Source organism: Felis catus, chromosome A2, assembly GCF_018350175.1.
Source record: "Felis catus isolate Fca126 chromosome A2, F.catus_Fca126_mat1.0, whole genome shotgun sequence".
In the NCBI taxonomy this organism is placed as follows: Eukaryota; Metazoa; Chordata; class Mammalia; order Carnivora; family Felidae; genus Felis; species Felis catus.
In genome coordinates this window covers 11,722,681-11,792,572 of record NC_058369.1, presented here as the reverse complement: position 1 = coordinate 11,792,572, position 69,892 = coordinate 11,722,681, and the positions used below count along the sequence as shown (strand labels likewise).

Below are 69,892 nucleotides of genomic sequence, written 5' to 3'. Positions count from 1 at the left end.
ATATATTTTGCTCATTGTTTTATCCTGGTGTTATTTTACATATACCCCAACAAAATTTAGAAGTAAGGGAAAGAAAGGGAGACAACGCTACCAAGAGGACTAGGGCTTTCAGGAGACCCCCTTTTCTGCAGCCAAGCTGGGGAATTGTTATGAGGTCACATATCAAGACAATCTTTCCCAAGACTGAAGACAGAGGAAAGGGAGCATCTCAGCAGACCTGTGGCTTCTCACATATCCAATGATACCAATACGCATAGCATGTAGTAGAGGACCAAGAGCCAGAACCCATCAGGAAGGCACAGTCATAGTGAGAAGATCTGGTATCACGCCAGTTGCTGTGAAAACAAATACAAGGATCAGCCCGGTCCCTTAACCACAGTGCTGGGCAAGCCACACTCAGCCATGCCCAGCTGGGCTCACCAACAAGATCCCAGAAGAGAATAAGGCTACTGGCAAAGGTCTTTCCTTGGGGATATGTGAGTAATCCTAAAAGTAAAATATCCTAACCATATATTACAGCACTGTGTTTACATGAAGGAAATATTTACATCGGGAGCTTTATCATTATCTGTTGTGTGGGGCCATCCTGGGCACTGTAGGACATTGAGTGGCATGGCTGGTCTCTACCCACTCTCCATTGTGACAACCAAAAATATTGCAGTGCCAGTTGTCTCTAGGAAGAAACCACCACCTTTTGAGCACCACTGTTTTATAGTAATCATCTGTTTTATAATAATAATCTTGAATTATAAATGAAACAAATGAGGCCAAACCAGACAAATGACTTAACATCCCTGGATCTCTGAGATTAAGTTTGAGAACATGATACATTTGAATGTCTGGTGTATAACATGTGACAAGTCTGTCAAATGATCCTATACTCTCTTTCCTAAACATTTCTTGAAATGCTTATAACACTCACTCACTCATTCATTCCAATATAGTTCATTGTGCACCTGCTGTGTACCAAGCCCTGTACTGGAAACTGGAGACACACCCATGTGTTGGAAGCCTGCTCCGCCCTAAAGTAGCAGCCTGTCTGATGGGCAAGACATACATAGGCAAAGGAAGATCATAATTAACACAGCTACAAAACTCTACATAGGGTATGACTGGGATATTAAGGGAGTTGGATTAATTCACGCTGGGCCCAGGATGGGTTCTTCTATGAAGCTTGACACGAGCCAGTGAAAGATGTTCCAGATAGATGACACGGCAGGAACAAAAGCATAAAGATAAGATACAAGACAATATCCAAAAAGATGAGTCATTTACCACATAGCTGTGGCAAGGGGGTGGAGAGCCCTTGGGAGTGTAGGAGATGTGGGTATAAAGATGAATTGGCACCCACTATGTGGGAATTGAAAGGTGCCATCTGAAGATTCTAGGTTATCCATGTGGCACTGAGGAATCGGGTGTTTCCAAAAAGCATATCAAGGGCGTGTTTTAGGAAGATGGCCCCTTGAACTTGACTAGAGCATGGGTTGATGAAGGTAAGACTAAGTCCAGGATATACAGCAATTGTCCTGACCTGAGCTGAGGCAGAAGCAGTGGAAGTGAAAGAGAGAAGATGTACTCAAGATGGTCCAGGAGGCTTAGCGTGTGGTTCTGGTCAAGTGTGTAGACACGAAAAAAGTCCAAAAACAGATGATGACCAGAATGTGAGGTCATTGAATCATACATGGAGGGGTTAGGACTGGATCCCCTGGGCAGTGATTCCTTGGGTGTGTTTTATAGGACACTAGAAGCTCCAGATATATCCAGATGAGCTGGGCCTCTCAATAAGCTTGGTACATCACACACTGTCTACTCCCTCCTTAGAGTGTACAATTCTCTTCAATGTATTAAAGGCACTGAGACCTTCCTACAATAAAGAACTTCCTATTTAATGTTGTTTAATTATGGTTTTTACACACACACACACACACACACACACACACACACACATCTGCAGCTAACAAAATAGCAATAAGCATGACAACTGGAAATATGACAGGAAGTTTGGTTCAGGCCAAAATCAGACCCTTGAGGCAATTTGAGAATCTGTGGGAGGATGTCTTCAAGATTCAATGGGACAAGCTCAGGTGTTCTGAGTCCAACAGAGACACTCACATGAAGGTAGGGACTGAGCCATCTTGCCACTTGTGAATGCCCTTTGGGTATTGTTTCCTGAGGCCAATCCAGTAGCCATTATTTTCCTTTGGACTCAGGAATTTCTGCATGAGAAGAAGGCAAAGTAAGTCAGGAAAGACTACATCCAGAGGTGAGAATGGCAGTGGAAGCAGTCCATGAAAGGGACTAAGACCTAGGGGACCCCATGGGCAAGGATGTCCTCCAATGTCGCCATTGAACACATTGGCTTAAAGCTCTAGGTAGATGACCATTTCCACCATTATTATGACCTGTGTAATTAGCAAATTATGGACACTTACGGTCCTCAGGCTTTTCATTTGTAAAATGGGGGTAACAATGGCAGGTGCCTTCCAGGATTTTCTGAAACTTCAATGAGGGAAGAAGAGCCCAGTATGGCTCCTAGATGAGCACTGCCTGGTTAAAGGGTAGATAGGATTATTCAAGGGCATGGTTAACAGGGTGAGGAATCTGGACACTACTCCATAGAAAATGTTCTGGCAATCAGTTGGATTCCACTGACAAACATTGAGTCCGCTGAACCATACTGAGTGTGTCCAATCTGGTTCCAGGCAGTATGGACTCATGAATGAGTCAGAACCACCCCTAGCCGGGAAGTTCTCCATGTGCAAGGAGATGAACCAGGGATCTGGCAGCATAGTCCAGTATTAAGGAAGAGGGGGTGGGAAGGATGCTGAAGGACAAAGTTTGATCTGATGAAGAACAGGTAGGAGCTGTCCAGGTAGATAGAAGGAAGCATTCCAGACAGAAGGGCCACCATGAAGAATCATTCAGAAGCAGGACTGAATACTGGGCAACGCTGCATGCTGAAACAGCGGAAGGACATTATGAAGGACAGAATGCAGGATTTGCACTGGATTCTACAGGGAACAAGGACATGAGATTGCAATGACTTGACGGGTCTCCAGAGCACCCCTCCCTGCTTCTCACCTGCTCTGCTTGGCTGTTGATGATGACCAGGTGAGCACCCTTCTCTGCACAGTGATCCTTGGCTTTGAACCAGCTCAGTTCTTGTGTGGAAAATTGATAGCAGGAGCCCTGAAATGCCGTCCAGTTTTCATGGCAGGGCTCACAGGAGGATTCTGGAGAAGGGGAGGGACATCAGCTCTGTTGAGGCTACAGGCTGCACTGGCCTCCAGAGGTGAAATGATCCAAACCTGTTCATCCGTGCCTCTTTGCCAAGATGAGCACAGTAGCTTCCCATGTGTTCATGCAAGAGCCGGGCCTTACCAGGTGGCAGAGTGATACATGCAAGGGGCCTCACACTTTATGTTGGCATCCACCTTGACAGAGGATCGATTAAAACAACCCAACACCCGCTCGCGTGTTATAAGAACCACTACCATCAGCAGGGCTGAAGACAACAGCAGTCCTCTTCCAACTCCCAGTTCCCACCACCCAGCCCACCCTGCCTCCTTACCGTTGCCTGCCCGCACAGCTTCCGTTTGCCGGAACACCTCTCCCCACACGATGTCCCGCTCGTGCCCAGCATCTGCCAGACCCTGCACAACTAAGAGGCCCACAGAGAAAGGCGGATCAAGACCTGGTGGTGCGTGTGGGAAGAAAGCCCTCCGTTTCGTTCAGCACTCACATTGGATGTCCATTTGCTTGAGGTCTTCCTGCATCTTGTTGGAGAACAGCAGTACTAGGAGAGACACGTGCTGATGTGCTCTAGACCTTTCAGCACCCGGTTCTTTTCCCACTCCCCAAACTGCAGGCTAAGACAAGGAGGGCAGGTCCCCTCTAAAATCATGAAGTCCAGCGATGCAGTCCAGCCACCCCCTTACTGACCCATCTCTGCCCCAGCCCTGTAGGGCCTGCTTCTCAAGACTTGGTCCATGTGATCACCCATTTCCCACTGGCTCACCACCTTACCCTCAGCCAGGACCACACCTAGGATGAGGTCGAACAGAAGCAGCATCAGAGTCATTGCCAGGCAGAAAAACTTCCAGGGGTCATCCTGGGGCAGCCTTTGGTCCCTCTGTGCTGCGGGGAATGCAGCAAGTATGAGGCGGTGCACATGGTCTGCCAGGATCATGCCAGGAATGTGGAGGGATGAGGGATGGGCCTGAACCGTGCCCTGGAGTGGAAAGCAAGGAGCCGTCGCTGGTACTGAGGGCACCTACTCCTGCCCTGGGCCTCTTGACTCACCCGGTTTCCCCTGGATGGGCGGATATTTTCCTTCCATGGTGTGAGGTCCTGTGCGTGTGTTCACCTGTGGCTGCAGCTCCTTCTGGTCTAGCTACCCACAGCCCTTCTTGTTATTGTTGAAGACACGCCCATCCTATACTAGGAAATGCCACCCCCCACGTAAACCATCAGATGTTTCCTTCCTGGCTCAGTGAGGCCCCCAAGGTCTCTAGATGGCTTATCACCAATTCACACCACCGGGAGATGGCATTAGCATCTTGGAAAAGGTGTTTTGTCCCAAGTATTCTCTGCAGCTGTCATTTCCCTCTCGGTTCGGGGGACAGTAGCCGCCCCAGAAATCTGCTTCGAAGTTTGTGGTGCATTTGCTTCTGGTTCCATTTGTTTCAAAAAATCCCCCATTTTCTCAGAGATAAAATTGTAGTAATTTCAGCACTGGAGTTACGTTTATGCTCTCTCAGAGCACGTGGCCACTCCTTTCCCCACACGTTGGCTTTGTGATGTTACATCTTAAATGGAGAATGCGATGGGGTAAGAAGAGGCAAGCTCATGTTGACGGAGAGGCTTCTATTTACCAAACCCACTGTTAGGAAACGTTCGTACATCGTGCCATTTCACGTGTCTTTTTCTCTCTGAGTGCCATTATGATTTTTCTCCTTTTCTTTGGTTTTCAGCAGGTTGCCTAGTGTGTGTGTGTGTGTGTGTGTGTGTGTGTGTGTGTCTCCATATGCTGTTTGGAATTCACCCGGCTAGGATTTTCTGAGTTCCTTCAGTCTGTGCTTTATCTTTCATGATTTTTATAAAGTTTTCAGAGCCCCACATCTCCTACTCATTTACTCTGATGACATGTAATACACTCCCCTAACCTATCAACCTCAGTTTCCCTATTTATAAAATGGGAATAAGTATCCCCCACCGATCAGGGATGTTCTCTGTTTAGAGATCATGGTATCTGGTGATTCACAAGCCTCCCATACATACAGCTACGGGTATTTTGAGAGGCACAGTAATACTCCTAGACTTGGCCAAGCAGGACGCCTACCTGGGTCCTGAACAACAGGGGGGCCTCAGTTTCAAAAGCATTCCTCGAGGGAAGTCCTCCTCTGCTATCCGGGGTCAGACAAGACTGTCAGTGGCTTCCAGAAAGAACACTCCAGGCCCCCAGGACCACAGTGAGTTCAAGTGGGTCTTGGCCATAGGAAAGAATTGTCTCAAACTTTTCACTCCCCTCTGGTGCCTGTCACCTTCCAGGGACAACCCTGGTCCCCATGTCTATTTTGGGGGGGGGCACTCTTAAACCTCAAACACCACAAAAACACTACATCCATGAGTTTTATTACAGGATGTTCAACTCCAGACTTGAGAACTGCCCTCTGGCCAGTGGGAGTGGCTCGGTCAATAAACTCCACACCAGGCATCTATTGAGTCTCTACCAAGTGCCAGCAACTATTACAGGCTCTGGGGACACAGAGATATATCGCATCCAGTCCCAGACCCAGCAAGGATGAGCCATGGTGCTCTGGGGCAAGGCTGTGAGGGCGACATCTGCTGGTCACCGTGGGAAATGTGGTCCCTGGCGCTGGAAGGATGATGAAAAAGGCCTTCTCTGGGCTGATAGCAGAGGGAGAGGAATTCCTGCCATAGGGACGGAGACCAGTAATGTAGAGAATGGGACACTGTGTGGTTGGGTTACGTCCACATGCTGGGTGAGCTTGGGGGAGATAAGCTATGGGCCTGAAAGCTGGACAATGGGGTTTGGAATGGATCCTGCAAAGGACAGGACATGCCCCTGCACTGTCTTGGAGAAGGGCCCTAAGGCCCACCTGTCCCCACCTGTTATGTTTGACCACTGGTAGTGACTAGGTGAACACCCTTCTGTGCAAGGGAGACTTGCCTGATTCCAGAAAAGTTGTCTGAGGAAAAGTAGTAGCAGGAGCCCCCAAACACGGGCCAGGCATTCATCTGGGCTCACAGGTGGATTCTGGAGAAAGGGCAGGTTCCCCTAAGGGCTGAATATTGGACATGTCTCCTTCAATTCTACCACCCTCATTTTGCATCTCTAGGCTAAAATGAGATGGGAGCATTTTCAATTTCTTGAATGTACCAGACTCTCACCCCAGGTCCCACCACATCCCTCATGCCTCCCTCCCATCTGCCTCAACTAACTGGTCTCAGATCACCTGCCACCTCCTCCAGGAAGCCTTTCGTGATTACCCCACTCCTGGCTGGGTCTGGTGCCTCTCTGACTCCTCGCTTCCCCGGAGATCCCCTATCATACAGTGTTGTCCTTACCTGGTTATGGGTCGCTGTCTCCCGTGACACTGTGACATCATAAGGGCAGGGACAGTGCCTCACTGGTTCCATGCTGTGTTCCCAACATCAAAAATGATTCCTGCACATAGTAAATGTTCAATAAAAATGCATTAAAGAAAACAGTGAAGGAAGGCATGCAGTGAGTGCTGTGAGACCCCATAGTGCAGGCGACAAAGGAGGGACATGCCACCTGAGCTGAACTCTGCAGGATGAAAAGTCTCCCGCACACGGTGCCAGGGACGGAACGGCAGGCAGAGGAACCAGCAGAGCCAAGGCGTGGAGAAGTGTCCAGAACGAGCTCAGAGGAGGCTGGGGAGTCAGACTGGAGCCAAAATGTGAAGGGACTTGGAGGCACCGCAGGACCGCCCCTCTAGGGCCCAGGAGGAGAGAGTGGGCTGGAAGGAGGTGCCAGCCTGGACTGAGGTCCAGCCAACACTCTCCTCTAAGCTCTATCCCACTGGGACAGCAGAAGAGCCAGAATGTGGGGCGAATCTGGGGGATTTTCTGGCACAACTCAAATCGGGAAAGGCATCAGAGACACACACGGTCAACCAAGAAATGAGCTCAGGACGAAGGAGAAATCTCTTTTATTGCTGCTTCTGGGTGGCCAGAGAGGTCAGGATACCAGGCTAACATCGCACACGGGAGTCAATACCAAGCCCCAGGAGGAGTGGAGACCAAGGTCTCAGTTCAGCTGCATCTTGCAGCCCTGCCTGGAGAGGGCGCTGTGGCCCCAGACAAGTGGTTTGGCCTCTCCGGGCCTCACCTGCTCTTCTGTGAAATGGGGCTGAGTGAGGATAACAGACACCATGTGTGCAGAGCTTGGCACTCAGTAGGTGCTTGGTCGACACGAGCTCCTCTCCCCGCTCAGCGCCCATTTCAAATGTTTTCTTGAACGATGGGCACCCTGCTTTCTTTCGTCTCACAGGTATTTCCTGTGCACCTGCTGTGTGCCCGGCAGTGAGTGTGTGGCCACCGGAGATAAACGGCCAATAACCAAAGTCGCTTTGAGCCACAGCCTTGCAGCTCTGCTCAGCTGTTCTCCCAGACAGGCCCGTGCATTTCTGGGTCTCGCCACCGGGTCTGAGCAGGGGTGACCGACAAGCACTGTTCAAGTGGCTCTGTCCCCCAGACGACCATCAGCCCTTGCTGGTGCTAGAGTCACCAGCTGCAGACGGAGAGGTGGCTCAGACCCAGCCTGTCCCCAAGAGTAGAGCCCTGCACCTGCTTCCCTCCACCGCACCGCGCCCCTGTGTCTTCCACCTGAGCCCAGACACAAGTACAGGACGGCGCCCTCTAGTGTTGGTGGTGAGTTCACCGTCAGTGGCTTTCCTTCCTGGCTTTTTATACCTCGATGGCTCTCATGGAGGTCGGGGGGGGGGGGGGGGGGGGGGCTGTGGCGTCCTGGGAGTCAGTTGTATCTTCATGGCATTTATCTCCCAGATTTGAATGACCTCAGCGCTCGCTTGTCTCCCCCTCCTGTCCAGTTGCTCTTAGAGGTGGAGCTCGGGTCCAGTCACTTTCCATCTCTAGCACAAACCAGGGACACTGTGAGTGTTTATAGGACACAACTCCCACTGCGGATTGCCCAGTTAAGTCAAGCTGAAGAAGTCTTCAAATCCTTGGTCATCGTCTTGCTTAAGAAGTCCCCCCTCATCCCCTCACGGTGCATGAGGGGAGGAAGCCTCATGCTTGATCTGCTCTTTGATAACTGGGTAAAGTCGGAACAGGGCACACCAGCTGCTTAGTTTGATAAGCATGTCCGGCCTCGGTACCCAAAGACTGTGCACGAGGTAACTCTTATCTCCAGCTCAGAGGAAGTCCAGCCCCAGCCAGCATGTGTCCAACAGCTGTGTATGCAATGCCTGAGCCCTTCGCCAGGGAGCCCACCGTGACTGACATACCTGCTCCTGTGAACATTGCAGTAGAAGGGCGAGGGTGGATGAGGGATAACTGAATGTAGACGAGAGGGTGAGGAGTTTGAGGGAAGGAAGGTGGTTGGCTGTAGGAGCCCAAAAACCAATCCACAGAGAGTAGGGAGGGTACAGGTGGGCATAGGGGGGCGGGTTCGTGGATAAAGTGACATTTCAGCTGCGACATTTGTTCCAGGGGCAGAGTGAGAGGAAAGGGTACACCAGGCCGAAGGAGCAGCATGTCCAAAGGACCTGAGGCAAAAAGATGATTGTCCATCCAAGGAACAGAGTAAGGCCGACATGACAGAGTCTTGGGCAGCAAGAGGGGTGAGTGGCTCAAAATGGCCAAAAGTGGCAGATGGGGATCAGATTACAGAGTACGTTACCCCATAACCCCAACAGGCGTTAGATGACACACAGTTTACAAGAGGGAGACTGGCTGTGATGTCAGTGAATTTCAGATAAATTGGGGAATAGCCATTCACACCTCAGGGGGACCTTGCAGCACAGGGACTTCCCATAGGGTTGTAGTGAGAGGCTAGTTTGTTCTCTCAGCCAGTTTTATTGAACACCTATTAGGTGCCCGGCTGGGGGGACACAATGCTAAGCAAGTTCAGATTGGTCCTGCCCTCTCAGGGCTGCCAGTGTAGTGGGGAAGGAGGGGCGGTGTTGGCCAGGTAATACCCATAACTGCAGTGAGCCTGCTGCAGAAGTAGAATTGTCAGCCGCCCTCGGAGCTCTGGACACCCCACCCGCATAGTCAGCAGCGCGGAGCGATCACAGCGGCCACGCTCGGCAGCAGGTGCTTTGCACGCTTGGGTTCTGCTGCCCGGAGCCCCAGTGTGCATGTTGTAGCATTCAGCTGTTTGCAGCTCTGGGAATCCTGTGGGGGAAGAGAATGTCACCTCAGTTGCCACTTCTGTCTCTTGATGTTAATCAAATGGCCAGGTTTGGGCTTGAGTCAAAGTCGGAAAACTATCTGGGGACCAGTTCTCCAGAGGGGGGTGAATCCCTGGCCCTGTCTCCACCTTGGCCCTGGGCTGTGCATCAGATCTCATCTGCCTGCAGGTCTGTGGCTGATCCACAGGGACTCTTTAATTTCCACAAATGAAGTGGAGGGTGGGGAATTGTGAGCCAACTTTTAATGAGTCCTTAAGTGTCACTGAAAATCCCATGGCTTGTTCACTAACAAAACTTGGAATTGGTTTCTAGGGATTATTATGCCAGCAGAGTTTGGCAGATTGTGCTGGGTGCATGTGCCATTGGGCTCCTTAATGCCAGTCACGTCTATGATATTTTTAATCTATCTGTGTTCTCAAGGAAGCATGCCAAGGAGCCCCGACTGAAGGCACAGAGAATGTTGGGGTGGGGCTGGAGATGGCCAGTTTAGATGAATTCCAATTGCTGGTTAAGGAGATCCCATGACATCACCTCTGTTGAATTCCCTGGGAACTTGTTTTCCTTTGTTTTCTTCTTGTTCTATAATTTGTTGATTTCATTTATTAAACAGAGATGGGGTGCCTGGGTGACTCAGTCAGCTGAGCATCCACCTTCGGTTCAGGTCATGATCTCGGGGTTTATGGGTTTGAGCCCTGCTTGGGGCTCTGTGCTGACAGCTCAGAGCCTGGAGCCTGTTTCAGATTCTGTGTCTCCCTCTCTCTCTGCCCCTCCCTCCCCATGCTCGCTCTCTCTCTCTCTCTCTCTCTCTCTCTCTCTCCCTCAAAAATAAATAAACATTAAAAAAATAAGAAATAAAATAAAATAAAAATGAAAAACAGAGACCAGCTGGCCACCAGTGCAAATTGTTCATTTGTCTTCAGGTTCTTAAACACAGAGTAACAGGTAAGAGGATACTTGTGTAGTAACATGGATAGCTTCCTGCTTTAGGGCACAGACTCCCATCAGACTGCCATGGGTTCAAATCCTGACCTTGCCACTTTCTGGCTGTGTAAACTTGGTGAAGTAAATTTGACCTCTCTGAGCCTCCAAATGCAGGTGGGAAAGGAAAGCTTAATGGCACCTGTCTCATAGTGCTCAATGAATGTTGGGGAGTGTCAGCACAAAATGAACAAACCTTTTAGAATCTCTACAAGTTAAGAGAGTTTTCTTCGAGCCCAAGTTAGGACAGCTGTCTGGGAAACACGACCTTCACAGAGAGTGCTCCTGAGAACGAACAGTTATTCCAGGGTGGCATCCTTTTTTGTATCTTGCAAAGGCCCAAAAGATTATGGATTATACATTAGCACTAAATGCAGTGCACAGCACATAGACAGGAATCATGAGTTTTATTGTAAAGGAACACAGGGAACAGGAACATTGATCGATGTCTCAAGGACAAGATGGTTTTCCTTTAAGCCACTCATTCACGAAGCAGATGCCCAGTGCGTGACTGTGGGCCATAAATCAGGCAAAGTTTATGTACAGTGATGCTGACTTACAAAGAAATCAAGGGGCGCCTGAGTGGCTCAGTGGGTTGAGCGTCCAACTCGTGATTGGGGCTCAGGTCATGATATCACGGTTTGTGAGATGGAACCCCATGTCAGACTCTGTGCTGCTAACTCAGAGCCTGCTTCGGATTCTCTCTCTCTTTGCCCCTCCCCTGCTCGTGCACTCTCTCTCTCTCTTCCAAAATAAATAAACATCTTAAAAAAAGAAAGAAAGAAATCAAAAATGGCTTCCCTTGCATGTCAGGCCTTTAGAGAGTTTTTCTCCCATCAAGAATATTGTTTTATCACTTATTAGAGTCCTGTAGGTATCTGAGCCAACCAACCACCCCATGTCTTGAGGACTCATCCATTCACTTATTCAATCAACATTGACTGAGTGCTTTCTCTGTTGCAGGCTAGGGAACTCAAGCACAGAACAAGCAAGATGAGGTCCCTGCCCTCCTGGCATCTATCTTGAAGAGGGAAGAACATAATTCACAAGAATAGGAGCAAATAATCAAAGAGTTACACATTTATATTCATGTCTTAAAGGGAATGAAAAGCATGCTGTGATCTTAAAGCACTGTGTTCTAGGCATTGAACTGAATGCCTCCCGTGTTTATGAGATTGTTGCTGTCCACATCTGATGAGTGACTGAGACTTTCAGGTCCCAGGAGAGGAAGAGTTTTCTCATGACTAAAGTCCAAAAAGGAAATGGTCCACCCAGGGGGTAAGGAGGGCTTCAAATAGAGGTCTGGAACACCCACCATGTGATTGGGGAAATGACTCTCCCATTAGATATGGAAGGAATGACAGTCTCCTAAATTCCTTTCTGACTGAATGGAGATTCAGTTGTCAGGGACAGAAATGTAAATTTTAGCCAGATAAATAAATAAATAAATAAATAAATAAAACCCCCCAAAAACCAAAAAACCAGAAATCCATTGACTCTTGTCCGAGGACATGCAAAGATTGGGGGAGGCGACCTCAGGACTCTGATCATGGCATCACAGCTCTCTTCTTTGAAATTTCCACATGTGGTTTTATTTCTTTCTGTCTTTGGACAGATAAGCCTCATTCCAATTACTCTAGATGGTGGAGCCCACAGAGGGGAAAGAGGGCTTCTCTCTCCCACCACCCACATGCTTTTGTTTTAGGGCAAAAACCAGTACTTACTGTTCCTTCTCTTGTGGAATAGCCACACCTAATTTATTTTTTTTTTTAAGGAATAAAAATTTATTGAGAATTCCTGGGATGGTGGTTAGCCCTTCCCAACCTAGAGGGAGGAAACAACACTGTAGGAAATCACTCAGAAATTACACTGTCCCAACACCTTTGGCCAACATAGGAAGGAGCAAAACTCATTCTCTCAAAAATTGGTCAGGCTCTGTTCATCCAAGAAGGGTTGGGTGGATAGATGCAGAAGGGACCATCACATGATACTGGGGGTAGCATGGGGGCGTGCTAGACCCCAAGCCTCATCAAGGATAAGAAATGAGCCTGGTGACCAGAAACTCCACCCCCAGAGAAGAAGTGGATCTTTTTTGAGGAGGCAGCTTGGGGTCCAGCCACACCTAAAGGTTTTGAGACTTGTGTAGTAGGTGTGAATGAGTGAGGTAACCTTTGACGAAATTACATTCCCCTCACCCCCGACCCCTGGCCACCACAAATCTATTCCTTTTCTATGACTTCACGTTTTTTTACATTCCGTGTATGAGTGAGGTCATATACAACATTTGCCTTTCCCTGACTTATTTTACTAAGCATAATGCCTTCAAGGTCATTTATGTTGTCATAGAAGACAGGACTTCCTTCTTTTTATGGCTGAGTAATATTCCATCATATATGATGAGGGAACATAAGGCAAACTGAGGGCAAAGTACAAGCTAACACACTGCCCCCCCCACCACTACCACCGGGAATATGTGTGACACTCCTGGCTACCCAAGAGCAAAGGAAAGGGGTTCATGTGCTTGCCGTGGTGATGTGGGAAACTAAGGCAAATGAAAAATCAAATTCCCTTACCACCTACAGCCCACTGACAAGTCTTTGAAATGGGCAAAGTGACCTCCCTCTAGGAGCTCAGCTGCCTCTATGATGACACTTTGCTGGGGCAAAAGGGAATCTTGGCTTAACGTTATCCTGACTCCCCAGGATCCTGTGAGTCTCCTTTAACATATAAAAATTCCTTGGCTAACCTCCTTTATTTTTCATCCCCAAGTATATGTTGGCAACCATACTCCAAGCTTATGCCCCCTGATACACATCTGAAGGGTCTCATGACTGAGGTTTTACTAAACAATAACAAATGGTGTCTCCGTAGCAACAGCTAGCCCCTCAAGGTCCTAGAAACCTTGCTTCCAAAATTCCTTAGAGACTTACTCTATCCCTGATGCCCTCCCAACCTGAAGGTATATAACCAGTTACCCGTCACAACCCCAGTGCAGCTCTTTCTGCCCACGGGTTCTGTAAATGTGCTTTAATAAAATCACCTTTTTGCACCAAAGGTGTCTTCAAGAATTCTTTCTTGGCCATTGGCTCTGGACACCCACCATCACCCCAAAACCCCATCAGTATACATGGGAATATATGTACACTCCAGTACACATTATATCTAGGTTGTTTCAGTGTCCTGGCCACTGTGAGTGATGAAACAATGACCACACAGGTTCATATGTCATGTGATCGTGATTTCACTTCCTCCAGATAAATTCCCAGAAGTGAGATTTCTGGATCACCTGGTAGTTCTAGTTTTAATATCTTAAGGAACCTCCATACTGTTTTCCGGAGTGACTGCAGCAATTTCCAATCCCACCAAGGGTGCACAAGGGTTCCCCTTAGTCCACATCCTCGAGAGTCACTGTGATCTCTTACCTTTCTGACAATAGCCTTTCTAACATGTGTGAGGTGACATTTCAATGTGGTTTTTAAATTAATTTATTTTTTAATTTTTTAATATTTATTTATTTTTCAGCAAGAAAGAGACACAGAGCACAAGCAGGGGAGGGGCAGAGAGAGAGGGAGACACAGAATCCACAGCAGGCTCTAGGCTCTGAGCTGTCAGCACAGAGCCCAACGCAGGGCTCCAACCCACCAACCGTGAGATCAAGACCTGAGCCGAAGTCGAACGCTTAACCGACGGAGCCACCCAGGTGCCCTTAATTTATTTTTTAAATTGACATATAGTTGACATATAAGGTTACAATCGGTTCAGGTATACGGCATGGTGATAGGACAAGTCTGTACATCAATGTGGTTTTGGTTTGCATTCCCCTGTTGATTAGTGATGATGAGAATCTTTTCATGTACCCACTGAGCAGCATCTTCAGGTCTGGGAGGTGTGGGGAGAGAGCAAATGCATGGTCCTCAGCCTCCAGTCTGGCTCCAGGATTCTCTGAACCCTCAAACCCCACCAGATCCGAAGTCTGCCTCCCCCTTCCAGCCCAGATATCTGACACCCAAGGATCAGGGGGAATTGGCCCAGCCCCCACCACTTATTGTCCCCAGACCGGGTCTCTCCACCCCGTCCTCTGCCTGGCCTGTGTTCCCCATTCAGGAAGCCAGAAACTTCCCCCAGTGAGCTCAGCTGCACTGCCAGTAGCTGACACGGGGGAGCTTGGGGGTGGTAAGGCCGGCCTCAGGGGAAGGAGGACAGCCTTGCTGCCACTGCCAGGGGCCAGATCCAGGTCTGCCGGCCTGTGAGCTGCTCTTCTGTTTCTAGAAGTTCTCCTCTCCTCCCTTAGTCTTCTCATTAGTGCTTCCAGACACTTCCCCAAGCCCATCCTCTACCCTCCACACACCATGATGCCCTTCTTCCTACAGGTGGCCATGGTTTATGAATAAGAACACCATTCCGTGTGCCAGTCCTTGAAGTAAACACTGCCCTTGAGTCTTCTCAGAAACTGCTTCCAGCAGCCTCTGAGATGGGTTCATCTAGAGTCCCCACCACACAAATGATGAAACTGAGGCTCAGAGTTTAGTTCCCTCACCCACAGCCAAGTGCTGGGATTTGAACCAGCTGTGCCTGACCCCAGGGCTTGTGTTCTCACTGTCACACTGCCTGCTTCCGTTCTGACCCGTGTTCTGACCCTGTTCACTCCCTGCTCTTTGTTAGGGAAGCTCTCAATCCTGCTGGGTCTGGCTCCAACTTCCAGGGGTGGATCACAGGAAGTACCTCCCAAGCTGGGGACCAAGAGGAGGGTACAGCTCCCCGCTGCCTCCCACCCCATCCTGACAGCAGTCAGGCTGTCCCATCCCGATGGCCATCTTTTCTTCCGCCAATCTCTCCCCCAGCTTGGTGGGCTCCTTCATTTGTGAGGGGGACACTGGGGGCACATGGGTCACTCCAGTCAACCCGGGTCCCAGCAGGCCAGTCTTTTCTCCTTTGTCGGAATAATGCTGAGGAAAGTGACCATCAGAGGATCAGAGTCTCTGTCGGGCAAAGAACAAAGGAATTTGTTCCCATCATCCTGAGGGAAATTCATTCAAGGGAGGACAGGCAGCAGAGAAGAGCTGCCTGTTCCCCACAGATACACGCTCACCAGAGGATTTCCAGGTTCACCCTCTGACTCACTAGGTAGTGAATTTTCTGATACTCATTTTCTTCCTGATAAGGCAGAAGAGATGGGCACATCCACCTGGCCTCCTTCTGCCTGGATGCTGGATCCTAGACTAAAGCATGACTTATGGAAATGATTTAAAATTCTCCACACATAACTGAGCCTTCCATACAAAGGAATGTTAGGGGCAGAGGCTAATGGGGTCAAAGGAGAAGAGCCATAAACCTATAATCCAGCTTGTCTGGGTGGAGTAAAGGTGTACATTGGCCAAGTCTTATCTCACTTGTTTCCTGCAGCCTGGCTGGAGGTGATGAGGGAGTATGAAGCAGACTGAGGGCAAAATGCAGGCTGGCATACACACTCCCAGGTGGGATCTACGTGATATTCCTCAGACACTCCCGGCTACCCAAGAACAAAGGGAAGGGGTTTAAGTGCTTACCATGGTGCTGGGGAAACTAAGGCAAATGAAAAACTAAACTCCCTTACTGCCTACAGCCCATTGACACGTCCTTGAAACCAGCAAAGTGACCTCCCTCTAGGAGTTCAGCTGCCTCGAAGATGACACTTTGCTGGGGGCAAAAGAGAACCTCTGTTTAACATTATCCCAACCTCAATGATCCTGTGACTCAACTTCCTTTATCTCAACTGCCCCAGGATATATGCTGGCAATCATACTCCAAGTTTATGGCCCCTGATATACATATAAAGGGTCTCATGACTGAGGTTGTATTAAATGGTAATTAGTGGCACTTCCCTAGCAACAGCTAGGTCCTGGAAAGGTTGCTTCCAAAATTCCTTAGAGACTTACTCTATCCCTGACCCCCTCCCAACCAGAGGGTATATAATGAGGTACCCATCAGGACCCGAATGCAGCTCTTCCTGCCCATGGGTCCTGTCCCCATGCTTTAATAAAATCACCTTTTTTGCACCAAAGAAGTCTTCCAGAATTCTTTCTTGGCCGTCAGCTCCAGACCCCACGAGCCCCCCATCACCCCAAAACCTCATCAGAGGTTTGGCTCCCTGGGCCAGGAGCTTCAGTGCAGCCCTCAGACACAGCAGGTGCCCTGAGCTGCCCCCACTACTCTCAGTCATTCTCCTTTGTCCTTGAAAGGAAACTGCTGCTGCCCTTCAGACCTCCCACATTTCTCTTCTTTCCCGAATCAGCACAGAGACAGATCTGTAGATGGTTTATCATGAAATAAAATGTGGGAAAGAGAATCTAGGCATCTAGGTGAGAAGGGAATAGCGGTAAGCTGCCTCTCCAAAAGTGATCTTCTTTCCAAGGTCATGGACACTCCCTGGGCTGCTTCCGGGCGCCATGCTTCCTGTCCTCGTGTCACTTTAGCCTCCAATGTCCTATAGCCCCTCCCAAATGTGGTCATTCTTGAGATTCCTTTAGAGTTAATGGAAAGGTCACTTCCCAACACTTTTATTTACTTTTCATTTAAATTTTGAAGTTAAGAATTGGATCCAACAGGAAGGGAAAAGAAAAATCAGGATTGTTGAGTGGTTTCTATTTCCTATGGTCCTGGGGCTATCAGAGCTTTATAACCCTCTTTGAGGCTCCTAAGCTAGGGTTCTGCTGGCACTTAAATCCCAATGTTACTGTGTTTAAAATTAGTTTTCTTGGGGCACCTGGGTGGCTCAGTCGGTTAAGTGTCCGACTTCAGCTCAGGTCACGATCTCGCGGTCCGTGAGCTCGAGCCCCGTGTCGGGCTCTGTGCTGACAGCTCAGAGCCTGGAGCCTGTTTCAGATTCTGTGTCTCCCTCTCTCTCTGCCCCTCCCCCACTCATGCCCTGTCTCTCTCTCTCTCTCTGTCAAAAATAAATAAACATTAAAAAAAATTTTTTTTAAATTAGTTTTCTTTCCTTAATGCCATTCTGCCTGGCCAACTTTAAAAATGACATCTTTAAAATAGAGAGACCAACCAAAAAACAGATTCTTAACTACAGAGAACAAACTGGTAGCCACCAGAGGGGATTAAGGAGTGCACTTGTGATGAGAACGGAAACAAGTGTTGAATCACTGTATTGTACACCTGAAAGTAATATAACACTGTATGGTAAGTATAGTGGAATTGAAAACAATTTTTTAATGTTCATTTATTTAGGAGAGACCACAAGTTGGGGAGAGACAGAGAGAGAGGGAGCCCATCTGAAGTGGGCTCTGTGCTGACAGCAGAGGGCCCAATGCAGGGCTCGAACTCACAAATCGCAAGATCATGACCTGAGCCGACCTCGGAAGCTCAACCCACTGAGCCACCCAGGTGCCCCCCTTCCAAAAATAATTTTTAAATGACCTCTTCAAAGAAACCTGTGAGAATCACATGACCACATTTTTATACTGACCTTCAATTCTTATACTCATGCATAAATATTTAGACACTAGTTACAGAAGTATGTTGCTATTACATACATGCCCTATGCTTCTCTGTAGACATCATAACTTTTTACCAGCTACATAATATTGGCTCATCATCCACCCTTGACCTATCCAAAAGGTATATATGGGAAAAAGAAAAGAATTTAAAAAGAATACACAGTGGATAGAAAATATGAAAAGTCAGGGGCAATAAACTTTTTAAAATATTTATTTATTTTTGAGAGAGGGAGAGAGAGAGAGAGAGAGAGAGAGAAAGAGAGACAGAGCACAAGCAGGGAGGGGCAGAGAGAGAGGGAGACACAGAATCTGAAGCAGGCTCCAGGCTCTGAGCTGTCAGCACAGAGCCCGAGGTGGGGCTCAAACCCATAGACCGCAAAATCATGATGTGAGCTGAAGTCAGATGCTCAACCAACTGAGCCACCCAGACACCCCAGTGGCAATAAACTTCTCATGTAAGAATTACTCCTAATGTACGAGTAAATGTAATTGGGTTAGAATCACCAGTTAAAAGAGAGTTTTTAGATTTGATTTAAATAAGAAACAAATGTCTTGGGGTTCCTGGCTGGCTCAGTCAGTGCAGCATGCGACTCTTGATCTCAGGGTTGTGAGTGCAAGTCCCATGTTGGGTGTAGAGATTCCTTAAAAATAAAATCTTAAAAAAAAAAAAGAAAGAAATGTCTTACATTATGGTGTATACAAGACACTCAATTAAAACATAAGAATATGGAAAGGTTTAGAAAAAAGGGAATGGAAAGTGACTACTCACTAGGAACAGGGTTTTCTTTTAAGGTGATGAAAATGTTCTGGAACTAGATACAAGCAATAGTTGTTCAACATGGTGAACTTGCTGAGTGCCACAGAACCGTTCATTTCAAAATTGTTAATTTTATATGAATATCACCTCATATTTTAGAAAATAGACAAAAGATATAGCCAACAAATATTAAACCTGGGGTGGCAATCCTATTATCAATATCTGACACAATTAAAGGGAAAAGTATCTTATGTCACAAAGATGCTATCTATTTTTAAGGGGTCAAAAAGATTGTCAGTAGACATAAACTCATCATACGTAAAGCAGTAAATGGTAACCCACAGTAGCATCAATTCCAATACTTGGAGCTTTTTTTTATCTTAAAAATTGACAACTAAAGCAGACAAGACTCAGACTAAGGAATCTATTACCTAAATACTGCATCTTTGAACTATGGAGCACCTGTGTGGCTCAGTTGGTTAAGTGTCTGACTCTTGGTCTCGGCTCAGGTCATGATCTCACTGTTCCTGAATTTGAGCCCCAAATGAGGCTCTGCGCTGAGGGTGGAGTCTGCTCAAGACTCTCTCTCCCTCCCTCTTTCTCTCTGCCCCTCCCCCACTCATGCTCAAGCTCTGAATGAATGAATGAATGAATAAAAACTTGTTTTTAAAAAAAGCTTGAGCTATAAAATAGAGAGAGAAATGTACACCCAGGGAGGAAAAGACTCATTTTCTTCAAGCACATCGGGAATATTTATAGAAATTAATCATGTATTTGGTCCAAAAAACACTCAATGAATTCCAAAGTAATCTCTTTATGTGTTCAACTGCACTGCGGTAAGATTAAATGACCAAAAAAACAGCTTTAAAAAGGCACTTGTCTGCAGACCAAGTCAATGAAGCCACTTTTTGGATCAGCAAAGGAGCAGGTCTGGAGTGAAAATGAAGAATTTGGTTTAGACACAGTGAGTCTGAGATGACTCATAACTTCCAAGTGGGGATGATCACTGAGTTGCCATCCATTTACCAGACTTTTATTGAATTAATCAATGTCTCTGTTCTCTGTCCCAAAGCACACTGGAAATGGCAAACATCCTGTTACTACACTCTGTTAGTTTCACTTAAAATTTTGCTTCAGGGGTACCTGGGTAGGTCAGTTGGTTAAGCGGCCAACTTCAGCTTAGGTCGTGATCTCATGGTTCATGAGTTTGAGCCCTGCATCAGGCTCTGTGCTGACTGTGCAGATCCTGCTTGGGATTTTCTCTCTCTCCCTCTCTCTCTCTGCCCCTCCCCCACTTGTGTGAGTGCACCCTTTCTCTCAAAATAAATAAATAAACTTTAAAAATAAAAAAACCCAAAAGTTTGCTTCATTAGGAAATAATTCAGATTTACTAGTTTTCTTGGTGCCCTGAGTGTTTTGTTTTTATTTGGTTTCCTTTCTCTTTTCCATATCTTCGTATTTGATATTATATTACATTTAAATATTTATTTTGGTTTAGTAACACATGAACCTGATTAAAAATAAATCAGAGTGGGTGAATGAATAGATAATACATCCTACAACGGAATTTTATTCCGCACTAAAAACAAGCGAGCCATCTAGTCCAGAAAAGACATGAAGGAAGTTTAAATGCCTATTACTAAGTACAAGAAGCCAGCATGAAAATTCTACATACAATATGATTCCAACTGCCGTACATCCTGGAAAAGACAAAACTACGGAAAAAGTAAAAATATCAGTAGTTGCCAGGGGCTGAGGGGAGGAAGAGATGAAGAGGCAGAGCACAGGGGTGTTTTAAGGCAGTAAACTACTCTGTATGATACTATAATAGTGGATACATGTCATTATTGTAATAGGTCAACTTATAAGATATCAGAAAGCTTATTGTATATAAGTTTGGCTTAAACTCACCTTTCATGAATAATTGAGATAAAAGCTTATGTAGTTTCCTATTAGGGTTATAGGAAATTACTAACCGCCCTATCTCGCTTCCATAACTTCGCCTGCTTGCTAAATGGATAACTTAGGTTGCAAAACGCTCCCCTATCCCTTCTACCAACATCTGGCCTAGGCAAAGACCAACAAGTAAAAAGTCTCCAACTCACTGCCTCATGGTATCTTAGGTGTCTAACTATGATTGGTCATTTTAAACCCTTTTAGGACAAAGAACTTTAAATTGATAGGTTCCCACCAAAACTAAGGTCTGTATGTCACAATATAATTGGCTACCATGAAATGTTGTAAATTGTAATTGGTTAACTAAATAATGATGTATTCTGACTTGCTAAAATCCATATAAGCTCACTGCTACCTTTGTTCGGGGCCATTCTCTGCACTTTTCTCCTTAAGATCAGGAGATCAGGTTTGGCCCAGCCATGAATAAAATCTTGCCCCGCTTCTATTCAGCGTCTGGTGGTGTTTTTCGACAGCACCCTCTTTCAATTATCCATTTGTCAAAATCCACCGAATACACAACACCAAGATAATAATGATGTGTCAATGTAGTTCCCTCCTTTGGAACAAATGTAGCACTCTGATGTGAGATATGATGCGTGTGTAAGGAGCAGGAGGTATATGGAGGGAGGGCTGGCAGGCAGTCTGGAGACCCCTTACCAGTTGTTGCATTTAGAGACTATTGGGAAAATTTACAGTTTTAGTATGCTTTTCTTTGTTTTATTCTCTATCTGTTCACTGGAGATCTGGAGTGACCATAGATTTGATTTTGGGAGAACCCGCAATCAGCATGGGCGCATGCCTGTGGTCAGCTGGAAAGGTTGTCAAGGTCTTGCGCTCACACACCCTCCACCCCACCCCCACCCCTACTCCCACGCCTCCACCCCACCCCCACCCCTACTCCCACCCCTCTACCCCTCCCTGCGTTCCCGCAGGTCCCGAGCGCCCCCTGCTGGCTGTCAGTGGCGCCCCGGCAGAGGAGACCACACAGTTCTAGTCCTGGGAATCCGCCAGGTGACGTGTGTAGGGTCGGGGTGGATCCCAAGCCAGGGGGAGCTGGCGGGTCACTGGGGGCCCGCACTCAGCGGCTCCACCCGCAGCCAAAGCCCGCCCTCGGCGCGCAGGATGAGCTCCGGCTTCCTGCGCGGCTCCTCCTTGTCGGGCAGGACCCGAAAGCGCAGCAGCGTGAGCGCCAGGACCACCTTTATCTCGGTCAGGGCGAACGACTGCCCGATGCAGTTCCTGCGGGCGGCAGTGGGCACTCACTCGCCAGGGACCCCAGCAGGTCCCGTCGCGCCCCGAACCTGGCCCGGGACCGCCAGCCCCGCCCGCAGGGATATCAGAGGGGACTAACCGTGCCCGGGACCCCCATATGGGGGTCCCTGAGCTTGGCTCAGATCCCAGCCCTGAGCTCCCAGACAGAGGGAAGGGGCTCTGAGCACACTGCGGAGCCCTCCTTGGACCCAGCCACCCCCCACTGCCCAGGCCTTTACCCCCAACCTCTGGAGGAGGGGAGAGAAGGAGAACCATCCTCAACACCCCCTTTTCCGCCCGCACAGCCACGTCTGGGATCTCAGGCCCAGGACCCTGCCCTCACCACCTCATCCCCTCGTCAGATGCGCGCTGCACTCACCTGGGCCCCGCGGAGAAGGGAATAAAAGCCAGGGAAGACCTTTCCTTGATGTTTTCTGGGTCAAAGCGGAAAGGATTGTATACCTGGGGGCGGAGAGACGCGGGACTGTTGGATGGGGTTTCCCAGGACAGCCGGCTTTGGAGACACAGGTGTGCATTTCATGGAGGGAGCGATTTGCCAGGTCAGAACCCTGAGCCCTCCCTTAGGCCCCGCTAGGGAAGTGGCCAAGGATGAGGGTGGGTGGAGGGGAGGGAGGAGGAGGCAGCACCTCGGGGTCTGGCCACACGGATGGATTGTGGTGGGTCCCGAAAATACTAACGAGGCAGATAACACCTGTGGGAGGGGAGGGGCCAGTCAGGAAGGGTTTCACCCTGCCTGATGAGCCCCTCTTCCTGCCCACGAGGCTCCTCCCCCTGGTGTTGTGGGCACCTTTGGGGATGACCCGGCCATCTGGGAGCACGACGTCCTGGGTACAGCAGCGGGAGACGACTGTGACCGGGGGGTGCAACCGCAGACTCTCCTTGATGCACATGGTCAGGAAAGGCAACTGGGCCAGGTCGTCCCTAAGGACCCCTCCCCCCCCCCGCCCCGCAACAGTTATCCAGGGAGCAAAAACAGAGACCCTTACCCCCCACCCCCACCCCAGTTCTCTACTGCCCCATAAGATCATCTCTCCCTATAACGAAATAAATTCCAGATGGATCAAATATCTCCAAACCCATTAAGTTGTGCGCCTTAAAGATGTACAGCTTTTTAATGTGTCCATCACACCTCGATAAAGTGGTATTTGGAAAAGAAGGGCAGTATCACAGAAATAGGAGAGGAAATTTAGCTGGGTATTTTTAGAAGGTTTTCTGCGCAAAGTACAACACCCAAAATCCAACCATAAAAAGGTTTACGATTTTGCATAAAAATTAAATATTGTTTACTGCAAGAGAGCAAAATCAAAAGGCAATGAGTAGGAAACAAAAGAAACAGATCCAATGTTTTATTTCTCATGGTACTAGAGATCCTAGCTAATGCAATTAGACAAGAAAAAAAGAGAGTAAGGCAATCTGAAATGTGGGGGTAAGTGTGTCATTGTTGGCAGATAGTGATTTTATGCTTAGAAAACACAAGAGAGTACACCAGAAACCTTTTATAAACATTGAAGATCCAGTAAGGGGGCGTGGGGGTGAATTCTTTTTCTTTAATCCCCTTCAATTTGTGTGGTGATGTAAATTTTAATGATATAGTTAATTGGCTCAAAACTGGAAAATTATAAAACACCATTCTTACGACTCAACTCACTCATTTCCCATCCTCACAGTTTGCCTAGGTTCTTTTTTTTTTTAATGTATTCTCCCAGAGCTACTTTTTTGCATTAAAAAAATTATACAGTAGCATACTATATACTATACACACTGCTCTTTATCTTTTTCAGGCAACAGTACAGCAATCTCTTCTTGTATATTTCCTGGGACTTTTGTCAAAAATAAGGGCTTCCTTATTATGGAGCTATAAAATAATTTCCCACAGTTTTCTCTAAAGCGTTTAAGGCACTTTTATTTTTTATTTTAAATTTGATTCCATCCTGGGGCACCTGCGTGGCTCAGTAGGTTAAGCATCCAACTTCGGCTCAGGTCATGATCTCATGGTTTGTGAGTTTGAGCCCCACACCAGGCTCTGTGCTGACAACTCAGAGCCTGGAGCCTGCTTCAGATTCTGTGTCTCCCTCTCCTCTCTGCTTCTCCCCCACTTGTGCTGTCTCTTTCTCTCTCTCTCTCAAAAATAAATAAACATTAAAAATTTTTTAAATATTTGATTCCACCCTGATGTTGTCATGTTACAATACATGAGAAGCAGGTTGAGTTAACTTTTTTCTGGATAGCTCCCCAGTTGTTCCAAAAGCTTTTATTGAAAACATGTTTTTGGATACAAGACTCCATACTTAGTATTTACTATGTTCACTGGCACAAAATTTATATGCATATGAAAAAAATTGTTTTTCTATGTTGAAATAACAACTAATTAGAAAAAATAAAAGAAAAAGAAGAAGAAGAAGAAGAAGAAGAAGAAGAAGAAGAAGAAATAAATACCTGGATTAAACTTAGATATGAAATCTCTATATTCCAAATGAATTTATAAACTTCTCTCAATCCCAATAGAAGATATGATTCACCATAGCAATGAAAGTATCTTAGGGTTGTGGTGCCTGGGTGGCTCAGTCATTTAAGTGTCCATCTTTGGCTGAGGTCATGATCTCAGTCCTCGTGAGTTCAAGTCCCACATCAGGCTCTCTGCTGTCAGCTCAGAGCTCACTTCAGATCCTCTGCCTCCCCCTCCCCCACTAGAGCATGCACTTGCTCTCTCTCTCTCTCAAAAATAAACATTAAAAAAATATATCTTAGGGTTAATTTAACCAAAAATGTATAAGATCTCTAAGAAAAATTTTGGACTTTATTAAAAGACTAAAGAGTATTTCAGTATCCAAAAATGGGGTATTTCTTCCACATTCTAGAATGGTATGCATTCATTTTATGAAGTAATCTGTTTTCCACAAGTCAATCATATATTCAAGTCAACCTATAGAATATGTTCAATTCAAATGAAAATCTACCTGGTAGTTTTAAGAACTTGATAAACTTAATCCAAAACGTTTCCAAAAGAATAGAAGATCATGAAATGCTAGGTCATTTTAAAAATGAAATATCAAAGAGGCACCTGGGTGGCTTGGTCAGTTAAACAGCCAATTTCAGCTCAGGTCATGATCTCACGGTTTATGAGTTCAAGCCCCACATCAGGCTCTGTGCTGACAGTTTAGAGCCTGGATCCTGCTTCAGATTTTGTGTCTCCCTCTCTGTCCCTTCCCTGCTCTCTCTCTATCTCTCTCAAAAATAAATAACCATTAAAGAAAAAATATTTAGTGAAATATTAAAGAAAAGGAACTCACTCTACCAGGTATTAAGACTTATTACAGGGGCGCCTGGGTGGCTCAGTCGGTTAAGCGGCCGACCTCGGCTCAGGTCATGATCTCACGGTCCGTGAGTTTGAGCCCCGTGTCGGGCTCTGTGCTGGCAGCTCAGAGCCTGGAGCCTGTTTCAGATTCTGTGTCTCCCTCTCTCTGACCCTCCCCCATTCATGCTCTGTCTCTCTCTGTCTCAAAAATAAATAAACATTAAAAAAATTTTTAAAGAAAAAAAGACTTATTACAAAGATGCAGTGGTAAAACAAACAAACACACAAACAAACAAAAAACAGTGTGGCATTGCTGCAAAAATAGGAAAATAGACCCATGGAACAGGAGAGACAAGTAAGTGAAGCCCTAACATCTGGTAAGAAAAGCCCACAAAACCCTAGCATAAGGCTAGACAGTATGACTGTAAAAGAAAATTTGGACAAATCTGTCTCCATAACAATTAACTAGAAGTGCCCCTCAAAAGTCAAAAGGCAATCTTTAAATGAGTTATTGTAAGTAAATATGAAAAAAAGAGAAAAACTCAAAGAGAAAAATAAAGATGAGTACTAATCACATAACAAGAAATACAAATGGCTTATCAATGTATGCAGAAGAATGATCAGAATAAACATTTTATTTTTATTTATTTTTTTAGAGGGGAGGCAGGGGACAGTGTGGAAGAGTGGCAAAGGGGGAGAGAGGGAGAGAGAGAGAGAGAGAGAGAGAGAGAGAGAGAGAGAGAATCTCAAGCAGGCTCCACATTCAGCACAGAGCTCAGTGCGGGTCTCAGTCCCATGACCCTGGGATCATGACCTGAGCTGAAATCAAGAGTCAGACGTTCAACTGACTGAGCCACCCAGGCACCCCTGAATAGACATTTTTTTTAAAGAGACACACAAATGATGAATAAGTATATGAAAAGATGCTCAAAATCATTAATTATCAGGGAATTCCAAGTCAAAACCACAAGGAAAAATCACCTCACACCTCACAGCTGTTAGCACGGCTATTACCAAAAAGACAAGAAATAACAAATGCTGATGAGGATGTGGAGAAAAAGGAACCCTGGGCACTGTTGGTGGGGTTTTAAATTCATGCAGCCACTGTGGAAAATAGTACGAAGTTTCCTCAAAAAAATTAAAAACTACAACTATCATGCTATCCAGCAATCTCACTTCTGGGTAGTTATCCAAAGAAGATGAAAACACTAACTCAAAAAGATATACGTAAACTTATGTTCATTGCAACATTATTTATAATAGCCAAGGTTATGAAAAACAGCTGTGTCCATCAATAGGTGAATGGATAAAGAAAATGTGATATATACATGCAGTGGAATATTACTCAGCCATAAAAAGACATCTTGCCATTTGAGACAACATGGAGGGATCTTAAGGGCATTGTGCTAAGTGAAATAAGTCAGAAAGAGAAAGACAAGCACTGTATGATCTAACTTATGTGTAGAATCTGAAGAAATGAACAAACAACAACAAAAACAGGCTCCTAGATACAGAGAATAGGGTGGTTGTTGTGAGGGGTGGGGGTGGGGGTGTAGGTAAGCAAATGGGTGAAGGATAACTTTCAGTTATAAAATAATTAAGTCATAGGGATGTAATGTACAGCATTACATAGTTACTGTATTTTAGTTAATAATACTGTATTGGCTATAGTTGACTATAATTAATAATACTGTGATTAATACTGCTGTAGTGTATATTTGGAAGTCGCTAAGAGAGTAGATCTTAAAAGTTCTCATCACAAGAAAAAAAATTCTATAATTATGTATGGTGAAAAATGTCAGCAAACTAATTGTGGTGATCATTTTGTAATATATACAAATATCAACGCACTTTTTGTACACCTGAAACTAATATGATGTATATAAATGATACCTCAGTATTTAAAATGTTGGGAGTAGCCCCCAAAATGTGCAAAAGATGTTCAACCCCTTATTTAAATAAATATTCATTAAAAGAGGAAATATGAAAAATTGGCAAAGATTTAAAATTCAATACAATAATTCTATAGGTATGGGAAAGGTGGTAACATCAAATTCAGCTGATAGGAACAGATCTGAAATAGCTATTAAGATGACAAAAACTGAAACTGTCTTTGACTCAGCAATTGTCCTTCTGGAAATTTGCAGTGGAGAGACCTTTACATGTGTAAGTGTGGCCCAGTGTTCACAGATGCTGACTTATTGTTTGTTTTAGTAAAAAAGTAGAAACAATCCAAATATCCATCAATGGGAGATGTTAAGAGAAATTATAGTACAGCCATATGTTAGAATATCACACAGCGATCAAAACAGGAGGAAGTAGGGGGCACCTGGGTGGTTCAGTTGGTTGAGTGTCCAACTCTTGATTTCAGCTCAGGTCATGATCCTAAGCTTGTGGGATCAAGCACTGGGCTCTGTGCTGAGCATGGAGCCTGCTTGAGATTCTCTCTCTCACCTTCTTCCTTACTCCTCTTTCCTGCTTGCATGCTCTCTCTCACACAAATAAAAAATTGTTTTTAATTTTTAAAGGAGGAATATGGGGGACACCTAAGTGGCTCAGTCAGTTAAGACTCCAACTCTTGGTCTCAGCTCAGGGCATGATCTCACAATTCATGGGTCAAAGTCCCACATTGGGCTCTGCATGGGCAATGGGCATTGGCTCTGCATTGGGCTCTGCTTGGGATTCTTTCTCTGCCCCTCCTCTGCTTGCACTTTCCATCTCTATCACTGAATGAGTGAATGGATGAATGCGGGGAATATGGTTCACAAGTCCTATCACACACTGTAGGATGAAAGGAAAATCAAAACAGAGACTCTGGAAAGCAATTCAGCAATGTCTACTCTAATTGAGAATACTAACATAAGGGTCCTTAACAAAGGGGTGAATGAAGTAAACCACTGAAAGCTTTGCAGCACACAGAGAGAAGGAGCTATAAGACACACTTTTGAGTGAATGGAACAAGTTACAAACAGTATGTATATGGAAATGCAAAATGTGTTAATGGACAAAAAGATTATATAGATGATAGATGATAGATAGGTGATATAGGTGATAGATAGATGATGGATAATAGATGATAGATAATGATAGATAATAGATAATAGCTAGATAGATGATAGATAGATCGATAGATAATGGATGATAGATAGATGATAGATGATATAGATGATAGATGGATGATACATAGGTAGATGATAGATAGTTATCGATAGATAATAGATAGATAGATAGATAGATAGATAGATAATTATGGAAAGAGACATAGCAAATCAATGAGTCTAAAAGTTTAAAAACCCCTCAAGAGACAGAAAGGGGATTAAGTTGGCAGGGGAGGATGTTAATGATAACCATAGTCTCCTTTGTAACGTCTCAGAACAAGAAGAACTTGTTCTCATCATTGTTTTTGTAATTCAAAACTATTTTTCAAAAACTCATATTCTGGGAAAAGGAAGAGATCTCAAGGATATGTTGTTAATGTGTAGACCTTAATTCCCACTTGGAAGGGGAGAGGAGATAGTTTTCATATAAATGTGGGTATAAAGATAGATGTCTTCTGGAAGGATACACAGAAAATCACTGACAAGTGTTCCTCCTAGGGCAAGGATTTTTTTAAAAGTTCATTTCTACTCTAAACTCTGTTTTGTATAGTCTTTTTTTTTTTTACCAAGTGTATAATTTTGTTTGAAGTCTTGTTGAAAAAGCTTAAAAATATTTCCCTACCTCACAGGACTGCTGTGCTGAGCGAAGGCTTGGAGTGGAAAATATTATGTAAAAAATGCCTGTCCAGTCCAATGCCTCTTCAACATCCCCCAGACCCTGGCCTGTCCCAGGCCTCAGAATCATTTTCCTGGTCCCCATGCAACAGCTTGTCCTCTCCAGTATGTTTCCCACACTAGCCCTAGAAAGATCTTCCTGGGGGTGCCTGGGTGGTTCAGTTTGTTGAGTGTCCGACTCTTGATTCCATCTCAGGTCATGATCTCAAGGTTCAAGTGATGGAGTCCTATGTCGGCCTCTCCAGTAAGCGTGGAGACTACTTAAGTTTCTCTCTTTCTCTCTCTCTCTCTCTCTCTCTCTCTCTCTCTCTCTCTCTCCCTGTCTCCCTCCTTCCCTCTCTCTTCTCCCTCTCCCTCTTCCATTCCTCCCCTCCTCTTCCCTTTTGTCCACCCTGTCCTCTTGAATTAACTGCACCCCAACTGTACCCAAACACCTACTGATCATCACTCAGGGTCTCAGCTGAGACACTCTCTCTACTCTTATCCTTGCCTCTCTTACTCTCCATCCTATCCCTGCCCAGGGGGTGAACCCAGGGTGTCCTGATCTGAGTCTATTCCCCCAGCAGGCTGGAGCTCCAGGACACAGAATGGGCTGGTAGAATTGGATATGGCACACAACTGGGGACAGAAAGGCAGTGCGGCAGTGTTCTCTGATTGGGGACAGGATGAATGAAGGTGTTCCTGGACAAGAATTGAATGATTTCAATCCCTAGGTGTCCCCCATGAATCCTAGGCTGAACAGTATTGAAGGAGTTAGGAGGCAAGAGACAAGCAAAAACTCAGGGAGTGAAGATATTTGGGGGGCAGAGAGAGTGTGATTTAGGAGAGAAAAGTAAGGGAGTGGAGTGGAAGTTCACTTACAGAATATGTGCTAAGTGGTATCATCTGCCTTCACAATTGTCAATAATTCTCTTAGCAGTCCAGATCTTTCTGTCACTTTCCCCTGCTCTCCAGGCTAGGTACCATACCCCTGCCTCTGGATTCTGCTCCTAGTCTCTCTAAGCAATAATGACACAATCAACAAAAAGTTCTTTCCCCTTCCCCAGCAGGGGAGCAAAGCCAATGAGAGGGGTTCAGAACAGGACATGAGGACCTGCACTCACCATTCAATCTCTTTAGGCTCACGGTCCCTCAGGAGCTCTTGCACCTCCTGCCGACAGCGCTCCTGATACTCTGGGTGCTTCGCAAGGTTGTACAGGACCCAGGAGAGACCACTGGCCGTGGTGTCATGGCCTGAGAGGCAGCCAGACAGGCTTGGGTCTCTGGGCTTGTTCAGCACCAGAGGGCGGACAGCGCCCTCCGTTAGGGCCCTCAGGGAGGATGGGGAAGATGGGGTGGGATGGGGTGGTCCAGGGCCCACCTGCCAAGTCCCTGGGATTGGACAGACTCCTACCCCCTGCAGTCCCACACTGGGATGCTTACCCCCAAACATGAAGGTGTCAGCTTCAGCTCGGATATCCTCATCTGACAATTGTTTTCCATCTTTGTCCTGGAGAGAGTATAAGGCCACTCCACCCCACCCGCCCGCACACACAGCAAATCATATCCACTCTGAGAGCTCATAAGCCTAACTTGAGACAATCTCTGAAGCTCCATAATCCATCCAGAAACTATTACCAGAGGCCCCACCCCACAGGCCTTCTCCTCCGTGGCCTCTTTGCCTCCTGTTTTGTCCCTGGTGAGAGGGATCAGTGATCCATGAATATCTTCATGTTTCTACATGGTGAGGACTTACTGGAAAGAAGTTATTGGCCACCTGGATTACGGGAGACTGAATGACAACTTCCCTTGGAAGTTGGAAATGAGCATTGCTCCGGAGCCATTTGCTCTCATTCTAGGATAGTAAATCCAGAGATTCCTTATCTCCCCTGGTGATAAGCCAACAGAACCTGTAGACTTTGCCTTCTTGGTGAAGACAATTGGTTTACACTCCAAAACACTTTTCTCTACTTCTCTCTCTCTTTCTCACACACACAGAAGGAGAAGGAGAAGGAGAAGAAAGAGAAAGAAGGAGAAAGAAAAGGAGGAGGGGGGAAGGGAGGAGGAGGGGGAAGGGGAGGGGAGGAAGACAAGACATAGGCAGAGGAGGAGGAGAAGAAGAAGAAGGGGCAGATGTATCAGCAGTCCTATATAAGTTCCAAGATTCATAGTGTAGAGGTACCTCTCCTATGATGGAGGCATGGTTGGTTGCATGTACAGATAAAAGCATCATGTAGCTCTCAGAAGAATTTTAGAATGAGGAACCATGGCTACAATTCTATGGCCACCCTTATTTCCGTGAGTAACAAATGGGCTTCTCTGGATTCTAATATACAAATAAATAAATACACACGCGTACACACACACACACACACACACACACACACACGCACGACTACCTTATTAAGTAGAGTAAAATCTCAGGCCCTTCACAATTGCATACTTAGCAGTCCCCTGCAGGTTACATTCCATAAAGTCATCTCTAAAACATATCCCTAATCCATCCCTCCTTTCCTCAAACACCACCCATGACTCCCCAGTGCCCTATGGATCAAGTCTAAGTCTTCAATTTGAAATATGAAATCAAGGTCCTTTCTACCTCTTGAATCCAGATCCCAGAGAAACCCACCTTGGTCAGCAGGAGCACATCAATGAAGTCCAAAGTCTTGGCCTTAGCCTTGGCCTTGAGGAAGTCATCAACACCGTCATCGGGGAGAGTGCGGCGCCGTTCCTGGATGACAGCATCTGTGAAGTTGTGCACCAGGCGGCAGGCTCTGCGGAAGCGTTGCCCATCTGGAGTGAGGTAGTACAGGAAGTCCATGTGCATGAAGATCTGCTGGTGCCGTTTTGCCACAAGGGCACTGAGCTCTAAGATGGCAGCAATATATTCACTAGACTTCCTGCAGGATGAGGGCATGAAAGAAAGTAACAACTTAGCTCACCTGGAGGCTGAGAAAATGCCTGCTACCAGCAGCTGGGAGATATAGCCCATCAGAAAACTGAGTATCCAGGAACAGATGGCCCCACAGATACATGGTGGGGATGATCCAGGACACGTGACTCTCCAGACTTTCTTCTCTCCCTGATTCCCATTTCTGTGAGCTGCCTCCATGAACCCAGAACCCAGCTGACACATTATGCTTCTCTCCTCTCTCTCCATACAGCTCAGACTTCATCTTCTCCCATTTGGTCAATGGACCCAATCCCCTCTCTAATCTTGCATCCAATTTCACACCATCCATTGTCTACACATCAGTTGGTCTTCTCCAGACTCAGATGTCCAAGAACAGCTTTGCCCATGACCCTCACCTGCTCAAACCTCAGATAAAGTTCATACCCTTTTGCCTGGATTTTGAATGTCCTTAAGATATAGCTCCTGCCAACCCTTCCAATCTCATTCCCAAGGTGGCTCCTTACTGTGGCACATGCTTCACTCATCCTAGTCCCTTGGCCTTTGTCAAACATTTCTGCTTACCTGAAAGGATCACTCTTTCTCTTTCCCTTCCTTGTCCTTCTTTGTCCAACTCTGATCCATCTCCTCCAGGAAGTCCCATCTGATTGCCCTGGTCATCCCTCTCCTCCCCATCTACTCCCTTGGGTCTACAGATCATGTTCCCAGGTCCTGAGCAAGCACTCACTCCTGGCAATTACTGTCAAAACTGAAGACACATTTCTGCAGACTGTCCAGGGTCATGAGGCTGATGTGCTCAAACATGTCCAGACGGGTGCTGCCCTCTGAGACCAGGCGCTTCCACTTGGCCTGGGCAGAGAAGGAGGTAGAGCTGGGGCTGGGACCTGCCTCCTCTGAACCCCTCTCCAACACCAACCACCAAGAGGGGACCCACCAGACCCAGGCTCCTGGTCCTCCACCCCAGGCACCCATCCCCAGGGAGGACCAAGCTTGGGTGGGAGTACAAACTCTTACTATTAAGACCCCATGGCTGAGAGTCAGAAGACCTGAGTTCAAATCCTGACTCTGCCTCCTACACCCCTGTGTGCCCTTGGTCAACTCACTGCTGCCCTCTGGACTCCACCTGTCAAAGCTTCAGTAACAGTTAATATGACTTGCTCTGTTGTCAGACAAACCAGGTTGGAATCCCAGCTCCACTCATTAGCTCACTTGCTAGCTGTGTGAATGCGGGCAAGCTCCCTAACTTCTCTGAACCTATTTTCACCACCTGTAATGAGGTAATAATAATCATCTTTACCTCATATGGTTGTGAAAATCAAATTAGACAATATATGTCATGGAATGTGCACATAGATTCTGGCGTATAGTAAGTTCTTGAGAAATGTTAGCTTTCATCATCTTAATTGTCATAAATTAAGAAAAATTCCCCTATGTTGAAAGAGGCGATTCATGGGCCCTGAGCACCCCTCCACCTTTTTGCTGGGTATGCCCAAAAAAGGCAAGGCTCCGATATTCTTTACTTAGGCATTTCTCAGAGTTGCATTTTCAGCAAACACACTTGAGGAATAAGGTAATATTTCCCACACACAAATGTCAGGCTTGCTTTTAATTACCAGACGTCATAGAGTCCCTGAACCTGGTATGCCTCTCCTGTAATGCAACATACTGCATAAGCATTGAAGCCCACCTATGTTATCCTCACAGGATTTGGTGACTCAGAGAAAGAATGCAAACCAAGAAGTGCGTGTGCTTGCTGTGCTATGAGTAATAAATTGTTCTTTGTCTCTGACACAGGAGTCTCGTGTCTTCTGGCACAATCCACAAAACCATAACAATCTCACTCCTTAGCTTGCAAGTGTGAAAATAATCCCAGGCCCTTCACAAAACCCCCACCTCCAATTCTTCACTTCCTTATATCCACACCTTTTCAATGTTATTTTTCAGCAACTCCCATTAAAAGGTGGATGCTTTTTCACCACCTTTTGATTCTATAATGGCCTTTTGACTTGCTTTGGCCAGTTGACCATAGCAAAAATGACAAGGTGATCATCTTAAACCTAGATCTCAAGAGGCATTGAAGCCTCCTGTCAGTCTCCTGGAACCCTGCCTCAGCCATGGGAACAAGCCTGAGATGCCTTCTGGAGGGAGAGAATCACATTAAAGGAAGTTCAGTTGTCCAAGCTGAGACCACCCTAGATCAGCCTGCAGCCAGCCACTCCTCGAACATGTAAGAGGGCTGAGCCCAGATCTGCAAAGTACATACCTGACCCAGAGCTGATCACAGGCACATGTGATCCCATCCATGTCCAGAAGACCAACTGACTCACAGACAGGTTAGCAATAATAAACCCTTATTGCTTTAGACCAATGAGTTTGGAAGTGGTTTGTTAATTCAGCATAACTACTATGCAACCTTCATGGATAACCAAGTGGGTCTCAGTTCGAAGGCTTCTTTGTAAGGGAAACATTGAAATTAACACTTTCTGAGCACCTGCTATGTGCTAGGGACATGAATACATTACATTATCTTGGCTACCCTGCAAAGTGGGGACCATTATTCCCATTACATAGCTGAGAAAATTGAGGCTCAGAGAGGAAGAGCAATGGCCCCAAAGCTGTCTAGGAGAGCCAGAATTCCAGACAAGATATCTCAGAGCCTCCATCGCCCCCAAGACTTCAGCTGGGACCCTGGGTTCAAAAGACTCACATGCATGACATTTACACTGTCATTGAAAATCTTCACATAGTGCTTCAGGATGTTGAAGTGGAAGGCGGGTGTCAGCATGTGGCGATGGCTGCTCCATTTGTCACCAGCACTCAGCAGGAGCCCATCCCCTAGTAGAGGCAGCCGCAAGAAGTGGGCAAAGGCAGTGCCCCTGGGACTCCCCCTGGGTCCCCAAGGTTGTCCCCAGTCCCCTTCACCCACAGTTACTCACCCAGCCAGGGCTTCAAGAAGCTGTAGAAGACCGCGTCCTTGGATGCAATGGCAGCTGACACGAATGAGGACCATCAGGGGTCATGGGGAGGGGGAGGGGAAGGGTTTGGATTGGGGGAGTGGAGGGCCCAGCCAGGGGAATTCATACCCCCTCCAAGACCAGCTTAGCAGGAATGGGGACATGGGCAGAGGAAACAGAGTGGGGAGGTGAGGGGGCACCATATCAGTCTGCAGCACTGCAGAGCAGAGCAAAGGCAGAGCCCATGGACACACCCCTATGTACTTAGATGCTCCCTAAAATGTGGCACAACACATGTTGTGCCAGTCCAACATGTTCGAAACACCTGAGCACAAATCAGCACTCCATAAAATGCCTTTACAGGGACCTAGGACATCGCATCTGTCCCAGAATTCTCTGATATCTCTTGACATGGTCCCAACACATGTTAACATGCCCTGGCATGAAACAACATGTATAACACACACTGACCTGATGCAGCATCCTCTGACATGGACCCAGAGACAATCTGACACGACTTCAGTCTGATGCAGCATCCTCTGACATGGACCCAGAGACAATCTGACACGATTCACAGATGGTCCCAGGCAGGACTTAAATACGGTCCCACTAATGTCCCAGGCATGGACCAGGTATGACCCAGCCATATCCTAAGACCTGCCCTGGACAAGGCTCACATAAGGCCTCAGCATTTCTCAGAAGGACTCGAGGTTCCAGACTGCAGACAAACTCCAAACATGGTCCAGACATGACCCACAGGAGAACCAGACAATCTCAAATAGCATCCCAGACAAAAAAAAAAAAAAAAAAAAACAGACAGATTCCCCACATGCCTTGAATATCCTTGGCCACAGGTGAGCCCCAGACATGACTAAGGCCATCTTCATGGTTACCATGTACCATATGCCAGGTATAACCAGGTATAAAGTATATCGGCCGTAACCAGAACACAGGTAGAAACATAAATGTGACCAGACCTGGCCATACAGCAGACATCGCACAATCACACCCTAGGTGTGAGCAGACGTGACCAGAGATCTGGCATGTGGGGTCCAGGCAAGACAGAGGCAGTGGCATCCCCACAGCTGCATCTGGGTCACCCACCACGCTGTCGGCAGCACAGACTTCAGCAGTGAGCAAGCCGTGGCGGTGGGGTGTCTACCTGGAGCAAAGAGCACAGGCTTGATGCAGGTGGGGTGGAAGATTCGGATGACTGCATGCCAGGGACCCACCCACCAGCAGCACACATCCCCATAGGTGCTCGCCAGGTTTTGTGTGTACAAAAGACCTTCCTCTGAGCTCTGAATCTGAAGAGAAACAAAAAGGACCGCATTCACAGTCTTTCTAGATGGCCAGATGGAAGGACCCTGCAGAGCAAAGACCCAGACCTGAGCCCTGTGCATCCTTTCCAGCAGCTCAGTCTCCTCCTGGAATCCTTCCCCAGACCCTTGGTACAACAATTGGGGCTCTTTGGTTACAGGAACAAAAAGTGTCTTTCCCCCATTTGGATCCCAAACACCACATTCACCTGGCTTCTCCTCTCTCCTCATTTTCCATATAAGAAAACTGAGACTCTGAATGATGAAGTCATTTGCCCCCAGTCTCCCAGATGGTAAGTGGCCTGCCAGAGGTCTGAGCCCAAGTCCATCAGAATTCCAGGACCTGAGTTCTTAGCCATCAAACTGCTTTGAGCCCCAAAACAATAGCTCTGAGAACCTACACTTGCCAAGACTGGGTAATCAGAGCCACAGTGATTAAATGAGAAACTGACCCTTGGATGCAGCCCAAGAAAATTAAAGGGAGTTTTGCAACTTTTCCCCTGGAACTGTTGGGAATAAGCTCGCTTTCCCATGGGGGTTGAGTTTCTTTATCAGAATGAAAGTGAAGCCATCACAGAGGAAAACAGAACCGAAACAATGAAGACAGATTCTTGATAATGTTATTTGAGACCTGGATCCAGCCATGCCTGAAGACAATGCTCCCTGGACTTCACTGTAAATAGATTTCCTTTCTTTGATTAGACCACATAGGGTTGAGTTTTCACCTCTCACAACTGAAAAACACCTTGGCAGCCAGAGAGAGCTGGGTGTCTTCCCAGAGTCACCCAGAATTTGGGCGTTAAAGCTAAGGTTTCTGTTGGATGCTGCTTATTCCTCTGCTCAGCCTGGCCTGTCTGGACAGCCATGTCCCTCTGGCCAATTCCTTACCTCACCAAGTCAAGGACCTCTCTGTCAACCCATCTCCTCAAGATTGAGGGTTCCTCCAGGACTGAGCCTTGGATTGAGGTCTCTTGGGGTCCCAGTGGTGCCCAGGACACCAGGGTTGGGGTGGGGGATTAGACAACAGTGGAAGAAGGAGACAGTGAGATGGGGATTGACAAACACAAGAAGGGAAGAGGAAGATGGCTGAGAGAGAAGGGGGAAGTGAGGCCAGTGACCCGCTGCTGTTGCGTGAAGCTTGGAGAAAGAGGAGCTGACAGCCGTGGGTTGTGTCACAGCCCATCACCAAAAGCTCTGCATGAGTACCTGAGGCATTGGTGATAGTCCGGATCATGTCAGGGTGGCACAAAGTGATGAGGGGCAAGGTGGGGCCCAGCCATGTCACAAACCCCTTCGAGTAGGTGGCCACGAGCTGAATTAAGACCCTCAAGCCCTGCTCTGTGGGGTGGACCTACAAGCAAGACAGGGGCCATCACCTCCACAGAAGGAGCCACAGCAAGTTCCCCTGCAACCTCTGCAGTGGTCAGTGTGTCCAGACTCTGCATAGATGGAGGGGACCTCTGTTTCTTCCTGCTCCTTCCCTTGGGGGCAGAGGGATCCTGCAAGACTCTCCATGTCCCAAGGGTCCCTCCCAGGACACAGGGAGAAGACATGCTCTCTGCCCCCAGAGAGGCCGACCTTGGCTTGAGAAGTCAGATCTTTCTTCTCCTGGGAGTCGTTCCAATCTCAGGGAGGTGCCCACGGGAACAGCAGGGTGGCCTCACGTTTTGTACTGGGGCTCGTTCCCATGTCCTCTCATGTCCTGGCCAGTCCACACAGCCCCCCGCTCCCCAGATGGTGAAGGTATGCAGACCTTCCAGCTCTGACAGACCCCAGGACACAGGTGTGAGCTCTGCCCATCAGTCAAGAGGGCAGCTCCCACCAACGTCCTCTTCTGCCCACCAGCTGGCATGGTTCATCCCATCTGTCTGTCTGTCTGTCTGTCTATCTACCTCTACCTATGAACCTATGGGCTATCTATGAACCTATCCCCTGAACCTATGGACTCCCCCATCAGCCGTGCCTTTTACAAATGAAGAAACCCAGGTCGCGTCCCCCAAAAGGAGAAGGAGGGGGCCTTGCCTCCCAGTGAGGCATCCTCTCCAGTCCCACGGGAAGCCCCATCCCGGCCTGACAAATACTTCCAGGTGCTCCAGACAGGGGAATACGAGTCATTTTCACTTTTGGGACTGTTCCCTGCTCCTTATGAACGCTGAGGCATTTGGGGAGATTGGCCCAGAGAGGGAGAGTGACTCAGCTGAGGTCACACAGCAAGAGGGACTGGAGGAGAGAAGAGTGACCAAGACCAGCCTCCATGGCCAAGCCCTGGAACAGGAAGTGGAAACGGCAACTTTATAACATTCCTGCTGCCCCCAGGGTTTGTCAAGAACATTCCCAGACCCAGCATCTCAGGCAAAGTTCACAATGAGCTTGGAATGCCCTCTTTCCAAACTTGGCCATAAAGATCAGTAAAATAGCAGGAAGTCCCTCCCCCAGCTGTGGTCCTCATGCTGGGCAGTTAAGGAGAGCTGTGCTCCTCCCTCAGCCTGTCTGGGGATGGGAAGGGCTAGCCGCTCATCCCTTTGACCTTGAACATGGCAGGTAATGGCAAGCTCACCACCTATGTCATCAAACACTTACCTGAGTGCCTACTCTATGCCAGCTCCTGGGCTGGACAATGTAGTATCTGATCCCCAGAGCAACTATCCAGGTAAAGAGGTGGAAAATAAGTAACTGGACAATTAATTCTTTACATATGAGTAGACCCAAGTCAAAGGTCCGTGCAGGTGGGGAGTCAAAGAAAGCTTCTGTAAGGGGAAGTGAGCGGTTAACTTTATTCAGGTTGGGCAATGGGCCCATTGGGACATCTCAGCAGGGAAGTGTAGACTGAGAGGAAGCTTTCTTGGGGAGGGGTGTGGGTGGAGAGCTAGACCCCTGTGACTGGAGGTGGGGAGGTCATAGGTAATTCCTGTAGGTAAGTGAGCAGACACAAGGGAATGGGCCAGGTAGGGAGCAGACCCTGGACAGCGCCCCTGAGAAGGTCTCTGGGGTAGCCATGGACACTGGGAATGCCAAGGGACCCTGCTCTGTGCAGCCCGCCCTGGGAGCCCTTCAGAGGGACATTAATGTGGGGAAAGGAGGCAGGAAATGGATCCCAAACAGGCTAGGGGTGTGAAGATGAAGACGTGGAAATGTCCTGGGATGAAGGAGTGATTACAGAACGGTTCCCTAGCCTTCCTCATTCTCTGCTGTCCCAGACCCCAGTCCCACCCCAGGTCCCCCGTTCCCCACCCCTGGGAAAGTGCATCCACCCCGAGCCCCAGGCCCATCCTGCCACCCACACTCACCAGTCCGAGGTGACCCCAAAACCAGTTCCGCTTCGGAGGCTGCGGGAAACACTGGAGGCGGCAGCAGGTGTCATAGAAGCTGTAGCTCCAGGCCAGGACGCGGGCCAAGAGCCAGGAGACTCCCACCAGCAGCAGGAGCAGCCATGGGGAGGCTGCCACCTGCCCGAGTCCCAGCCAGGACAGCCTCAGCATCCTGGAGGCAGAGGGGACAGATTTCCCTGAGGCCAAGGAAATGGGCCCAAGGGTGAGCTCTCTGGACTCTTCAGGAACAAAGGGAGAGCCCCTCCCCCACACCGGGATGGGAGGGGCAGGGACAGAGAGGGATAGGCATGGTGAGTGCTCAGCACTGGGCAAATGGTGATTCAGAGAGGGGAGGAGGACCTAGACAATTCCAGAGGGAGAGGCAGAGTGAGTGAGAGGGAGAAAAAGAAGGTCAGAGACACAGAGAGGTAGCTAACCACCCACCAGTAGCCACTCTGCTCCCAGCGGCTCTCTGGAGTCACCCCACCCTTGGGCAGCATCCTTCACTACCCAGGATCAAGACCCCCAGCCAGGTACCTTCAGACCACGGCAGCTTATCCACACAGCCTCCTCTCCCCTCCTCTTGGAAAGTCTTTGTCCCTGGCGCCTGACCTAGGGGACACTGGTAGTGGCCAGGCTAAACCAGCCAATCCCTGCCTGCCTGCTTACCTCCTCCCCACCTGGCAGTGGCCCAACTAGTAGGTGGGGGAGGGGAACTTCCGTGTTATAAAGAGAGTATGGGAATGAGTTCTCACAGCTCAGCATCCCCCACATGGGGGTGGGGGATCCGTTGACAGATGGGCAAAGGTGACTCCTGGCCCCCAACTAACAGCCACCCCTGCCTTTCAAGGCCAGCAGGGCACAGCAGGGAAAAGCTTGAACGTAAGAGTTCAGGTGCCATGGGGGCAGGGTCTAGCCAATCCCAGTCCCAGAACATCTCTGGGGCTCCTCTCCACGTACGAGGCAGGTCAGAGGCATGCACCATTTCCCAGCGCACAATCAGGAAGCTTGGGGCCTCCTGGCTGCACAGCCTGGCAGGAGTTCAAGTCCTGCCTCCAAGCCGCCTAAGGCCTGGGCTGACACAAGACCGCAGGGGGCAGGAACAAAAAGCCCTTCTGGCTGGGGGTTACTTGCATCAGACTCAGGGGGTAAAGGGCCCAGTGGGAAGAAGGCACCTGGAGGTGAGGGGGTAAGGCTGCAGGAGGCCAGGAGAGGGAGGGGGGCCCAGACAGAGCTGGGAGACCCTGCACGCAGTTCAGCCCCCTCCTGGCTGTGACCTTGGGCTGTGCCGGCCCTCTCTAGGCTCAGTCTTGCCATCTGGGAAATGGGATATCAGATGAGGGCCTGAGAGGGGGACAGAAGACGGTTCCACAGGAAGGTAGGAAAGATCAGGGACCCCCAAAAAGATAAGTTGCCAAGAAAGAGCTCCTGACTAGTGTGTGTGCTGCTCTGTGCCAGCGTTCCACGTAAAGTAAACCTACTGTATGCAGAAGACTGTCTGTAAAGTGCGCCTACTATGTGCTGGGTACCGCAAAAAGTGTGCCTACCGTGTGTTGGGAACGTGACATGAAGTATGCCTACCACGAGCCAGGTACGTCGTATAAAGTACACCCACTGTGTACCCCTTCTGTTTGACACAAATCCTGTCAACTGTATGCCAGGTGTTGACCTAAAGCATGCCTACATGTGCTGGGGACCCTCTACAAGGCATGCCTACTAAGTGCTAGGTGCTCTACATAAAGCACACCTACTGTGTGTTGGGTGTTCCATGAAAAGTATACCTACCGTGTGCCCGGTGCCCTCTTAGAGCTCTCCTACTGTGTGGCAGGTGCTTTGCATAAAATAAGCATACTCTGTGCAAAGTACTTTACATAAAGCATGCCCACTGTGCACCATGAACTCTTTGCTGTGTACTCTGCAAACACCTTGACTACTGTGTGGCAGGTGCTCGACATTAAGCATGACCACTGAGTGCCAGGTACTGTGCATAAAATGCTCCTTTTGTGTGCCAGGTACTCTATGTAAAGTAAACCTATTGTGCACCAAGTGTTCTGCCAATGAGATAATGAAACATCTCCACCCCCTCTCCCCCCTGCCTGCCAACTCTCTGAGCCAATGCCCTGGAATCAGAGAGAGAGATCCAGGCGATGAAATCCATAGGAGGGAAGATACCTATTTAACAGAAGAGCAAACAGAAGAGGCTCAGAGAAAGCAAGCCTCTCGCCCAAGTTGCAGAGCTGGGAGGATCCCAGGTCTGCCACACTCCTAAGCCCGGTCCAAGCTTGGCAAAGCTACTGAGCAGGGACGGGCAAAGAGTCGTCCTGACACGGGCAGAGTACTGGGAAGACCCCAAACCTCCCTCTCCCTCCAGCCAGGGGGTCCAGGTGGCTGGTCCTGAAGCCTTCTGTGGGGTGGGTTGCACCCTCTTCCTACCCCACCCCCTGATTTCCTCCCCTTCCGTGGAGGCAGCCCTCCCCTGCTGGCAGGCCCACCCATATCAGGGCCAAGAGGCAAGGTCCGAGTACAATGATCCAGGCAGAATCCTGGACACACAAGAGAAAGAGCACCCAGTGCCTAGAGTGGCTCAGCTCACTGTGCACCTACTGTGTGCCAGGAATGGGCAGGCAGCTACAGCAGGAATGGCATTTGTCCACATGAGCCACGATCCCGTTTTAAGACCTGTAGATACATTAACCACGTTTTTCTCCCTATTGTACAGCTCTCCCAATTCACACAGCCTGTGGAGCCACCCTGGGCACCGGGGCAGCCCTCACTTCCCACTAGGCGCCCTGACCCTCTCAGCCATGCTCCTTCCCCTCTGCAGATGGGCATTTCGCTAGCGCCACCTCCTAAGATAGCAGGAATAATTTTAAAAGCCGATGCACGGCAAACACATAGGACACAAGAAGGGCGGGCTTAATACATGCCAGTCACTGTTCTCGCTGCTGTTGTGGTGGTGCAATTATCCAACAGCCCCACAATTCACGAGCCCGTTTTGACAGAGGAGGAACCAGAGATTGAGACAGGTGAGGCAACTTGCTACAGCCCCACAGCTAATGAGGTGAATATGACAGCACAGACGGCAGCAGAGCCTAGAACATAGTACGTGCTCATTAAATATCTGGGGATGAAAGAAAGGTTTGCAGCCATGAGTTCTAAGATTCGGTTACTCAGTGTGGTCCTCAGACCTCCACCCTAGGCATCACCTGAGAGCTTGCGGGAGATTCAGCATCTCGCACCCCGTCCCAGAAATATTGACTCCAAACTGCGTGTAAGTAGATCCTCAGGAAAAGTGTACATGCCTTCAAGCTTTAAGAAATGTTGCTTTAAGACCTCTGAGTCCAGGTTCTGCAGAGAAAGTGGGGAGGAGAAAGGCTTCACTTCTCTGATTCCCAGTTTTATCTTGTTTTGTTTCAGTCACAACGTAAGGAGAAAAAGAATCTAAATCTCCAGGGGTTGTTCACACAACCACGTGTCTACTGACCATCTGTTGTGTGGGGGGCACACAATTTTAGGCACCGGGGATGCAGCAGTGAACACAGACTTCACTGTCAAAGGCCTCGCTTCCGGTGGAGAGATGGGCTGTGCTGCTATAATTTTTATCACGAAAACACAAATTTCAGAGGAAACAAGGATTGTCACAGTGGGGGAAGGGGCCCATGGTTGGTGCACTGAACAGGTGAGCAGTTCGTCTTTTGTGACACCATGAAGACACCTCTCCCAGGAGTCAGCCTGGGGTCCCTCTACACCAAGCAGGGAGGCTGCCTGGTGGCTGGAGTCTCTCTTTTCCTTTCCTTGGCCTTTGGGAAGGAACAGGTTCCGGATTCAGCCCAACAGAGCTCGGATCCCAGCCCTGCTCCTCGCTGGCTGTGTGACCGTGGACAAATCACTTGTCCTCTCCGTGCCTCATGCCCTCCTCAGTAAGATGGAAAGGGGGACTTACACCTCCCAGGTAGTTTGTTCTTCAACAACAACAACAACAAAACTGTACCAGAGACTCTATGCCAGACATGGTGCTTGAACCCGAGACCCAGGATGAACAAAACAGATAAGGTCTCCGGATGGTGGTGCTCATGTCTGATGGGAGAAGCTGATGGGAAACAAGACCAAGTCAGATGGTGGGGTGGTAATGAAGGAAATTAACAGAATGAGAACCAGCAAGTGAGCAAGGAGGCCATCGGGGAGGGCTGCCCTGTGGAGTTGACCTCTGAGCAGAAACTTGAGTGACATGGAAGAGTGAACAGTGAATAACGATCGCTCTTTGCCCCTAAAGCCACAGCAGGACTGTAAACACCCGGCACACAGTGAGGTAATCAAATGGCTTGAAAACTCTGTCATTCCTCCTTCCTTCCTCAGACATGCTGAGGTAAACAAAGACAATAGAGGCAATTTCCCTCAGTATCCATCCGGGAGGGAAGCAGGAACCAGCCCTGTAGGGAGATCCACGGTGGTGAAATGTGGCCCAACACTCAAGCTGGAAACGGTTGTTCCATTTCAGTCGCCATAATAAAGATCAGGAAACCCAACCAGCCCCCAAAGCATGTCAAGGGCCAGACCCATAAGCTGGAGTTTCCAGCTTCTTGGCAGAAGGACCAGGAGAGCAAAGAAGCTGGCTTTGGAAAAAGAAGGCTGAAGGGAAACTTCAGGAAAGTCCTGGGGCCCCAAATAGCTGCATCAACTTCCCCTGCACAGGACTTTTGGGGTGGTGCCAGCTCTGGAAAGTAGTCAGACCACCCCCACCACTCCATCAGTGGGGGTTGCCATCAACAGAGATCATCCCTGGAGGGTAAAAGGCTATTTCTCATGCAAAAGCCAAGGAGGGGGGCCCCAAGGACATCACAGAAAAACAAAAACAAAACCAGAAGGCCGTAAAAGGGAACAGGCAGGACTTTGCCCCCCTCCCATTCTGATGTCTGCTTAGCCAGCAGACAAGGGAGCCACCCTGGTGCAGAGGAACTGTTGAACCCCCCTCTGCGGAGACATGTGGAGTGGACACCAACCCAGCTCAAGACACTGGGCTACCACAGGAGTCTTTGGCCACCTCCCTACAGCCTCTTGGGGTCAAATGAGAATATGGCGTTGGGTCAGTGGTGGGCACCTGCAGACAATCCGAGGAGATTAGAGAAATGGCGTCCATTCTCTGCCGAAGGCTACCTCCACTCTCCGTGACAGTTAAGCTCTCTGGAATCCAGAAATAGCTACTCTTTGGGCCCATCAACCTGGCAGTGGTGGCGGCTCTCAGCTGATGCTAGCCCCAGGGCGCTGCACTAGCCTCCACGGTTTCCCTTGGCCCTGCCCATAGCTTTGTAAAGGGCTCCGTCTTCCAGTCACCCTTATTTAACCACTTAAGGTCCCTGCCCATTACAGGGTGTAGCGACTTCAAGACACACAGTCACACCCTTAAACACACACACATAGACACACACACACACACCAATGCATCCACGCGTGCACACAGTGGCACGCTTACACGCGCACACTCACCATGCACACACAAACACACATGCACACAGATTTACACACATGCTCCCATCCATGCACCCAATTACGTGGATACACTCACATACACACAGTAGCACGAACGCACACACAGTCACACATACACTTAGACACAGACACACTCACACACATGTTGAATTAATGGAGACCAGAGGCCAGGCCAGAGCCTGTTGTCTCCAAAATTTCTAGCAGCATGGGTGCTGGCCACACACCCAATAAAGGAAAGAGACCCACAGCAGTGAGTGACAGCAGGCTCGTGTCCTTTAGAATCAATACACGCAGGTGCAGCAGAGTCCTGGGGATCGATGGGCTTCATGCCTCTCCTCCTCCCTCTCTCATTAATTCACCATCTCAGTCCTTAGCAGAAACTCAAAGCCTGTTTGTAGTGCAAGAGGAGACATTGAACACAAGTAGAGCTCACTCTTTGGAGGAGTTAGCTCATGGTGGAGGGAAGAAATGGTTCATCAGTGGGAAAGTGGGTCAAGGGAAGGGACTTTTTAAGACTGAGGAAACAACCACATTTTCTGTGTTCCAATGGGAATTACCTAATAGAGTTCAGGATACAAGATCAATAGACAAAAATGTATACAGAAGATATTCTACCTAGAATATAGAACATAGAAATTCTACTTCTATATTCCAGGGATTAGAAAACTATGGTCCATGGACCAATCTGGCCTGTGGCCTGTTTTCGTATGGTCTATAAGCTAAGAGGTGTTTTTATATTTTAAGAGGACTGTAGGGGGCACCTGGGTGGCTCAGTCGGTTCAACGTCCGACTTTGCTCAGGTCATGATCTCACGGTCTGTGAGTTCAAGCCCTGCATCAGGCTCTGTGCTGACAGCTCAGAGCCTGGAACCTGCTTCAGATTGCGTGTCTCCCTCTCCCTCTCTGCCCCTCCCCCAATCACACTCTGCCTCTGTCTCTGTCTCTGTCTCTCCCTCTCTCAAAAATAAGACCATTGTAAACGGAGAAGAGGGGCAAGAGGAAGAGGAGATCCTGAATGGGATGTGCAAAGCCTAAAATGTTTCCCATATGGTCCTTTGCAGAAAAAGAACGCCAAGTCTGCTGGATAGAAGCAATAAACAATCGGAACAATATTTTCATATACCCATTTTAAAGTATTATGCACCAGAAAAAGTGAAATACTGAGGTATAAATCTAACAAAATGTGTTCCAGATTTCTATGAAGAAAATTTGAAAACACTTGTGGAAGAAACCCAAGAAGGCCCAAATTCATGGAGAGAGAAGCAATATTCATGGATTGAAAGACTCCACCTTGCTAAGATAGTAAGTCTCTGCAAATTGATTTATAGATTTGAAGAAATCACAACCCTAATCCCAGCAGGACTTTTTGTAGAAATAGATAAGCTGATTATAAAATTTACATGAAATTGCAAAAGACTTAGAATAGCCAAAAATTTCTTGACAAGGACAATTTTAATGGAAGCTTTGCATTGGTTTGCATTTCCCTAAGGTCTAATGATGTTGTCCATCTTGTCATGCACTTATTAGACAATAAAAGAGCATTTTTACACAGAAGATGATGTGTAAATGTAAATGCATGTTTTAGATGTAAATATACTTTTTATTTGCATAACATTATATACAAATACAAGCTGGAAGTATACGTGAGAAAATATGAAGGGATTATTTTGACTTGTTGGAATTATGGATATAAAAGTGATTTTTATTTCTTACTGTTTCTTCTTGGTGTTTTCTTCTAGGAAGATGTATTATTTTGGGGCACCTGGGTGGCTCAGTCAATTGAGCCTTTGACTCTTTCTTTTTAGGACTAATTATTTTAAGTTTACTTATTTATTTTGAGAGAGACAGAGAGAGAGTACAAGCAGGGGAAGGGCGGGGGTGGGGGACAAAGGATCTGAAATGCGGGCTCTGTGCTATTAACACAAAGCCCAATGTGGGCGTTAAACTCATGAACCATGAGAAGGTGGCCTGAGCTGAAGTCAGATGGTTAACCGACTGAACCACCCAGATGGCCCAGGAGCATCTGACTCTTGATCTCACCTCAGGTCATGGTCCCAGGGTAGTGAGATCAAGCTACGTGGGTTCGCTCTCCCCATCCCTCTGCCTCTCACTCCACTGGCGCTTTCTTTCAAGAAAAACCCAGATGTATCATTTTGGGAATATGAAAAAAATTTTTTGGTTTATTTATTTATTGGGTGTGTGGGGAAGGGGGCGGGGAGAGGAAGAAGGAGAGAGAATCCCAAGCAGGGTCCCCGCTGTCACTGCAGAGCCCAACATAGGGCTCGAACCCAGGAACCTTGAGATCATGACCTAAGCAGAAACCAAGAGTTGGACGCTTAACCCACTGAGCCACTCAGGCACCCCAACGGGAAAAGTAATTTTAGTTAAGAACTCGGCAAGAAAAACATGTTATTTTCAGCTTAGAATATACTATTTATTCATTTAAGGTTGCAATGTTCCTTTCTTATTTTGCAGTCACTAGGCCTCCTGGGCCCCCCATCTGTGGGCCCAGAAAGGTTTTGAGGCCCTGGACTCAGTAGCCCAGGGCAAGTACTCCTACAGCTTGAGAGGAGGGAGTCCTGGAGCGGCCGCTGTCCCAGGTGCTGAAGGAGGCCCTTCCACTCCCACCCCCCACCCCCCACCTTCTTTTCTCTCTTGGGACCTTCGTGACCTCCACCTCTTGAAACACGTAAGCAAAAAAGAAGTCCGGATCATGCCTCTTTAGACCGATTTTTTTTTTTTTTTTTTTTTTTCTTCCTAGCTTCAAGGACAGCTTGGCATCAAAGGCCCTTGAATTACTCAGAGGTAACAACTATGGATATTCAGAACTGTATCTTCCTTTTTTTCTTTTTCTTTTGATTTAAACATTCTTTATTTTCATCTTTATAATTTACGTCCAAATTAGTTCGCATATGGTGCGACAATGATTTCAGGAGTAGATTCCTTTGTGCCCCTTACCCATTTAGCCCATCCCCCCACCCACAACCCCTCTAGTAACCCTCAGTTTGTTCTCCCTATTTAAGAGTCTCTTCTGTTTTGTTCCCCTCCCTGTTTTTATATTATTTTTGTTTCCCCTCTGTTATGTTCACCTGTTTTGTCTCTTAAAGTCCTCATGAGTGAAGTCATATGATATTTGTCTTTGTCCGACTGATTAATTTCACTTAGCATAATACCCTCCAGTTCCATCCACGTAGTTGCAAATGGCAAGATTTCATTCTTTTTGATTGCTGAGTAATACTCCATTGTGTGTGTGTGTGTGTGTGTGTGTGTGTGTGTGTGTATATATATATATACCACATCTTCTCTATCCATTCATCCATCAACGGACATGTGGGCTGTTTCCATACTTTGGCTATTGTCGATAGCGTTGCTATAAACATTGGGCTGCATGTGCCCCTTTGACATAGCACACCTGCATCCCTTAATAAATAGCCGGTACTTGGGCGCCTGGGTGGCACAGTCAGTTAAGCGTCCGACTTCAGCCAGGTCACGATCTCGCGGTCCATGAGTTCGAGCCCCGCGTCAGGCTCTGGGCTGATGGCTCAGAGCCTGGAGCCTGTTTCCGATTCTGTGTCTCCCTCTCTCTCTGCCCCTCTCCCGTTCATGCTCTGTCTCTCTCTGTCCCAAAAATAAATAAACGTTGAAAAAAAATTTGTTAAAAATAAATAGCCGGTAGTGCAATTGCTGGGTTGTACGGTAGTTCTATTTTTGGTTTTTTGAGGAACCTCCATACTGTTTTCCAGCGTGGCTGCACCAGCTTGCGTTCCCAACTAACTAGATCTTCTAATGATAATTTTCTTCACAGAAGATTGTCACATTTCCCAATACTTAAATTTAACTTTTGCGACTACAGCCTTTTAAATGTTAGAATGCGATGCAAAAAGAAGAGAGTACTTAACACCTACTGATTGAGTGATGTTGCACATGTTTGCTTATTCAGTCTCTCCCTCAGTGAAACAAGGTGGCTATAACTGTATGGTAACAGAACTCAACCTCAGAGAGACCAACAATTTCCCCCCACCCAAACAGCTAATGATTAGTAAACTGTGATTGTGACCTGGCAGTAAAACTCCAAGGTGCCGTGGATCCAGGGTCATCTGAACTTAATTGCATCTAGTTATCTGCCCCACCTTCCTTGAAGAGTAGTCTTACCTCCTTGATCCAGGATGAAGCTGCAGGTCCCCACATCACCCCAAGACACAGCAAAGAAGAAAGGGGAAACTGGACAGAGAGTGTCTACCTTTCCTTAAGCAGAGCTTCTAGAATTACCAGGTACTCTTTGACTTTTCCTATGGGACAGGGTATAGTCATTTAGCCAATCTAGTTTCAAGAAAAGCATTCAAATGCAATCTGTATTTCAGTCTGCCATGCACCTAAACTAAAAGCTAAGGGTTATAGGAAGGCAAAAATGAATATGAGGATACACAGTTAGCAGTCTCCAGCACAGTCCATCCTGTTGACAAAACATCCAATGTGTACCCCTCTCTCTAACCAGGAACATCCCCGGGGGAGCCAGTCTCAAAGACCACCTGCTACCTCCATGTAGCCCAAATTCCAGGATCTCTGGGGGATGTGCTGTCCCCTCCCTTAAACCCTGATGTGAGCTTTTGTGGTCCAGAAATCTATACACTTAAAGGCAATCATCGCCCTGAATACGTTCAACAGTAGAGCGATAACTGGATCATCACCATTTAAAATTCCAACTGAGGGGTGCCTGGGTGCCTCAGTTGGTTAAAGGTCCTACCCTTGATTTTGACTCAAGTCATGATCTCACAGTCGTGAGACTGAGCCCCATGTTGAGTCCTGAGCTGGATGTGAAGCCTGCTTAAGATTCTCTCTTTCCCTGGTCCTCTGCCCCTCCCACACTTGCACTGGCTCTCTCTCTCTCTCTCTCTCTCTCACACACACACACACACACACACACACACACAAACTAAAATGAAATGGATAAAATTCCAACTGAGACTTCGTGTTCCATTAATGGCAAGCTAGGTTATTGGGATTAACCTTTCAATTTAAAAAAACACAACTCTCATAGCTGGATACTTTTCCAATTACTTTTTTTTTAAGTTTACTGATTTATTTGAGAGAGACAGAGACAGTGCAAGTGGGGGACAGGCAGAGAGAGAGAGAGAGAGAGAGGGAGTGAGAGAATCCCAAGCAGGCTCCACGCTGCCAGCACAGAGCCCCATGCAGCCCTCAAACCCACAAAACTGTGAGACCACAACCTGAGCCAAAACCAAGAGTCGGACGCCTAACCAACTGAGCCACCCAGGTGCCCCCTTTTCCAATTTCTTAAATGCATAAATGACCTGAAAAGACAGTAAAGAATTACAAAGATGCCACTCAAGGGGCACCTGGGTGGCTCAGTCAGTTGGGCATCTGACTTCGGCTCAGGTCATGATCTCACAGCTCGTGAGTTCAAGCCCTGCATCAGGCTCTGCTGACAGCTCAGAGCCTGGAGCCTGCTTCCGATTCTGTCTCCTTCTTTCTCTGCCCATCCCCCACTTGTGCTCTGTCTCTCTCTGTCTCTCAACAACGAATAAATGTGGGAAAAAAATGTAACAAAGATGCCACTCAAATGAAAAAAGAAGCCTGGGGGCTCCTGGGTGGCTCAGTCAGTTGAGCATCTGACTTTGGCTCAGGTTATGATCTCACGGTCTGTGAGTTCGAGCCCCGCATCAGGCTCTGTGCTGACAGCTCAGAGCCTGGAGCCTGTTTCAGATTCTGTGTCTCCCCCTCTGTCTGACCCTCCCCCGCTCATGCTCTGTCTCTCTCTCTCTGTCAGAAATAAATAAACATTACAAAAAAGAAAAGCAAAAAGAAACCTGGAGTTAAGGAGCATGAATTATACTTTTGCGCTGGAGCCAGTCAGGGAAGTGTGAAACTCTTTTGACGGCCTCACGGCCAGGGGAGAAAAATCAAAGCCTAGAGTGACATGGGAAAGAAAAGTTGTAAGAAGGTCCTCCTTACATAGGTGGAAGCCTCCAGGAGCTACACTGCTCTGGGGGAGAAGACACCGGCAGAGGGGACTGCAAGTGTGACCTCTGCTGGAATTTAGACTGCCTTAGTGATCTTGGCACCACAAGCCTTGAACTCCATTGAACATCATCCTTGACCAGCAAGGCTCGAAGAATGCCTCCTAGAGAAAGCTACCTTCTCCAAGTTCTACACAGGTTATATCGAATATGATAATGGATACTCAAGCAAAGATAAACAGGCACACGAGACCACTAAACCTACCAGTGAAAACTAGCAAAAACAACAGACCACATAACGGATACAATGATTGCAATGATCAGACACACAGCAGAAAGCATCTATGTTTGTTTCAGTGAACATAGTGACCATGGAAACATAGTGACGGATTCTGGGGCAAGAAAAGTTTGGGTATATTAGATAGGAACAGAGGTCAGAGTGGCCAGAGAGTAGTGCCACTATGGGTTCTCCACTGTGACCCAGAGATTGAAACATGCCCCTCAGTCAGTCTTTAACAGTGGTCCTTCTCCTACTCAAACCCCTCCCATGGCTCCCAATTGCCTACAGGATAAAAGCCCTTATTGGGCTGTGGGAGAACCCGCAATCAGAAGGGGGCGGGGGGTCAGCTGGAAAGGCTGCCAGATTGCTGCGCTCACACACCAGCCTCCCCTCCACCCCACCCCTCGCCCTCGCCCTCCCACTGCGTTCCCGCAGGTCCCGAGCGCCCCCTGCTGGCTCTCAGTGGCGCTTGGGCAGAGGAGACCACACAGTTCTAGTCCTGGGAATCCGCCAGGGGGCGTGTGTAGGGTCGGGGTGGGTCCCGAGCCAGGGGGAGCTGGCGGGTCACTGGGGGCCCGAGCTCAGCGGCTCCACCCGCAGCCAAAGCCCGCCCTCGGCGCGCAGGATGAGCTCCCGCTTCCTGCGCGGCTCCTCCTTGTCGGGCAGGACCCGAAAGCGCAGCAGCGTGAGCGCCAGGACCACCTTTATCTCGGTCAGGGCGAACGTCTGCCCGATGCAGTTCCTGCGGGTGGCAGTGGGCACTCACTCGCCAGGGACCCCAGCAGGTCCCGTCGCGCCCCGAACCTGGCCCGGGACCGCCAGCCCCGCCCGCAGGGATACCGGAGGGGACTAACCGTGCCCGGGACCCCATAAGGGGGTCCCTGAGCTTGGCTCAGATCCCAGCCCTGAGCTCCCAGACAGAGGGAAGGGGCTCTGAGCACACCGCGGAGCCCTCCTTGGACCCAGCCACCCCCCACTGTCCAGGCCTTTACCCCCAACCTCTGGAGGAGGGGAGAGAAGGAGAACCATCCTCAACACGCCCTTTCCCGCCCGCACAGCCACGTCTGGGATCTCAGGCCCAGGCCACTGCCCTCACCACCTCATCCCCACCTCAGATGCCTGCTGCGCTCACCTGGGTCCCGCGGAGAAGGGAATAAAAGCCAGGGAAGACCTTTCCTGGATGTTTTCTGGGTCAAAGCGGAAAGGATTGTATACCTGGGGGCGGAGAGAGGCGGGACTGTTGGATAGGGTTTCCCAGGACAGCCGACTTTGGAGACACAGGTGTGCGTTTCATGGAGGGAGCGATTTGCCAGGTCAGAACCCTGAGCCCTCCCTTAGACCCCGCTAGGGAAGTGGCCGAGCATGAGGGTGGGTGGAGGGGAGGGAGGGGGAGGCAGCACCTCAGGGTCTGGCCACACGGATGGATTGTGGTGGATCCCGAAAATACTAACGAGGCAGACAACACCTGTGGGAGGGGAGGGGCCAGTCAGGAAGGGTTTCACCCTGCCTGATGAGCCCCTCTTCCTGCCCATGAGGCTCATCCCCCTGGTGTTGTGGGCACCTTTGGGGATGACCCGGCCATCTGGGAGCACGACGTCCTGGGTACAGCAGCGGGAGACGCCTGGGACCGGGGGGTGCAACCGCAGACTCTCCTTGATGCACATGGTCAGGAAAGGCAACAGGGCCAGGTCGTCCCTAAGGAAGCCCCCTAACAATTAGGCAGGGATCGAATCAGACTCCCGCAGACCTCCAGCTGCTCCCCGGATTCTGTGTCTCCCTCTCTCTCTGCCCCTCCCTCTTCTCTCTCTCTCTCTCTCAAAAATAAATATTAAAAAAAAATTTTTTTTATATATGAAATTTATTGACAAATTGGTTTCCATACAACACCCAGTGCTCATCCCAAAAGGTGCCCTCCTCAATAACCATCACCCACCCTCTCCCCCCTCCACCCCCCATCAACCCTCAGTTTGTTCTCCGTTTTTAAGAGTCTCTTATGCTTTGGCTCTACCCATGGGGGAGGGGAAGGAAAAAACAAACAAACAAAAAAAAAAAAAAAACAGGTTAGAGTGGGAGAGAGCCAAAGCATAAAAAAAATTTTTTAAGTATTTCTGAGCAAAGCCCAACATTCACACAGTACCTTTAAAAGTTAGAAAGTCTAAAGTTATACAGTTTATTTAAAAAGGAAAAAAAATCTCTTTACTGGACTTACCAGGTTATTTCAACAAATAAAAGGCACCCTCCTAGGTGGAATACCTAATATAATGGTGTGGATTCTTTCTAAGTTAATTAATGTATCCAATGCACCCAATTAAAATCTAGTTGGTGTTTTAGGAGCTTAGCAATCTTATTCAGTTTGAAAAACTTAAAGTTCAAATCTATGTCGATTTAAAAGACCAAAGAAAGAGAATCCATTCACCTTATATTAAGACCTATTACAAACGTATGGTGATAATTAAAAAATTAAATTAAATTAAATTAAATTAAATTAAATTAAATTAAAAGGCAGCAAAGCACTGTTGCAAGAACAGGAAAACAGATCCACAGAACAAGATAGAGAGCTCAGAGACAAGTACGTGAATAGGTGAAAACGTAGCATCTGGTAAAGGAGGCCCCGCCACCCCCAGACAAGGGATGGTTCAGACACAGACACAGACACCCCCACACACACTCCAAGAGAACTGAAGCATCATGCACTCCACATGTAAGATGGGGTCTTCTCTTACACGTGAAAGGTAAAGAAATAAGGGTAGAGGAAGATGTAATATAGAAGACACCTCTGTTACCTATGATTAGGGAAGAATTCTTAAAACCCCAAAACATAAACCAGAAGACAAAAAAAGAAAAGGAAAAGAAAGAAAGAAAGAAAGAAAGAAAGAAAGAAAGAAAGAGAAAGAAAGAAAGAAAGAAAGAAAGAAAGAAAGAAAGAAAGAAAAGGAGAGAAGAGAAGAGAAGAGAAAAGAAAACAGAAAAGAAAACATATGCACAGAATTAAGGATTTCTGTTTAACAAAACACTCCATTCAATGGACCAAATTAACATTCAGGTGAGAGATTCACAGAAGATGGTTGCAATAAATATATTGATCTAGAAGAATATCTTGAATAGACAAGGAATTCCTACCAATCAACAAGAGAGATGGCTGGCAACTCAAAAGAGTAGACAAAGGACATGGTCTAGAAATTCATGGGAGCTCAAACTCAGAGATTGAAAACATGAAGAGATGGGGCACCTGGGTGGCTCAGTCCGTTGAGCATATGACTTCGGTTTACATCATGATCTCGAGGTCCATGAGTTCGAGCCCCGCGTCGGGCTCTGTGCTGTAGCTCGGAGCCTGGAGCCTGCTTTGGATTCTGTGTCTCCCTCTCTCTCTGCCCCTCCCCCGCTTGTGCTCTCTCTCAAAACTAAATAAATAACCATTGAAAAGAAATAACTAAATAAAACATGAAGAGATGCTCCAAGTCGCCGATTACCAGAGAAATGGAAATTATATAGCAATGGGATGTTACCTCATAGGTATTCGAGGTGAGAATTAACAAGGTGGGTGATGGCAAAGCCCGGCTGAGGCACCGGGGTGGGGGGAACCCCACGCACTGACAGTAAAGGTATGGACAGGAGCCACCACTCTGCAAGGCATTGGCATGGTCAAGGAAAGGCGATGTGTGTTTCATGACCCAGCAAGTTGGCTCTCAGCCTAGGACCTGGAGAGATTCTCAGACAGGTAGATAAAGACATGAACACCAAGAGGTTCCTTGCGGTCATGAGATGGAAACCTCCTGGATATTTAGGTCCAAGGGACTAGAGAGGAACTTTCCATATGACGGTCCAAAGCAACAATCTAAATGTACATAGAGCCACGGATGTCTGACAAAGTCATAGTGCTATGTTTCTGAGAAAGATAAGAACCAGCAGCAGATCTGTGATATAACACATATCTGTGAATTTTTAAATTTGGTTTAATGTTTATTTATTTTTTGAGCGAGAGAGACAGCATGAGCAGGGAAGGGGCAGAGAGGGAGAGGGAGACAGAGAATCCGAAGCAGGCTCTAGGCTCTGAGCTGTCAGCACAGAGCCCAAGGTGGGGCTCAAATTCATGAATCACGAGATCATGACCTGAGCCAAAATCAAGAGTCGGACGTCCAACCAACTGAGCCACCCAGGTGTCCCATAAACAAAATATTTTTAATAAATAAATCCATTAAAGAAAACAAACAAGTGTTACAGTTTAGCATTAGAATGGGAAGGGCCTTTCTAAGCATTAAAAAAAAAAAAACAGAAGCTATAAAAAAAAGTTAATAAACGTGACTCCTAATAAATGAACAAAAACTAAAATAAAGTCAAAAGTCAATCCAGGAAAGAATTTTTGCATAACAGAAAAGGAACTAATTTTCTTTATATGTAAAGAGTCCTCACAAATCAATTTTAAAATGAAAAACAGAAAAAACTCAAAGTAAAAAGGGCAAATTATGCAAATTGAAGCTTCACAGAAAAAGAAAAATGCATGGTTCATAAACATGTGAAAATCGTGCTCAGTTTTACCCATTCTTAAAGTGATATTCATTAGGATAATGAAGTATTATATTCACCTACCAGATTGGCAAGAGTTTTAGAATTTCATTATGCACACTGTCAGCAAAGATGCGAGAAAATTGTCGCTCTCAAAATCTATCTAGAGGAGTGGGTTTGTCAAGGGCGATTACATCGTGAAAACTCAAATGGTCTTTGATTCAGCAATTCCACACGCAGAAATTTGTCCTGGAGAGACATCCTCACATGGGAGCAAAAATCCATGTACATGGATGTTTGCTACATCATGTTTATTACAGCATAAGGCTCCAAACTATACAAATGACCCTCGGCAGGGGAATGTTTACGTAATTATGGTACATCCATCTGATGGAATACTACACAGTTATCAAAAGGAGGAAATACAAATCACTGGTCCTATCAAACACTGCAGAGTAAATCGGTACAGAGGTGCGGAAAGGCAATTCAGCACTATCTGTCATAAATGCAAATCATCACATAAACGTCCCCAACAGAGGGGTGAGCTGAATAAAGTGTGCGATTTACAATTAGAGAGGAGTCGAAAACAACTGTTGAGAGAAAAGAGAAAAGAACAAGTAACCAAATGTGTGTGTGTTTCTATTAAAACCATTATAACTATAGAAATACATAGCTACAAGACCTTCTGAAAAGTCTGAAAGGACATATGACAAATTGATGTCCCTGGAGACCCCTCAGGAGACAGGGGATTGATTAGGCTTGGGGGGACAGCAACAAAGCTGGACCTAACCTTCTCCATAGTGTTGCATTTTCTACAAGGAGAAGAAAACAAAGGACTTCTTCCCATTATGGATTTTGTAATTCAAAATTAATTTCCCAAAACTTACGTATGGAGGGGAAAGGAAAAGATCTTGAAGTTATATTGTCAGTGTGCATGCCTGAATGCTCTGTGTTTTCTCTCAGCTGTGGAGAGAAAAGACTATGCGCAAAATGAGAGAGACTGTGGGCACATAGGTGTGGGCAGAGATGATCGTTGGAAGCACACCAGAGATCATCAAAGGTGGGGATGGGATTGGGGTGCGGGATAAGGCAGAGGCTTGTGTGAGGTAAGGAAAGTATTTAACCCTGTGCTCATTTTGCAATATATACGTATATCAAGCCCTCGTGATGTATACCTTGTGTTGTATACACAGTATTTTATGTCAACTATATCTCAATAGAACCGAGATTGAAAAAAGACAAAGGCTTATTATATCCATTGTAAAGCATTTTGCACCATTTGAAGTGTTACCAAGTGCACTGTTTGAAGTTGAGAGACACACACAAACACTTCTCCACTTCACACAACTGCTGTACTGAGCCCAGCCTTGAAGTTGAAGGCACTACCTTGAAGTCCTTGAAGTTGAAGGACTGAAGTGTTCAGTCCAACATCTCCTCCCCATTCTTCAGCCCTTGGCCCCAAATCTCCCCGGGACCCCCAGGCTCCACCTCATCTCCTCCAGTTTGCAGATATGTTTAATTCGAATATCTGACTTGTCTCTCCCCTGCTCAAACATCTCCCATGTCTCCCCACTGCCTTCCTATAGTAGTCACCAATCTCCCTTCAAGAAAGAACTTGATGTCCAGCTCCAAGGAGTGCAGTCGGCTGACAGCCTCCAGTTAGAGGGTCTCTGGGCTCTGCAGCAGCATTCACGCCAAGGCCACACTCTCTTGGGCAGGTCCCAGCCACTGAGAGAGCATGGTGGGCCCCTACTTTCTGATCATTTCTGCCCAATGTGAGACTCCCTCCCTGAGAGCTCTATCCCTGAACACTTTTATCTTTTATCCAATACTGGTTTCCCAGAGGACTTGAACTGACACCTTTGGAAAATCTTCACGTGGTTTCCAAAGCAGACCAAGAAGGGCTTCCATCACCAACTACCAGCTCCAGCCTCACTGGGAGCCTCCCAGATGCTTCACACTGTAAATTTCACAAGGATCCAGCCACGTTTACTTCCTCCCAAACACGCCAGGCCCACGGCTGCATGCCTCTGTCAGGGCCTTTGCACAAGCTGCCCGTAAGGCCTGGAGCACTGTCCACTACCCATTCCCAGAGGGCTGAATTCATATTTGCTTCTTTGCTACCCAGCCTCACCCCTTCTTTCCTCCATGATACAGCCTTGACCAAGTAGGACTTGAATGGCACTGGACATGGAGTTGAGAAGGGCCGGCAGGGTAGACATGTTGACTGAACCAAGCAATAGGTAACTGTTTTACCCTCAAAGACCACTTGTGAATCCCTGGAATAGATAGTAGGTGGGAATTAGATATAGGAGCAAAAATTAAGAGTAAGGGTCTTTAGGAGAAATGTGCAACTTCAGGCAGAAAAGCAAGGGAGAGAAGTTCATTTACTCAACACACGCTGGATGGCATCTGTTCGACACACATTGTCATGGTTCTCCAAGCAGCCCTTGGAGGAGACATTCCCTGACCTGTCCCACCCCCATTTACAGAGGAGAAAAGTGGTACTCAGAAAAGGGAATTGGTTTTATTCAAGTCACATAGCAAGCAAGCAGGGCAATAAATGTGGACACTCCAATCTTTCTGTTGCGTAAGCCTGCTTTCCCCTGCTCTCCAGGATGGGTACCATACCCTTGCCTCTGGGTGCTGCTCCTAGTCTCTCTAAGCAACAATGACACAATCAACACAAAGTTCTTTCCCCTTCCCCAGCAGGGGAGCAGAGCCAATGAGAGGGGTTCCAGAACAGGACATGAGGACCTGCACTCACCATTCAATCTCTTTAGGCTCACGGTCCCTCAGGAGCTCTTGCACCTCCTGCCGACAGCGCTCCTGATACTCTGGGTGCTTCGCAAGGTTGTACAGGACCCAGGAGAGACCACTGGCCGTGGTGTCATGGCCTGAGAAGCAGCCAGACAGGCTTGGGTCTCTGGGCTTGTTCAGCACCAGAGGGCGGACAGCGCCCTTCGTTAGGGCCCTCAGGGAGGATGGGGAAGATGGAGTGGGATGGGGTGGTCCAGGGCCCACCTGCCAAGTCCCTGGGATTGGACAGACTCCTACCCCCTGCAGTCCCACACTGGGATGCTTACCCCCAAACATGAAGGTGTCAGCTTCAGCTCGGATATCCTCATGGGACAGTTCCTTCCCATCTTCATCCTGCAGAAAGGGCACGACCTCCTGAATCGCACCGGCTCGGAGGGCACCTGAGTCTCGCCTGAAACAGTCCCTCAGGCTCCATCACCAAAGCAGGATTCGTCCCTCATCACCTCTACAGCCCTATCCCACAGGTCTCCCTGTCTCCAGCTTTCTTCTCCCAAGCAGCCTTCTACAAAGTCATGTCTAAAACATATCCCTGACCTGTCTCTCCCTTCCTCAAGCACCTTCCGTGGCTCCACAGTACCCGCTGGGTCAAGTCCAAGTTCTCCCATCTGACATTTGGAGTCAAGGTCCATTCTAACTCTTGAATTCTGATCCCAGGGAAGCCCACCTTGGCCAGCAGGAGCACATCAATGAAGTCCAAAGTCTTGGCCTTAGCCTTGGCCTTGAGGAAGTCATGGGAGCCCTCAGTAAGGAGGGAGCAGCGCCGCTTCTGGATGATGGCATCTGTGAAGTTGTGCACCAGGTCACAAGCCCTGCGGAAGCGCCGCCCATCAGGGGTGAGGTAGTAGAGCAAGTCCGGGTACAGGAAGATCTGCCTCTGCCGTTTCACCACAAGGGCACTGAGCTCCAAGATGGCAGCAATATATTCACTGGGGCTCCTGAAGGGTCAGGCCATAGAGAACATCTCCTTAACCCACATGACGCCCTAGGAGTGCCTTCCAACCAGAACCTCAGAAGCATGTCCCTGCAAAACAGAGTGTCCTCCAGGCATGCTTCTCTCTCCACCTGCCATCTCTGTCAATGGAATCATGGCCCAGACCCTGGGCAGACCTTGGGTATCACACTCATCTCTCTTCTGTCCTACACAGTATCTGCCCCTGCCCATTCCTCCTTACTTTCCTCCAAATCTGCCCCATTTTCGCTACCACATTCAAGCTGCCTCCTCCTCAGATTCTGTGTCTATGTGACAGTTGGTCCTCTCTCGAGTCCGATGTCCAAGAACAGCTTTGACCATGACATTCATCTGCTCAAACACCTTCCATCCCTGGAAACCTCAGGATAAAGCTCAGACCCCTTTGCTTCACTTTTCAATATCCTTAAGATTACCTCCTGCCAACCCTCCAATTTCATTCCCAAGGTGGCACATGCTTTATTCATCCTAGTCCTGTTGGCCTTTATCAAGCATTTTTGCTTACCTGAAACCTTACCTTTCTCTTTCCCTGCCTTGTCCTTCTTTGTCTCACTCTGATCCATCTCCTCCAGGAAGTCCCATCTGATCGCCCTGGCCAGCCCTCCCTTCTCCATCTACTCCCTTGGGTCTACGGTTCATGTTCCCAGGTCCTGAGCAAGCACTCACTCCTGGCAATTGCTGTCAAAACTGAAGACACATTTCTGCAGACTGTCCAGGGTCATGAGGCTCATGTGCTCAAACATGTCCAATCGGGTGCTGCCCTCTGAGACTAGGCGCTTCCACTTGGCCTGGACAGAGAAAGGGGCAAATCTGGGGCTGGGACCTACCTCTCCTGAGCTTGCCCTCAGTCCCAATCACCAGGATGGACTCCCCAAAACCCAGGCTCCTGGTCCTCCACCCCAGGCACCCATCTCCAGGGAGGACCAGGCTTGAGTGGGAATAGAAACTCTTACTATTAAGACCCAATGGCTGGGGGTCAGAAGACCTGAGTTCAAATCCTGGCTCTGCTTCCTACACCCCTGTGTGCCCTTGGTCAACTCACTGCTGCCCTCTGGACTCCACCTGTCAAAGCTTCAGTAACAGTTAAGATGACTTGCTCTGTTGTCAGACAAACCAGGTTGGAATCCCAACTCCATTTATTAGCTCACTTGCTAGCTGTGTGAACAGGAGCAGGCTCCCTAACCTCTCTGAGCCTCAGTTTCATCACCTGTAATGAGACAATAATCATCATCTCTACCTTATATGGTTGTGGAAATTAAATAAGACAATGTGGGCAATAGAACTGGTGCATGAGGGGCAGTGGGGAGGCTGAGTCGGTTACGTGTCCAGCTTGGGCTCAGGTCATGATCTCATGGTTCCTGATATACACCAAGAGCTAAGTAACCATTAGCTATCACCCTCATCTTCGTCATTATCATAGAGGTAGGCGACTGCTGCAAAAATGTCTCCATGTCTTCATCCCTCCCTATACCTTCACCCTTTGCAATGAGGTTTGGCAGATCTTCCATTAGGAGGTATAACCTCTTTCTCCAGCTCTTGAATTGGAGCTGGATGTGGGACTTGCTTCCGCCAACAGAAGAAGGTGGAGGTCCCGGTTGCCTGTTCTGAAACTAGGCTTCAAGAGGTACTGCATGTTTCTGCTTGTTCTCTTGGAGCCCAGGGTCTACCATGCGATCAAGCCTAGGCTAGCCTACTGGAAGATGAGGGACAAATGCAGGAGTCTGGTTGTCCCACCAAGGCCATCCTAGACTAGCCAACCATTAGCCAAGCCCCAAATGTGTGGCAGAGCTGAGCCTGGAAAAGCAGAGCTGTCTCCCAAACCCAGCCACGGCCACAGACACGTGAGTGATTCCAGCCAAAATAAGAACTCTTCTCCGGACTCATCATCTTGCGAGCAATAAAACACAAATCCTTTCAACCTCATGAGTTTTAAGGTGCAGTTCAGTGAAGAAAGAGCTGCCATACAATCTGCGTCATTAGTGTCTCAAGTTTCACAGAGTTTCAGTGAGGCAGATTAGAAGCTAACACCTTCCGAGCACCTACAATGTGCCAGGACCATGATTCTATTACATCATCTTGACCACCCTTTAAGAAGGGCCAATGATCCTCATGTGACACATGGGGAAACTGATGCTTGGAGAAGAAATAGAATGGCCCGAAAGTCATCTAGCAAAGCCAGGACTCCAGGCCACACCCCTTTTCCCAAGGCTCCAGCCGGAACCCTGGGTTTCAACTCACATGCATGATGTCTGCACTTTTGTTGAAAATCTTCACATAAGATTTCAAGATTTCAAAGTGGAAGGCAGGTGTCAGCAAACGACGGTGGTGGCTCCACTTGTCACCAGCAGTCAGCAGGAGCCCATCCCCTAGTAGAGGCAGCCACGAGGAGTAGGCAAGGGCAGTGCTTTCCCCTGAGACCCCAAGGATGTCCCCAACCTCGTTCACTTAACAGTTACTCACCCAGCCAGGGCCTCAGGAATCTGTAGAAAAACTTGTCCTTGGGCACGATGGTGGCTGGCAGGAGAGACAGATCATCAGGGGCCATAGAGAAGAGGCAGGGATGGGCTTTGGGTTGGGGTTGGAGGATCCAAGCCAGGGGAATGCATACCCCTCCAACCTCCATAGTGGGGATTGTATAGTGCAGAGTGGGGAGGTGAGGGGGGACAAGACCAGGCTGCAGCACAGAGCAGAGCAAAGGCAGAGCCCATGGACCTACCCCTAGGTACTTAGATGCTCCCGAAAATAGGGCACAACACACCCAACATGCCTTGACATGGCTCCTTGCCGGTCCGACATGTTCGAAACACCCAAGCACCAATCAGCACTCCACAAAATGCCTTTACAGGGACCTAGGACATCGCACCTGTCCCAGAACCCTCTGTCATCTCCTGGGACTTCTGACATGGCCCCAACACATGGTAACATGCCCTGACACGAAACAACATGCATAACACACACTGGCCTCAAGCAGCATCCTCTGAATGGACCCAAAGACAATCTGACACGACCTCAGTGTGTCTCATAGACGGTCCCTGGCAGGACTTAAATATGGTCCCACTAATGTCCCAGACATGGCCCAGGTGTGACCTAGCCTTTCTAAGGATTCTCTTCCATCCCATAGTTATCATTAAGTGCTTAGGCTCAGGGGCTCCTCTGTCCTTAAGAGACCAAACAATGTTGCCACCCTCAGATGCTGAGCTCCCCCCACCACAAAGAGCTGCCACTGCTCCCTCGTGCCTCTAGACCAGCTCCCCACAACACTCTGTGCATCTTCCCCCACAACACTCTGGCCATCTCCCTACCCCAAATCCCCTTCCAACTAAAGGTCCCTCCTCCCAGAGGCAGTTAGGGCAGCCAAGAACACACAGAAGTAAGAGAAAGTCTTCGGCATGCTATGTGACCTTGAGAAGTTATTAAGCCTCCTTGAGCCTCCATTTCCTCATCCAGGAAATGCCCCCTAGCAGAGATGCCAGTGAATGGACATCTGTGGTATCTGCCTGTCCATCCCCTTCTGGAACCAACACCTCGCTCCTCTTCCTCCCTCAGTCCAAGTAGCTAGGGAGGGTGGCCATGCCACTCCATCCTCCGTTCCAGAGCTGAACATATGACCCTAACCCTTAACAATCAAGTTGCCATGACTAGAGGAAGAATTGGTCCCTTTGACCCAATCCAGGCCAATTTAAGAGAATCCTGCAACTGTTTCTGGGTCTGCAGAGAATGAGCTCACGTTTCCATGGGGGTTGAGCTTCTTAGACTCATCTTTGTCAGCATGAGAGTGAAGCTGTCACCAAGGAACACAGAACTACAAGAGAAAGACAGATTCCCAATGGCACTGTTTGACGACTGGATCCAACAATGCCTGAAGACAACATTCCTTCAGCTTTTCAGTCAATAGATTCCCTTTCTTCTCTTAGACCAACATTGCTGAATTTCCACCACTCAAAATTGAAAACGACTGGGAACCAGAGAGAGCCAGGGACCTGCCCAGAGTCGCCCAGCAGGTTAATGGCAGTTCTCCATCAATACTACCCACTTCCCTGCTCAACCTGGTCTGTCCAGAGCTCTGAAGAACTGGGAACAGGGACAAGGGAGTGGCTGGGTCGGGTGCTCCTGGGAGAGATACCTGGGGCCTGGAGCAGGGGGGCAACGAACTTAGGGTGGACGAACCGCAGAATTGGGTAGATGGGCCCCATCCACCACAGGTGAACATCACGGAAGCTGTGGCTCAGACTCTCTATGAACCTCAAGCCTTCTTCATTGCTCTTTACCTGGGGATGGCAGGGTGGAGGAGGAAGGCCAGGTCAGGCAGCAGCCCCAGAAGCTTACAACTTCCCACTGCATCCTCCCCTTCTACCTGCATTATTAGTCTACACCTCTACATCTCACCAAGTCAGCTTCCCTTTGTTGGTCTGTTTGTCTCTTTTTGTGTGTCTATCTATGTGCCTCTCCCTCTCCCTTCACTCTCACAATCTTCATCTGTTTCTTTAGGTAGGTGATAGACAGCCAGATGATAATAGCTAGATGATGGAGAGCTACATGATGATGATAGATAGATAGATAGATAGATAGATAGATAGATAGATAGATAGATAGATAGGGATAGAGATAGAGATATAGAGAGATAGATGATAGAGAGATAGATGCATAGAGAGAGAGAGAGAGAGAGAGTGAGGGGAAGAGAGAGAAGAGGGATGACAGATAAATGGGAAGATGGTTGGATGGATGCATGGACAGACAGACAGAGAGATGGACAGACAGACAGATAGATGGATGCATGGATGGATGGATGGATGGACGGACAGATGGATGGATGCACGCATGTATGGATGGATAGATGAATGCATGCATGCATGGACGGACAGATGGATGGATGCATAGATGCATGGATGGATGGACGCTTGGATGGATGGGTGGATGGATGGACAGACGTATGGATGCATGCATGCATGCATGCTTGGGTGGATGGATGAAGAGAGAAAGGAGAGAGATGAGAGATGGATTGGTAGATGATAGAGGATATGTGTTTGTGTATGTTTCTTTTAAATTCTCTGTATGTCCTCTCTGATTCCCTCACTTTTTCTCTGTACCTCTCTTTCTTCACCTCTATTTATCTCTCTATCTCTCCCACTCCCCATGTCTGTGTCTCCTAACGTGCACTCCCTCCATGGCTCCCCAGAACCCTCAGAATAAACCCCCTGCACCCACACAGTCCTGCAGCCCCGCTGTCTCTGCTGTCCCCTCCACCTTCTCCCTGCCTCTCACCAGCATTGCTCTTTATGCACTCAACTCATGGTTGCTCAAATCCCTGGTGCTCGCAAGGAAGTGGGGTGGCTCAGTTGGTTAAGCATCTGACTCATGATTTTGTCATGGGTCATGATATCACGGTTCATGAGTTCAAGAGCTGCACCGACAGTATGGAGCCGGCTTGGGAGTCTCTCTCCCACTCTCTCTCTCTGCCCCTCCCCCACTCATGCATATTCTCTCTCTCTCTCTCTCTCTAAAAATAAATAAATAAATTTTAAAAAAAACAGGTGTTTGCTCTGTCCCCTCCAGGCCTTGAGTGGGCTATTCCTCTCCACAGTATATACTTTCTCTTCTTTTCTTAAAAAATTCCTACCCATCAGACCAGACCCCCTTCCAACAACTTCTCTAAGAAGCCTCCCAGCCTACCCAAACAGCAGATGCCTTGCTTCCCCTCTGAGTTCCCCTTACCCCTGTCTCTCCGTCAGATCCACTCTGACCACACAGCATTGAGGGTGTCTCTAGTTCTACTTGCCCAAGTTTGGGGTTCCCCCAAGCCATTACCTGGGACTGAGCCTCCCCAAGGACACTCCTGAAGCAGTGTCCAAAAGAAAGCAATGACCAAGGTCGCCCAAGAGCAGAAAGGACTTTGGAATCCACAGGGACCTCACAGAAGCCTGGCAGGGAGGGGTATGTGGCCCTCAGATGCTGCCACAGTGCCCATGGCCACATATTCCAGATGGGTACCTGTGGCATGATGACAGAGCAGGCAATGCCACGGTGGCAAGAAACGATGGGAGCCCAAGCAGATCATAAACCCTGCGAGTAGGCAGCCACCAGCTGAATTAAGACCCTCAAACCCTCTTCTGTGGGGTGGACCTACAAGCAAGACAGGGGCCATCACCTCCACAGAAGGAGCCACAGCAAGTTCCCCTGCAACCTCTGCAGTGGTCAGTGTGTCCAGACTCTGCATAGATGGAGGGGATCTCTGTTTCTTCCTGCTCCTTCCCTTGGGGGCAGAGGGATCCCGGAAGACTCTCCATGTCCCAAGGGTTCCTCCCAGGACACAGGGAGAAGACATGCTCTCTGCCCCCAGAGAGGCCGACCTTGGCTTGAGAAGTCAGATCTTTCTTCTCCTGGGAGTCGTTCCAATCTCAGGGAGGTGCCCACGGGAACAGCAGGGTGGCCTCACGTTTTGTACTGGGGCTCGTTCGCATGTCCTCTGATGTCCGGGCCAGTCCACACAGCACCCCCCCCCCCCGCTCCCCAGAGGATGAAGGTGTGCAGACCTTCCAGCTCTGACAGACCCCAGGACACGGGTGTGAGCTCTGCCCATCAGTCAGGAGGGCAGCTCCCACCTACGTCCTCTTCTGCCCACCAGCTTGCATGGTGCATCCCATCTGTCTGTCTGTCTGTCTGTCTACCTGTCTATCTACCGCTACCTATGAACCTATGGACTATCTATGAACCTATCCCCTGAACCTATGGACTCCCCCATCAGCCGTGCCTTTTACAAATGAAGAAACCCAGGTCGCGTCCCCCTAAAGGAGAAGGAGGGGGGCTTGCCTCCCAGTGACGCATCTTCTCCAATCCCATGGGAAGCCCCATCCTGGCCTGACAAATACTTCCAGGTGCTCCAGACAGGTGAATACGAGTCATTTTCACTTTTGGGACTGTTCCCTGCTCCCTAAGAACCCTGAGGCATTTGAGGAGATTGGCACAGAGAGGGAGAGTACCTCAGCTGAGGTCACACAGCACGTGGGACTGGAGGAGGGAAGAGTGACCAAGACCAGCCTCCATGGCCAAGCCCTCATAGGAGGTGTAGGAACTGAAATTTTATAACATTCCTGCTACCTCCATAACTTGCTGAGAAATTGCCAACACCCAGAATATCAGGTAACATTCAGGACAAGCTTAGGGCATCCTGTTGTGTAATGAGCTGGTTTGTGGGGTGGCCGGGGTGGAGCTGGCCCCTGTCCCTTTGGCATTGGATGGCCAAAGGAGGTGTTGGTAAGTTCATCCAAACCTAGAACAAGGCCTCCACCATGACATTATCAAACAGTTATTAAGTGCCAACTGTATGTCAGCTCCTGAGCCGGGCATTATAGATATCAATCTATCCCCAGTGCCACTGTCCAGTGAGAGAGAGAAAAAGGGAGATAATAAACAAATAACTGGACAATTAACTGAGTGTGAGCAGGACCAAGTCGAGGTCGAGGTCTAGCGGGGGAAGTCAAGGGAGGCTCGTAGAAATTATACCTGAGCTGAAAATGCAACCAGAAAAGGAGGGATCGACCCAGTGGCTGCAGGAAGGGAAGCCCTTCCAGGCAAAGGAGCAGCACAAGCAAAGGGCCTGAGGTAGGAAGGGTTTGGCTCGTGGAGGAGAGAAAGCAGGAGCTTGGCGGGTCCAGGGTGTGCACGGGGCCAGGAGGGCAGCAGAGCCTGGCCAGGCAACACGTGGTCTCTCTCTAGAATGATGATCAGTCTTACAGAATGGTTTTCAGCTGAGTAGTGGTGTTAACAGAAGTGAAATTTCAGAAAAACCTCTCCTGGGTTAAAGACAGAAAGGACCACAGGGGAGACTGGGGCTGGAGAGCTGGAAGCTTATAATTCATTTGTGGTGGGAGTTGATGGCCCCCTTGGGAGTCAGAGCCCCCCCCCCCAGGTGAGGCAATGGCCTGGGGAGCCAGAGAAGAGGACGGGTGGGTTAGGACCCTGAAGGCTCCCCGCATGGAAAGGTGGGGTGAGGAAGAGCCAAGTGGAGACCGGGGCCGGGTGGTGTGCGAGAACCCAGAAGACAAGCAAGTTCTGGGCAGCTGCGGTAGTCAGCAGTGCCAGATTGCTTCCGGGGGGTGATGAGGTCATGGTCATGTCCTAGAAACATGACAGGGATGGGAACCAGGCAGGAGTGGGTGAAGACGGGCTGACAAGATGCAGGCACTGAATGAAATAAGTTTGCTCACGAAGGTCAAGGCCAGGGTGATTACTTCTGAAAGGGGAAGTGGTCAACTTTTATCCCAGTTGGGCAATGGGGCCCGTTGATGTATCTTGGGAGTGAAAGGCAAGATCACAAAAAGGAGGCAGAAGAAAAGGGCGCACAGCCCACCCCTCTCCTCCAGCCCAGCAGCACCCAATGGTGGGAGAGGGGAGGAGAGGTCAGAACTGATTCCTGTGGGGAAGCCAAAGCCCAGAGAGGCGATATGTTTGCCTGAGGCCAGCAAACATGGGCCAGGGAGGGAGTGGACCCTGCACGGTGGCCCCTGGCAAGTTTGTGGGGACACCAGGGAACTTGGCTCTTTGCAGCCCTTCTCTGCTGTCCCAGACCCCAGCCCCACCCCAGGTCCCCGTTCCCCACCCTTGGGAAAGTGCATCCACCCAATGCCCCAGACCCGTCCTGCCACCCACACTCACCAGTCCCAGGTGACCCCAAAACCAGCTCTGCTTCGGGGGCTGCGGGAAACACCGGAGGCAGCAGCAGGTGTCATAGAAGCTGTAGCTCCAGGCCAGGACTCGGGCCAAGAGCCAAGAGGCCCCCACCAGCAGCAGGAGCAGCCATAGGGAGGCTGCCACTTGCCCGAGTCCCAGCCAGGACAGGCTCAGCATCCTGGAGGCAGAGGGGACAGATTTTCCTGAGGCCGAGGAAATGGGCCCAAGGGTGAGCTCTCTGGACTCTTCAGGAACAGAGGGAGAGCCCCTCCGCCACACCGGAATGGGAGGGGCAGGGACAGACAGGGGTAGGCATGCTGAGTGCTCAGCACTGGGCAAATGGTGATTCAGAGAGGGGAGGAAGACCTAGAGAATTCCAGAGGGAGAGGCAGAGTGAGTGAGAGGGTGAAAAAGAAAGACAGAGACACAGAGAGATAGCTAACCACCCACCAATAGCCACTCTGCTCCCAGCGGCTCTCTGGAGTCACCCCACCCTTGGGCAGCATCCTTTGCTACCCAGGATCAAGACCCCCAGCCAGGTACCTTCAGACCACGGCAGCTTATCCACACAGCCTCCTCTCCCCTCCTCTTGAAAAGTCTTTGTCCCTGGCACCTGACCTAGGGGACAGTGGCAGTGGCCAGGCTAAACCAGCCAATCCCTGCTGCCTGCTTACCTCCTCCCCACCTGGCAGTGGCCCAACTAGTAGGTGGGGGATGGAGACTTCTGTGTTATAGAGTATGGGATTGGATCCTCAGAACTCAGCACCTCCCATGTGGGGGTGGGGGATCCGGTGAGGGATGGGCAAAGTGACTCTTGGGCCCCAAGCTAACAGCAACCCCTGCCCTTTCAAGGCCAGCAGGGGACAGCAGGGAAAAGCTTGAACATGCGAATTCAGGTGCCATGGGGGCAGGGTACAGCCAATCAGAGTCCCAAAACATCTCTGGGGCTTCTCTCCACGTACGTGGCAGGTCAGAGGCATGCACCATTTCCCAGCGCAGAATCAGGAAGCCTCGGGCCTCTGGGCTGCACAGCCTGGCAGGAGTTCAAGTCCTGCCTCCAAGCAGCCTAGGGCCTGGGCTGACACAAGACCTCAGGGGGCAGGAACAAAAAGCCCTTCTGGCTGGGGGTTACTTGCATCAGACTCAGGGGGTAAAGGGCCCAGTGGGAAGAAGGCACCTGGAGGTGAGGGGGTAAGGCTGCAGGAGGCCAGGAGAGGGAAGGGGGCCCAGACAGAGCTGGGAGACCCTGCACGCAGTTCAGCACCCTCCTGGCTGTGACCTTGGGCTGTGCCGGCCCTCTCTAGGCTCAGTCTTGCCATCTGGGAAATGGGATGTCAGATGAGGGCCTGAGAGGGGGACAGAAGACGGTTCCACAGGAAGGTAGGAAAGATCAGGGACCCCCAAAAAGATAAGTTGCCAAGAAAGAGCTCCTGACTAGTGTGTGTGCTGCTCTGTGCCAGCATACACGTAAAGTAAACCTACTGTTTGCAGAAGACTGTCTGTAAAGTGTGCCTACTATGTGCTGGGTACCGCAAAAAGTGTGCCTACCATGTGTTGGGAATGCCACATGAAGTGTGCCTACCACGAGCCAGGTACGTCGTATAAAGTACACCCACTGTGTACCCCTTCTGTTTGACACAAATCCTGTCAACCGTATGCCAGGTGTTGACCTAAAGCATGCCTACATGTGCTGGGGACTCTCTATAAGGCATGCCTACTAAGTGCTAGGTGCTCTGCATAAAGCACACCCACTGTGTGTTGGGTGTTCCATGGAAAG

General features: G+C 48.4%; 3 protein-coding genes across 8 annotated transcripts in view; all 3 read right to left on the bottom strand.

The window, feature by feature from the left end:
• The window catches only part of LOC123382518 (C-type lectin domain family 4 member G-like), a 4,526-nt gene extending 104 nt beyond the window's left edge, over positions 1-4,422 (bottom strand). The window contains exons 1-7 of one of the 2 annotated variants that reach the window (XM_045047608.1): positions 4,303-4,422; positions 4,027-4,137; positions 3,743-3,796; positions 3,572-3,661; positions 3,082-3,233; positions 2,113-2,216; positions 1-335 (exon numbers count right to left, since the gene is read on the bottom strand). The exon at positions 1-335 is cut by the window's left edge and continues 104 nt beyond it. In XM_045047608.1, coding sequence (XP_044903543.1) covers positions 209-335; positions 2,113-2,216; positions 3,082-3,233; positions 3,572-3,661; positions 3,743-3,796; positions 4,027-4,137; positions 4,303-4,339 — 675 coding nt within the window. In that variant the 5' untranslated portion in view covers positions 4,340-4,422 and the 3' untranslated portion in view covers positions 1-208. The remainder of the gene's footprint in view (positions 336-2,112; positions 2,217-3,081; positions 3,234-3,571; positions 3,662-3,742; positions 3,797-4,026; positions 4,138-4,302) is intronic. The other variant, XM_045047613.1, reaches the window with a different exon arrangement.
• A 17,090-nt stretch (positions 4,423-21,512) lies between these two features.
• On the bottom strand, positions 21,513-40,095 carry LOC123382515 (cytochrome P450 4F3). Of its 4 annotated transcripts, none has more exons than XM_045047605.1 (13): positions 39,952-40,095; positions 39,394-39,586; positions 37,313-37,457; positions 34,770-34,823; positions 34,541-34,668; positions 32,561-32,682; positions 31,552-31,822; positions 30,366-30,432; positions 30,047-30,176; positions 22,663-22,796; positions 22,502-22,566; positions 22,234-22,316; positions 21,513-21,842 (listed from the first exon to the last, which is right to left on the bottom strand). In XM_045047605.1, exons 2-13 carry the CDS (start codon positions 39,583-39,585, stop codon positions 21,665-21,667), a joined length of 1,569 nt encoding a protein of 522 aa, XP_044903540.1. In that variant the 5' UTR covers position 39,586; positions 39,952-40,095; the 3' UTR covers positions 21,513-21,664. The 4 variants fall into 4 exon arrangements, 3 of the variants coding, with proteins under 3 accessions (XP_044903540.1, XP_044903534.1, XP_044903530.1); XM_045047599.1 differs by lacking the exon at positions 37,313-37,457 and adding an exon at positions 35,950-36,094 and having other exon boundaries at positions 39,859-39,954; XM_045047595.1 differs by lacking the exon at positions 39,952-40,095 and adding an exon at positions 39,859-39,945.
• Positions 40,096-51,205: 11,110 nt separating this feature from the next.
• Positions 51,206-68,781, bottom strand: CYP4F140 (cytochrome P450 family 4 subfamily F member 140). Of its 2 annotated transcripts, none has more exons than XM_045047583.1 (13): positions 68,659-68,781; positions 68,101-68,293; positions 63,572-63,716; positions 61,909-61,962; positions 61,687-61,814; positions 60,115-60,236; positions 59,146-59,416; positions 58,748-58,814; positions 58,429-58,558; positions 52,720-52,853; positions 52,559-52,623; positions 52,291-52,373; positions 51,206-51,900 (listed from the first exon to the last, which is right to left on the bottom strand). In XM_045047583.1, exons 2-13 carry the CDS (start codon positions 68,290-68,292, stop codon positions 51,723-51,725), a joined length of 1,569 nt encoding a protein of 522 aa, XP_044903518.1. In that variant the 5' UTR covers position 68,293; positions 68,659-68,781; the 3' UTR covers positions 51,206-51,722. The 2 variants fall into 2 exon arrangements, with proteins under 2 accessions (XP_044903518.1, XP_044903515.1); XM_045047580.1 differs by having other exon boundaries at positions 68,566-68,699.
• Between the last annotated feature and the right edge of the window lie 1,111 nt (positions 68,782-69,892).

Excerpts from the sequence above, each read along its gene's own strand:
- LOC123382515 (XM_045047599.1), bottom strand. The coding sequence starts at position 39,914 with ATGCTGCCCAAGGGTGGGGTGACTCCAGAGAGCCGCTGGGAGCAGAGT. Across the intron at positions 32,683-34,540 it reads ACAGTGTAAATGTCATGCAT|GCCAAGTGGAAGCGCCTGGT; the intron begins GTGAGTCTTTTG and ends TTCTCTGCCCAG. Across the intron at positions 21,843-22,233 it reads CCCTTCTCCGCGGGGCCCAG|GAACTGCATCGGGCAGTCGT; the intron begins GTGAGTGCAGCG and ends TGCCGCCCGCAG.
- CYP4F140 (XM_045047580.1), bottom strand. The coding sequence starts at position 68,621 with ATGCTGCCCAAGGGTGGGGTGACTCCAGAGAGCCGCTGGGAGCAGAGT. Across the intron at positions 52,624-52,719 it reads TGGCCGGGTCATCCCCAAAG|GTGTTGTCTGCCTCGTTAGT; the intron begins GTGCCCACAACA and ends CCCCTCCCACAG. Across the intron at positions 51,901-52,290 it reads CCCTTCTCCGCGGGACCCAG|GAACTGCATCGGGCAGACGT; the intron begins GTGAGCGCAGCA and ends TGCCACCCGCAG.